This window comes from Diadema setosum, chromosome 12, assembly GCF_964275005.1.
Source record: "Diadema setosum chromosome 12, eeDiaSeto1, whole genome shotgun sequence".
NCBI classification, from domain to species: domain Eukaryota; kingdom Metazoa; phylum Echinodermata; class Echinoidea; order Diadematoida; family Diadematidae; genus Diadema; species Diadema setosum.
In genome coordinates, this window is record NC_092696.1 from 22,280,440 (window position 1) to 22,352,528 (window position 72,089).

The 72,089-nt window shown below is 38.4% G+C and overlaps 2 protein-coding genes across 2 annotated transcripts; one reads left to right on the top strand and one right to left on the bottom strand.

Annotated features, from left to right (window-relative positions):
• Positions 1 to 10,976: 10,976 nt before the first annotated feature.
• On the top strand, positions 10,977 to 37,169 carry LOC140235804 (uncharacterized). The gene is made up of 8 exons (XM_072315805.1): positions 10,977 to 11,246; positions 12,464 to 12,656; positions 17,359 to 17,556; positions 19,082 to 19,259; positions 20,438 to 20,571; positions 22,934 to 23,075; positions 33,972 to 34,138; positions 37,009 to 37,169. The coding sequence occupies exons 1-8, from the start codon at positions 10,977 to 10,979 to the stop codon at positions 37,167 to 37,169; spliced, it is 1,443 nt and encodes a 480-aa protein (XP_072171906.1).
• Positions 37,170 to 48,748: 11,579 nt separating this feature from the next.
• LOC140236158 (rhombotin-2-like) lies at positions 48,749 to 57,580 on the bottom strand. The gene is made up of 3 exons (XM_072316127.1): positions 57,423 to 57,580; positions 50,275 to 50,490; positions 48,749 to 48,938 (listed from the first exon to the last, which is right to left on the bottom strand). Exons 1-3 carry the CDS (start codon positions 57,497 to 57,499, stop codon positions 48,749 to 48,751), a joined length of 483 nt encoding a protein of 160 aa, XP_072172228.1. The 5' UTR covers positions 57,500 to 57,580.
• Between the last annotated feature and the right edge of the window lie 14,509 nt (positions 57,581 to 72,089).

The following is a 72,089-nucleotide window of genomic DNA, read 5'->3' on the forward strand; positions in this document are numbered from 1 at the left end:
CTTCTTGTATTTGCAGTTGTATAGATGTGTCTATGGTGCTTTCAAATTGCAGAACAACAACAACAACAAAAAAGGTCACTCGTATACAAACAAAGATAAGTTAATTCAAGTACAGTACTCGACGTTATGAATGTGAAGTGAAGTGAAGTGAAGAAGTGTAAAGCTTATCCTATCCCAAGTATCATACCAGCAATATAATGTATGTTTTCTGTGACAATACGATGTACCAAAGGTCCTGTTTAATGGAATTGTTTTCCTGCCCTTTGTAGTTGCTTTTAGGACAAATATGCGTTAAAAGAAAAAAAAAACAACACCGAACAAACTAGCAAATATGTGGAAAAAGTTCCTCATACTACTTAAGCAGGTAATGTACTTGACTTCTGCCTATCTTAAGACTTACACAATTACTGTATCTCATCCATGCAGGAATTATTTCACAGAGAAGTAGAAATTTTGTTATGTATTTCAAAAGCCTGATGCACCTCTTGCTATTTTATATCATCTGTACAGAGATGTGTAATGGTGTTTCAAGAACTGCTCGGTACACAAATGACAAATATTGTGGAAAAAAATTAGTGAACAAATGAAAATATTTTGTTCAGAATATTTGACAGATTATAACATAACAAATACAAACCTCACCTTTAGATTGTAAAAGTGAAGGTGAATAAATACATTTCTGCGAATTTGTGAAAGAGCAAATTTCTATGGTTTTCAGTTATTGAGTAATGTTTCATGAAGAAATATTGGTGAATGTCATGTACATGTATTCATGCTTGTGAAACTGTGTGTGCATGGGTGTGTTATCCTTGCTCTTTTTTTTTCAGTGTCAATGATAATGTATGATATGCTGATGTATTGCTAATATACATGTTTTGAACGTATGTTTGACTGATGAGATGAAATTCAGATGAATTCATTTCATTGCAAATGAGTTTGTGATGCACATTTTCAATGCAGATAGGTAATGTACCTTTAAGAATGGTGCCAGTGAAGCACCTTACCAGCACTGCATGTGAAACACACCAAAAATACACAGACATCAATTCACATACTACATTCTAAGAAAAAAGAAAAAGGTTCTTTTGAGCACCATTAAATGGTTCTCAGCACTGTCACAATAGCGACACCTTTTTTGGAGCCTGTGAGAACCTTTTTTAAATGGTGCCTGTCAGCACCTTTTAACATTGGTGCCCATTAGAACCTTTTCCAATGAAATGGTTCCCATGAGCACCTTTTGAAAAGAGTCAAAAAGGTGCCCATATTTAGTCAAAAAGGTGCCCATGGGCACCTTTTAAATGGTACTCACGAGCACCATTTCATCGGGAAAAAGGTTCTAATGGGCACCTTTTGCAAAAGGTGCCGACAAGCACCATTTAGAAAAGGTTCTCACGAGCACCTAAAAGGGTGTCGCTATTGTGACAGTGCTGAGAACCATTTAATGGTGCTCAAAAGAACCTTTTTTTCTAAGAGTGTACGGTAGGGGGGAAACTTTGACATTTTACAGTCCAAAAACTGCCATTTGTAGCTATATTCTTCGCTTTGGAAATTAAGGGAGGGGCACACCGGGCGCAACTGCTGTCAATCACTGGCAGCAACATCAGGAGAATGGCATAGCGATTAAATGCGAGCGAGCTTGAAAATTTTGACATTTTACAGTCTAAAAACTGCCGTTTGTAGCTATACTTTTTCGCTTTGGAAATTTAGGGGGACCGCACCGGGCGCAACTGCTGTCAATCACTGGCAGCAACATCAGGAGAATGGCATAGCGATTAAATGCGAGCGAACGGAGCGAGCGAGCTTCAAATTTTGACATTTTACAGTCCAAAGACTGCCGTTTGTGGCTGTATTTTTTTTTTCGCTTGGGAAATTAAGGGGGGCACACCGGGCGCAACTGCCGGCAATTACTGTCAGCAACATCAGGAGAATGGCATAACGATTAAATACGAGCGAGCGGAGCGAGTGAGCTTGAAAATTTTGATATTTTACAGTCCCCAAAACTGTCCTTTGTGGCTGTAATTTTTCGCTTTGGAAATTAAGGGGGGCGCACCGGGCGAAAATTGCTGGCAATTGCTGGCAGCAACATCAGGAGAATGGCATAATGATTAAATGCGAGCGAGCGAAGCGAGTGAGCTTAAAATTTTTGACATTTTACGGTCCCAAAAACTGTCGTTTGTGGCTTTTCTTTTGCTTTGGAAATTAAGGGGGCGCACAGGGCGAAAACTACTGGCAATTACTGGCAGCAGCATCAGGAGAATGGCATAATAATGAATGCGAGCGAGCGAAGCGAGCGAGCTTCAAAATTTTGACATTTTACGGTCCAAAAACTGCCGTTTGTAGCTATATTTTTCGCCTTGGAAATTAAGGGGGGGGGGGGGGCGCACCGGGCGAAAACTGCTGGCAATTACTGGCAGCAAAATCAATAGAATAGAATAATGATCAAATGCGAGCGAGCGAGGCGAGCGAGCTCCAAAATTTTGACATTTTACAGTCCAAAGACTGCCGTTTGTCGCTGTATTTTTTTTTTTTTTTCGCTTTGGAAATTAAGGGGGGCACACCGGGCGCAACTGCCGGTAATTACTGGCAGCAACATCAGGAGAATGGAATAATGATTTAATGCGAGCGAGCGAAGCGAGTGAGCTTGAAAATTTTGATATTTTACAGTCCCCAAAACTGTCCTTTATGGCTGTATATATATATATATTTTTTTTTTGCTTTGGAAATTAAGGGGGGCGCACCGGGCGAAAACTGCTGGCAATTACTGGCAGCAAAATCAATAGAATTGAAATAATGATCAAATGCGAGCGAGCGAAGCGAGCGAGCTTCAAAATTTTGACATTTTACAGTCCAAAGACTGCCGTCTGTCGCTGTATTTTTTTTTTTTTTTTCGCTTTGGAAATTAAGGGGGGGGGGGGCACACCGGGCGAAAACTGCTGGCAATTACTGGCAGCAACATCAGGAGAATGGCATAATGATTAAATGCGAGCGAGCGAAGCGAGTGAACTTAAAATTTTTGACATTTTACAGTCCCCAAAACTGTCGTTCGTGGCTGTTTTTTTTTTTTTTTTTTTTTTGCGTTTTGGAAATTAAGGGGGCGCACCGGGCGCAACTGCTCTCAGTCAGTGGCAGCAACATTTTAGGAGAACGGCATAGCGGTTAAATGCGAGCGAGTGGAGCGAGCGAGCTTTAAAATTTTTTACATTTTACACTCAAAAAACTGCCGTTTGTAACTATATTTTTCGCTTTTGTTTGTCCCACTTTTATGGGGGAACCATCCCCCCCCCCCATCGACGCCTCTGCATAATGAGGGTGCTTTTGTTAAGTGAAAGATCTGCTACACACCCTTTGATAAATTAGGGAAATATACGTCAATGTCAAAAGTTTTACACTCAAAAAACTGCCGTTTGTAACTATATTTTTCGCTTTTGTTTGTCCCACTTTTATGGGGGAACCATCCCCCCCCCCCATCGACGCCTCTGCATAATGAGGGTGCTTTTGTTAAGTGAAAGATCTGCTACACACCCTTTGATAAATTAGGGAAATATACGTCAATGTCAAAAGTGTACAAAGTTTATCGAAAGGGATCCTGTATAGCGCAACTTTTGCATGTTTATGATTGCAATGCAACGATTTGGACAATTTTCCATTTAGAAAGTTCGAGATTTGTCCTCATCTCGGGAATTGCTTGGGGGATAAATGATTTGTCTGCTTAAACACTTCGGTAGGGGTGGGGCAAATGCCTTTGCCCCCCCCCCCCCCCCCATAGACTCGAGGCCAATGATCTTCCCTGGGTATGCCCATAGATGTATCCTGACTGAGTCATCAGTCACTGTCGTTTCTCAGGAATGATTCAGGAAATGGAGGGGGTTCAATAATGGCTATATAGTTTTTGTTATTGTTTTTTTGTTTGTTTCTTTTCGTACATATTTTGCAGAAGGTCCCCAGTTACTCGCGTCATATAGCATGTTTACATGTAGGCCTATACTATTTGACGTTGTCAACGTCTGAGCCACACCTTACAGTGCATGTCGATTTTACTTTCTTCGCGAGCGAGCGCTTCCGAAAATTATACATTTTCCTACAAGATAGAATACTGTTCAGCTCTGTTACCTGTCTGAAGGCCGGCGTACAAACGTCATGCAACATGCCAAAATTGATACAATCACATTTCTGCTTCCTCCATTTTTTCCCTCAAAATTCAGGGGGGGGGGGATGATTGTACAGGCCATCCCCCCCTCCTCCATTTCAGGGGGGGATATATCCCCCCCATCCCCCCCGGGATTTACGCCCATGTGGCTCAGGTTTTAGACATTTGACTTATAGGGTTTGGTATATGGCCAGAATAGTACATACACAGTAGGTGTATGTGCAAACTTTATCGGGGTTTTTGCTATAGTAACCACGTGTTTTTGTTTTTGTTTTTGTTTTTGTTTTTGTTTTTTTTTGTTTTTTTGCATCCAAAGTATACAGTTAATTGTGGACTGAACACTCCTCAGTTTACAGTATTTGAGTTTAGGTTTGATATATTATGTGGCTGCTTTCCTATGACTGCAACTTTTGTCACATGTCGGTGTTAAACAATGTGTTACCACGGCAACCGTACTCTCTAAAAAAATCGAATGAAAATATTCACTCTTGCAGTGAATACAAAAAAGTGTGAATTTAGAGTGAAATTGGAGTGAATTTCGAGTGAAAATGTTCATTTTCACTCGTTTTTTGAGTGACCTCAAGGATCACTCGAAAATTTTGGAGTGATCCCTGACGTCACTCTAAAACGAGTGAAAATAAACATTTTCACTCAAAATTCACTCCAGTTTCACTCAATATTCACTCTTTTTTTTTGTATTCACTCCTTCAAGAGTGAAAATTTTCACTCGATTATTTTAGAGTATATATATATATATATATATATATATATACATATATATATATTATATATATATATATATATATATATATATCCAGTGTTTTGCTCACTCCATTGGTTGGGTTTCTGCATTGAGATTTTGGGAAGGATGATCAGTTTTAAATGATTGCGCAGAACAATGATCATCGTTGATCATCGTTATGGGCAATGTGCTGCCGTGGTAGTGTATAATAGTATATTTGTGGGGGGGGGGTGTTTTTTTTTTTTTTTTAAGAATATCAGATCACCAGTTTTGCTGGATGAGCTAACACCATCAGGTCAGGGTGGGGCATCGGTCATATTCAGTGATAGTTTTAGTTATATTTGTGTTTGAATCCAGTGCATTTTTGTGTAATAATGTATTTTTTGATAATGTTTGTAACTGTTTTACATTGATAGAGCTGATTCTGGGTGCATGCACTGGTCGGGGAGGAAGGTCTCGAGCCTTTTCCTCCCCTGGCAACCAGCAGCATGCACCTGGAATCACCACAATTTTTATATCATGTAATACGATTTTCTGTTTGTATTTTATGTCCGCTTGTACTGTATGTTGAATTGCCGAATAAATAATAATAATAATGATGATGATGATAATAATAATAATAATAATAATAATAATAATAATAATAATAATAATAATAATAATAATAATAATAAGAGTAATAATAATAATGATAATAATAATAACAATAACAATAATGATAATAAATCTAATTAGCAACTAAAGAATCTTTCGAAATTTTGTAAAATCATCATGTCAAAGTTCAAGTATTTTTTTTTTCGTTTCAGTGCATTACATGTTGATATTTCTTTTGTAAACTAGTGTACATACACTGTAGTTAAGACTTTTAGAATATGTCATGTTATTAGTTCGTATGTTTCATTTAAATCAATTCTTGCCTTTACTTGTTTGCTGTTAGAGCTTATATATATATATATATATATATATATATATATATATATATGTCTATATATATATTTATATGTATGTATACGTAAGTAGAGTGTGAACTGCAATATGGCTGACAGTGCTCAACTATATAGGAGCCCATGTAGTACAATATATAGTAGGATGAAAGGCGTTGCTTTGTTAGTGACTTAGCTGGACAGTCTGTTTCGGTCGAAGCCTCGTCAGCAACTAAATCACTTTCTTGTTTAAGTACAGTGTAACAAGAAACTGATTTAGTTGCTGACGAGGCTTCGGCCGAAATAGCTTACTATCCAGCTAAGTCACTAATGAAGCAACGCCTTCCATCGTACAACACTTATTGTACTATATATGTATATTATTTCTTTTAATGTATATCTATATTTGTTGTAAAGTAAATATTGTTGATACTCAAATGTATTTCTTCCATATCCCTGAAGGGGCCGTTCAAGAAATAAAAATCACTGTATCACTGTATCACCACTTTTGTTGACGTCAGACGTATTTAATATTACTGTGTAAAACAATAATGACGGTCAATTCATCTCTGCTCTGCTTCGCCACGTTAGATATATAGAGCACCTCGTTTGTTTTTGTCTTTTCAAGTCACCTTTAACCTGTTGCGAAACATTTTACCATCGCGGAACAAAGTAGGTAAATTAATTTAAATGTGACTATTCAAGTTACATATGTTGTTAGTCTGTTTTCCATACATACACTTTTTGCCAATCTAGCCCCTTCCACAAAGTGCGCCCAACGCATTTCATGCTGGTTGGTTTTCCTTTGCCTGAGGCAGAGGAGGACCAGCCAGCCACTAAACTCTATGCAATTACATAAAAACCAGTGCAGTCACTAAGTTCACCTTGTTACTTTTCTCGCGTCGCTATTCTGGGAAGCAGAACTGTGCAGGCCGATATATAGTCTGGAAGCCAGACTAACCCATCGCACTCGTGACTGTGTGGACTATCGTATGTCCACAAACGGACCGCCGACCGCGACGGAGCGTTGTGTTGTCTACCGTTATGTGTGTAGTCTGCTGAAGGACCACTCGAGGTACAAGAACATCCCTCCTCCCCTAGCTCTCTGGACTGCGGGAGCTGTTCGTGTCAATACTCTGTTATCACAGGGAGGTGGGAAGCACCGGTATAAACGCGTTCAATTTTGACGAAAACACCGATTCACAGTATAGTACCCAGCAACACTTCTATCATTTGAGTCGAACATCCGAGTGAGTACTTTGCTTATATCAGTGATCAGTTCCAGTGCCAAAAATTATCGTCTGCCGGAGGAGGAGTTTCATAGCCTTTTTGTTGTGATTGTTACGGTTCTCCTCCTCGGTCTCCCAGAGACATTCCGTGCAGCCAGACGTGTATATGTTCTCCTCGGAACATAATCCCCTACGAAACGGATTGATCTTTCGGCGTATGCTCCTTATTGTCTATCTACTGTACTCTATATCGCCATTGTCGTGTGGAGTTTTGTTACATCATTCACGAGTATATTATTGGCACGGAACATGACTTCCTCTTCTTTTTTTAATTCGTGCCAGGATAGTGCGATAATGATGTGATCACGATTCTTAGCACTCATTACGTACTACACAATTTATACAATACTACTTAGTACCATTACTACCAGGGAGGTGGGCACCTCCCTGTTGTTAGTACATTATACATAGTACAACATTATGCACCACAATACTCATGATTAATCGTCATGCGCTATAAATTATGTTATATATTAAAGGCTGTCAACAGACAACCTGAGTCCAAGACTCAAAATTATTAGGTTAGTGTACTAGCTCTTTGGTAGACATTTTTGTATTTAATAGGCCAACATAGATTCTCTCTCTCTCCCCCCCCCCTCGATCCCCCCCCCACCTGCCCCTCTTCCTCTCTCTCTCTACCTCCAATTACATGAGTTTTTGGCAGACTATTCCTCGTACATATTGTATTTCCTGGGGGGGGGGTACTTTTTTTTGCTCAATTTATAGGATATAGGGCCTACATATAGGGGTGACACTTCAATTGCCCCACACACACACACACACACACTTTTTTCTCTTTTCTTTTCTTTTTCTTTTTTTTTACCCCAGAAGTGGCACTGCGAAAGAAATGGAATGTGGTTAAGCTTTTACCAGTGAATTGTAAGTTGTACCACTTTTCCGCTGAAGACCTTTTTTCTGTTTTTTTTTTTTTTTTTTTTTTTTTTTTTTTTTTGCTTGTTAGTTGATGTAAGCCGGAAGTGGCAGCATAAGTTGCACTGAAGGTCTACTTTTTTCTTTTTCTTTTTTTTTTCTTTTTTGCTTGTCAGCTGGAGAAACCCGGAAGTGGCAGCAGAAGTTGCGCTGAAAGCCTTTTTTTGTTTGTTTGTTTGTTTGTTTTTTGCTTTTTAGTTGTTGAAACCCAGAAGTGGCACCAAAAATATAAACTACCCCCTCCCCCCACTTTTACAAGCATGGCACCAGGCATGTTTCATGCAATGGTGGCCTGTTTTTATCTCCTAAAGCATGTACCCAGCTAACATTTGGACGTTTTCTGAACATTCTTGAAACGATCAAAGTTTGTTATTTGGACGTTTTGTCAAAATGTTTTCAGAACGTCTTTTTGTGGAAGGTTTACGACATTTGAAATGTTTCAAATGGACATTATAAAAACGTTTTTTAAACGTTTAAAAAACCAATACAAAACCTTTAAAGAATATTCAAAACGTTCGGTGGACGTTATGCGGATGTCCAGAAAACCTTTGAAAACCATTTAGAACGTTCAAGAAATGTTTTAAGAACATCTAAAAAGTCTTATGAACCGCCCAAAGAATGTTTAGAGAGTGTTCATATCCATCTAAAATGTCCAGAAAAACTTTTATGAATGTCTAATGTTTATTTTTTATTGGGCATTAAAAAAAAGTATGGTTATGAGATTATACAGGCACAATCTGGAGTATATGTACCGTAATATCCTAATCCTATATAATCCTATCCTAATTAACCTGTACCTAATGTCCTACCACCTATACCTACAACATATGAATCAATCCTATCCTAATTAACCTGTACCTAATGTCCTACCACCTATACCTACAACATATGAATCTGTATCACATTCTTTTATATACCGGCAAAAATGTTGTAATGCATAAAGACATGGTTACTAAAATTAAATCACATATCTTCATTAGGCCTATTAACTTATGAGAAATACCTCTTCATAGCACAATTTGAAATTGTGAATAACTGAACAATAATGTAGGCACAATTTTTAACACAGAAAGTCCTAACCCAGCATAAATACTTCAGATTTTAATGTCTTTTATCTAGTTTTCAAATGTTAGATTTTCTTATTTGAATATTCATAAATATGCATGATTATTCATGATAAAGAAACCAATGACGAAGACGTAGCGGACCAAATAACGTTTTTTAAACGTTCATTAAAGATGAAGTTGACATAGCAGACGTAATAAAAGCGTTTTGTGGACGTTTATAAATGACAAAAAGGTAGCAGACATAAAATATTTTGTAATGTCCATTGACGTTTTTAAAACATTTTCGAAAAACCTGTGCTTTCGGTTAATTCTAAGTCCCAACTTTGACATTTTATACGTTTTTAAAATGTCCATTTTATACTAAGACATACAAAAAAAATTTAGGAAACATTCTGAAAACATTATAGGTTTGCTGAGTAGGGTGTATAACACTACCAGCTAGGTTTGTATATCCTCCTCCCCCTGACTTTACCTGACATAATGTTAGAGTACCTATTCATGATTTTTTTTTTCTAAGGATTTTTTTTTTTTCTTGCAAGGAGAGTTGAATTATCTGTTCGTACTGTTGTAGGTATAGACCTACAAGTTGTACAGTAGTGACATATCAATGCAAAGAATTCAGTCTGCATGCTTGTTTTGCTAGAGATCAACAGACAAGCCCTTTAATATAGCTTTCTGCTTATTTAACTAGATAGGGATAGGGATAATATTTACAATTTAGCCTTACTATGATGAGTGGTATGCATAAGTTTTAAAAGTGGTCATCAAATGACATGTATGTTATAACAATTTGTGCCTTGGAAAAAGTGTGTAGAGAAGTAATTGTCATTTGGAGTAGACCCCATTGTTCATCATTGATATTACAGCTAGAGTTTGAATATATCTTGAAGTTTACGGGTGGCTGTATGTCTTCATACTTGTATTCAAGCCCCAAAATTTATGCAAACTGTTCCTCTCAAAAAAACAACAACCACAGCAGCAACAGTAACCAAAAGAAACAATCATGAAACCTTCTCTTTTGCATAATTTATGACAAGATTGTGAAGTAGGCAAGATGGAATTCAATAGAAGACAAAGAAAATTATCCTTACTAGAGATTTTGGCATTTAAGCAGGGTGTATTCTACATGCCACTTTTAGAATTAGGATTGTAATGCTCTGTTGAAAGTTGTTTGAACGTATGAAATGAATGATTAAATGTACTATTTGACTAGAATGCTGTTTTGTGCCCCAAAAAGATTACCAGATAAAGCAACAACAGAACAGTAACACTTTGTTAAAGGGTGTGTTCAGTTCTGGTCGAGGTGAGGATTTAGCTTTTAACGTTTTGCGAGATATTCAGAAACCACTCTATGAGATGTCAAAGAGCATGCAGTTGTAAGGGGTATCAAAAGTTTATTCGATGAAAATCGGTTTTGAAATGGCTGAGATATCCAAAAACAAGGTGAAACAAAGAGATCCTAATAAAGTTGTGGCATGTCGCCTTTTATTATTAGCACTTTTTTGGATATCTCAGCCATTTGAAAACCAATTTTCATCAAATAAACGTTGAATCCTTCTTAAAATTACATGCTCTTTCATATTTCATAAGAGGTTTTTCATTATCTCACTTAGGAATGTTCAAAACATGAATCCTCACGTCAACCAGTACTGTACAGTCCCTTTAAGGCATCAAGAGTTTGATGTGGTTAACCCTACCCTATAAAAAGCCACCTTCTAATTTTCTGATTGTTCACTTCGCTGTGTAATGTTCATGCAAACCCCAAGTCTGAAAACAAGATTATTATAGTAGGCCTATATTAACTTTTGTGCATTTATCTCTAATATTTTTTTTTTCTTTTCATCCATCTGTGTATGTTACAGGCAGTGGTCAGAAACTATGCCGTCTTTCAGCACTGGAAGGCTGCTGTGCCGATCTGCTGCGGCAGTCCTGCGTGATGAGCAGGCCCTTCGCTTCAAGCCATTGGTTGCATCGACCTCTGCAAACTTGCACACCTCCAACTGTAACTTGGAGTCGAGTCCCCCAGAGCTACCAGATTTCAATACATCTGTTAATGTTCATGAGCACCAACTGAGGAGACCAGTTGGACCCCCTCGCCAGCGCCCAAAACCTAAGGAGCGCGTACATATTCCCAGCAAAAGAGTGAGTGTGTATTCATATTTTGAATCCTTGACTGACATGGGGAGGAGTTATCACAGATTAGAATTCACACAGGCCACTTTCACTGTTATGTAGAGTGTGTCCATGGTAATATTATGTTATGTTATTATGATGTAGTATAGTATTATGATTTTTGCTAATATTATCGGTAGTCAGCTAATTGCACTAGTGTCAAACTTTTTGTTATAGATTCTGTTCTCTCATGGGGGAACATTATAATTGTGAAGAAATGGCTAGCAAACAAATAAAACTATAGTTAAAAGACAGCTGAATGAATATTGAAAATAGAATTAATGATTTTCTGCAAGTGTATGGAAAGCCAACTTAGGTTTTTGTGACCACTTGAAGATGATTATGTTTAGGGGCTACTTTGAACAATTCCGTAGAGTTATGCTTGTTGTGATGTTGATTTCTGTGGCAATCATTATGCAGTGCGATGTCTGTGCTGATCATCAAAAGAGAGGAAGGAAGCAGAAGTACAGAATGGTACATGACAAAAAAATGATAAAGGGGTAACAAGGGTTCAGATGCATATTCAGAAGCAGCAGCTGTCAGGCTTGAATTCAGCTGGTTTTGTCTTTTCAGACATGTTTGTAAAAATTGTAAATCAGCAGTTAAGATCTTTCTTAACTGCTGATTTGATGACAAGTGATTTGATGACAATCTCTTTTTTTACAAGGGTTCAAATGTAGTGGCGGATCCAGGAGGGGGTGCACTGGGCATGTGCCCCCTTTATTTTTTTTTTAATAAAACAAATAAAAAGAAAAAAATATTGAAGGAGGGCAGTGTTTTTTTTTTGTTTTTTTTTTGTTTATGTTTTTGTAATTTTGCTTGTCAGCCAGTTAACCCCAGAAGTATGAGAAATTTCCTGGTAAGGATGTTGTTTTGCTTGTTATCAGAATAAACCCAGAAGTGACACCAAAAACTGCTTTGCAAACCCCCCCCCCCCCACCACCACCACCCCTCCCTTTACGAAAGTCCCGGATCTGCCCCTGCAAATGTCACTCTTTGCACCCCCTTCTTCTGGTAGGAGTCACTCAAATGTCACACTTTGCACCCCCTTCTTCCGGTAGGAGTCGCTCAATTGTCACACTTTGCACCCCTTTCTTCCGGTAGGAGTCGCTCAAATGTCACACTTTGCACCCCTTTCTTCCAGTAGGAGTCGCTCAAATGTCACACTTTGCACCCCCTTCTTCCGGTAGGAGTCCCTCATCCCTAAGACGCTGGAGGAGATGGAGAGCAATGAGGAGTTTCAGATCACGGCCGAGAAGCTGAGGAAGATGGGGCAAGCCAAGCTGACCCGGGAGGAGCGGAAGAAGAGGCAGAGGGCACTCGACCACCTCGGCGTGCCGAACTTCCGCGACTTCCTCAAGACGTACTACCACGAGGAGACGGGAGGTGAGTTGAACTGTGCAAAAGAAAAGTTTTCACACCATTGATTTGTCATGCCAGGCCTATTTCAGTGGGGTTTTTTTTTGTTGTTGTTATTTTAATTATGGGCATGAGAGTACCTTTTGTATATCATTATAGAGGGTTACTATGTGATAGGGAAAGTTTTTCGTTCCATTGATTTTTCACACTGGGCCAATAATTCATGGGCTTTATTTGTCAATCACTATATGCATGAGAGCATTTCATATCTTGACAGGTGCATACTGGTACAGTGCATTGATTTTTCATGTTGGCCCAATTTAAAGTAGGCTTCATTTGTTTATCATTTTGTGGGTGAGAGCATTGTAAATCTGGATATATGCATTTGCAGAAATATGTTCTTGTGGTCACACTAAAGTTTGGGAGAGGCAATATTTCTGAACATTTCTGCACTGGGAAATATTCCCATGTTCACAGTATTCATGTTCTATGCCATGCCCAAACTACATCTTGTTTATGTGACCCTGCATCACAAAACCACCAAAAAGTGGCCAGCCATGGAATTTTAGTGAAGGGCATATTTTAAAAGAGCAAACTCTGAGCTTTAAAAAAATGGACTTTCCTAACTCATCTAAATAATGAGAAGTATACACACTCTTGAAAATTGTTTACTGATAAAAGGCTGTAACATTTAGGGTTTATTCAAGTACGCAATCTCACCAAGTAATGCTCTGTGCCATAAATGGGACAAAAAACTGGATGTAAATCTTCATAGCAACCACAATGAAGGGATTATCAGATTAAGCTAAAAGTTTGCATATTCTATCAACATATTCTATTCATGACTAGTACTAACTTTCAAAGCAGTAGTATTATCCTTTCCAAAGTTATAAGAGTTGAAAGTGAAGAGTGTGTAAAAGGTTTTTAAGAATTTAATGAAAAGGGGTCTCTGAGACCTACCTACTCACACTGTTTTACAAAAATGTTTTATAGAAAAAATGCAAAAACGAAAAGCTCAACTTCCTATAATTGGCTTTATGATCCAAAACCTCAGCAGTACATAGAATAAGAATTGCTCTGTACAAAATATCTGTATAAAAAAAGAGAAAAGATTGACTAGGTTGATCCATTTCATCTACATTGAGTCCTTGCATAAAATTTTGGGCATTCGGAGACTTTTTGTTGGTTTTGTGATGCATGGTCACATGGTACTGCCTTGAGGAGTATCTGTGAACCGGTATCCTGATTGGTTTCCAACACAGCAGACCAGGGTGCCAAAATGCTAATTCTCTGGCACTTTATTTATTATGTAACAGCAGTTGATGTCCAGCATTTGAAAGACTTCTAACTTTGAATGCAAAGGGATTGCCTTACCAAGAAAATCAGTCATGTATACTGTTAAAATGCTCTCCATGAATAATAGACATAGACACTGACTGCTTATATTTGGGGGTAAACACAAAGTGCCACTGGCTCTCTTTTGTGTGTGTATGCCAAAGTGAATATATGGCATGTATGTGTGCAAAGCTTGTTAAGGAATTGAATTTTCCTTGGTGCTGTGTAGCTGATGAAGGCCTACCCTTTATGCTTCTGCAGACCTCTCAACCATTCCGAATTTCGAGGAAAGAATCTGAATTTTGACCATTACCAGCTCTTGTTTCAGAGGAGTTTCTATTTTTTCTATTTTCTGTAATTTTACTGCATACTCCTGTGAGATGTGCTCTTTCTTTCCTACATTTGAACCAAATCATCCCTATTTTTCAGTCAGAAAGGTTGGAAGGTCTGCATTTGAAATGGAATGTTGTTGACTTGATGCGCTGATGCAATAATTCTTTAAAATACTAAAAGCCAGGGAGATGGGAGTTCAGGGTTTATTCTCCTTTCAGATCTTTTTACTCTGTCCCAAAGCCACATTTCAGACTTCTATTATGCATTGATATGTTCACAGTTTAATGCACTTCAGATATTTCTTTTTCTCTCAAAAAATGTTCAGATTTGTTCACTTTTTTTCCTGCAAGTACTCTTACACCCCTGTGTTATTCATTTGAAATAGAATGTTGTTGACTTTGAATGCACTGGTGCAGTAACTGTTTACCAATGTCAAACCATAGAAGGGGGAAAAGTTTTATAAAGCATGCCAGAGAAAGAGAGAGGGGGGGGGGGGGGGGGGGGTAGGGGACATAGGGAGGGGGTCTTGACCTAAAAAAGGTCAAGCCATGTTTTGTAAATTGCCAGGGGGGGGGGGTGTGTAGGGGGTTTAACCAAAAGGGGGGTGGCGTTAGGGGTTTAACCCCCGCCCCCCTTTGGCTGCCAAGGGAAGATGTGATGAAAAATGCCATTATATGTCCAGACCCCACAGTATATTCGTAGCACTCTGTTTCAGTCTCAAGCTCAGACACTTGCACATAATATATTTGTATAATAACGTATAGGCCCTGATTGGTAGTAGATGCCAGGAAAACATCACTTAAGGGAGTTCAAAAAAAGAAAGAAAAAAAAATCACCAAGGGGGGGGGGGGGGGGGACAAACTCTGCTTGTGGATGATGCTCTGTAATGTCATTGGGTCACCCCCCCCCCCCTCCACTCCCACACCACCACCACCACCCCACCTTAGAAAAAAGCTTGATCTGCCCCTGTAGCATGTCAGCAGGAAGTTCATTGTCAGGAAGTCCATGGACAGGGATAGGAAAGTCATGATAACACAAGAGGAGGTCCCATCAGTGGCAATGATAGACAGAGAGATGAAGAAACTTCCACCTCCCTGATTGTAAGCCATGTGGGACTGTGAGTTGACATGTACTGCATGCCTGACCGTTACAGAAATACGCAGTACCGCTACATGTGCAGTCAACCCTGTCTATAGTGGCCACCCCAAGGGGGACAAAAAGAGTGTTTGTCGCAGACAGGTGGCTGCTATCAAGATTGGTTCTCTGACATTTGGTATGCATCGCTTGATGTACAAGGAGATTTTATAGGGGAACTCTGTTTAGATAATGAGTTTCAAGTACCTGAATCTTTGCTAATTCTCCTATCAGATATAAATGTAAGCATGTGTACAGTACCTAACAGTCGGGTTTGTTTGCTGGTCGTGCGCTACATTGTATGTGCAAGTGAATGAGGTGATCTTGTGCACCCATGCACAACACACAGAGGCAAGTGGGGTCACAATATCGGTGGCGACGTGTTTACAAACAATACTTCCAGTAAATGCAGAGTCACTCTGCAGAGTCACTGTGCAGCAGGCACAGGCAGAGTGTATATGTATGCAATAATATTGTATGTTGAGGGGTCTAGATATCGCGCACGAAAATTTGTGATGCTCGTATAATAAAATTATTCCTCAATCGTACCTGAATTTCTCCATAAATATCACGAAAATGCAGAAAAATCACCTCCCAGAATCTCCTGATGATACGATGAAGGAGTAGTGCGCTGTCGCCGTTTGTATGTCGGACTTAATCTTATGCGTTCAATTTCTCAGGGTATGTAAAGATCGCGCAGCTGCCCTATGTAGTTTCATGCGTGAAAGTGTCTGCCCCTCTCTGCGGCTGTAGCGTGCTTCGGCTTTCGTAGAATATTATAACGATCGATCGAACAAATTACGAATTCTATCAGCTAAGATCATACGAATGAGACAAGCGAGACGACACGTCTAGGCTACAACATCCTTAAAAAAAGATTTTAAGCTAAGGTAGGTACGTCTAGGCTACAACATCTTAAAAAAAGATTTTAAGCTAAGGTAGGTAAATTATAAGGTTAAAAATTGGAAATTTAGTGAAAAATTTGTTCCAAAAAATTGGAAATTTAGTGAAAATTTGTTTTGAAATCAAAAATTTCTTACCTGCTTCCATCTCATGTTTAGCGGTTGTCAGGTATTTTTATTCCATGGGCGTATCGGCAAATTTTGCGCTTAGTCCTACGCGTAATATTGCTTGCTATACGCAGTTACGCCATGCGCGATCATTAAGTCCCTGCGCGAGACCTAGTACCCTTACTTTATCTATTTTTTTCCTTTTTATCTGGCTAAAACAGTGCCATTTCACAGTAGAAATGCATTTCAGAGGCTTATAACTTCACATTTCTTTTTCAAACATGCTACAATTGCTTAGAAAATTTACAAAACTAGATTGTAGTTGGAAACAGGCAGTACTTTGTGTTTTTCACATACAATCAAACAGAGCTTGCACTGTGCATGCTCCGGTACAGCATTTGTCAACACATTTTTATGGAAATTAAAAGGCATTATTTACCGTTTCCAGATGAAACAAAAACCCAGCTTGAGTGCTTCAAAATAGTTCTAAAATGTGGGTTAGGGATAGAAACAAGTAAACAACCAATATAAAAATTGTAATCAGTGTAATCAATGTTAAACTGTATTGTTAAATATATAAAATGTGAACAATGGTTATAATGAAATGTTTCTAGACTAAACCGTCTACAGTTATGGTTTAGTAAGAAAAATAGTGATCTCATATTTTAGGCTTTATTGCAAAATCTTCAGATGGTAGGATGTTTTGTGTTACAACTGACCTACACATATGCATCAAATGTGATAACTGGCACATTTTTTCAATCACTGCTCCAGTGGTAAACAATACCTTTAAATAACGCAGCTGCTTTTTAAGTTTTTACAGTTATATGCGATAGGGATATGCAATAGGCAAGCAAGGCAGAGTAAGTTTTAAAATAACCATTGCAATTTTCCATGTCCACCTCCACTCATCTCAGAGAGGTGCTCCGCCCTGCTCAAGAAAGTGGACATTGAGATTCTGTCACTCAACATTGGCCTGCACTGCAACCAGGCCTGCAACCACTGCCACGTGGAGTCCTCGCCGCGGCGCAAGGAGATGATGGACCGCGAGACGGCCGAGCGATGCCTGGAGATCCTCGCCAACAGCCCCACGGTCCACACCCTTGACCTGACAGGTAGGAAACACTACCTAGGGGTCCCACAAGTATCACCACCGGAACATGCAGCTACCAAAATCTGTGGTAGTGACTTTATTACTTGCATCTGCAACATGAATTCTGAGAGAATGAAGATGCAAAAGTTGATCTGCTAGTAGGTGTGAAAATTTATGATTAGGGTTAGCAGGGTCTGTTCATGTGTGTGTGTGTGTGTATGTGTGTGTATGTATTTTTGTGAGTGTTCTCACAAGAGGCTTCAATGTGTATAGTATTCTATTGCTGCACTCCACTCCAGGCAACTGGGGATACATTTCCACACCGGGCACATGCTACAGTAGTTTGTTCAGAGTATTTAACACAAATAAAAACACACCCTCTCAAGGCTACCTCAGGGGTATGCACCTGCCCATTCTCCATATTCAGGGCCTGCATGTAGGCAAATAGTACTTCACAATATTCAAATCGAAAAATTCAATCATTTTTTGCACAAAGTCTTGATCGTTATATGTGCACCTATACACTACATGATGCCTAATTTTGTACTCACAGAACTGAATTTGTGAATATTATTCGTAATTGTTTTCAATTGATCAATTTATCAGAATAAAAGTAATATGTATTTTTTTCAGATATAAATACTGGAATATGCTGTGAAGAAACTGTTATATCCCCAGTTGAATCCTATGTGTGCATACTTATTGTTTGTAATTATGCATGTCATTTTCAACACATGTCGTTTATTTGCGACAATTTAGAAGCACTGATGCATTACACCAGATTGCACACAATGCCAACAATTCCCTTGTTTGGTGAATGGCATGAAAGAAATAAGAGGAGATGTCAAAATCAATTTAGTCATTGTGGACCCCTCTGGCAGTTACACCAACAACATAAAAAGAAGAGAGAGAGAGAGAGAGAGAGAGAGAGAACCTTTTTATTTGCTGCCTTTGAATATTTGCTATCATTTCTTCACTCGGAATAGTCTGTTGCCTTCACTGTAGAGCTGGGCTTTTTTTTATTTCATTTTATTTATTTGTTTATTTATCTTTTTGGCTTTTCTAGAGCTGCCAACTCGACCTTCTTTGCAGTATTTTGCATCTTTTTTTTTTTGCCAGAAGTACTAAAGTTTTCAAGGAAAATGCTGTTTACAAGATTAATGGCACAACAATATTTCATTGTAGATGCATCTTTATTTATTCTTGATTTTTTAATATGCTCGGCACACATGGGTTTAAGTATGATATGATGTAGAAACAGCAGGTGCGTCATTACAGCGAGAAGGCTTATTTGGCATACCTATTCATTGCAGCTCAAAGCTTCCTGTGCCCCTAGTTCATATTCTTGGGAGACATTGCTATGTTTACACACTCCGGACACTCAGACAAATGTAGAATCTAAAAAAAAAGTTAAGAAAATGGCTCTTGATCATTCAAAGGAAAAGGAAAATCATGCATTTTAGCCATGCTTAAAATTAGAAATCAAGAAAGCTGTGTTGCTTGTTTGTTATTGTTTGTTTGTTAAGGGGTTTGTTATTTGTTTGTAGGAGGAGCTCCAGAGCTCTGCTCTCAATTTCGCTTCCTGGCAATGGGAGGGCGTCGGCTGGGCCGCAAGGTGATTGACAGGTGCAACCTCACCGTCCTCCTCGAGCCGGGGCAGGAGGACACGCCCGATTTCCTGGCAGACAATGGAATTCAGGTCATTGCCTCGCTCCCCTGTTACAGGTACAAATAGATCTCCTCCTTTACCCCCTCCCCCCCCCCCCCCCCCCCTCCCCACCCTTGTCATACCCTGGCCATCCACACAGTACTATTTAGGGTACATATATGCTCATTCCCTCCCTTTGAAAGCATACCCTATCTCCAGACTGCCAAAAGTTTTGTACCCCCCTTTTTGCAGGCTTTTCCTGCCTTGGATTTGAGACCCCCTAATTCCAGAACACTGTTCAATGCACCCCCTCCCCCCCCCCCCCCCCCTTCTCTGGTAAGCTGTCAACCCCTATCTCAGTGACATCAATTTTTCAGGAGTCAAAAGAGAAAGACAGGAAAAGAAAAAAAAACCTTTAAAGAAGAAATCTCAGGGTGAAAATTAAATGCACCCCCTGTTTGTACAATTCTTGGGCTGGATTTCATCATGTGAAAAGTACCCCTTTACTGGAAATTTAGGGAATATGCATCCTGGGGGGGGGGGGGAACTGGATGTCTTGCCTGCCACACACAATTTAATTATTTTTTACAAAGAGCAATTTACTTTTTATCTTTCCTGGTCTTCCTGTAAAATTTTGCTTTTTCTTTTCACACTAGCTTTTAACCGGTCTGGAATTCCTTCAGTATCTCATCGCTTTTCTACTCTTCTCTCTTTCCTCTACTCTTCCTATCCGGGTACCTTATTCTTGAGCTTTGTTTTGTTTTGTTTTGTCCTTCTTTTGTCTTTATATATTCCACCTTGTGTTGTCCTTTTTGGTCAAATGACATTTAAAATACTTTAAAGATTTACATTATTTGTTCTACGTGTGTTTAATTGTTCTGTTCCTTCCTTTAGTTACATAAAAATTGTTACACTGCATATTGTGTTCAGAGGCCGTTGTCCAAGACAATCGTTTTGCTTATTGATAAACGGTCTCCTCCACCTGTACACGTAAAGATCTGAAATGATATTTATGTATTATTTCACATGATTATATATTTGTAATGCCACACTTTGTTTATATTTTCATGACTTCTGAATAATATGTTGGATATTGTTATACTTATCTTCTGTGATGTACAAGTGGAGAAATAAAACTTACTGAAACTGAAAAACTGAAACTGAAACCTTTTCTGTACCAATGAGTCAAATGTGCAGAAAATTGAACACATATCCCCAGGGGTGAAATGATGTGATGACCTTCTCTTCCATTCAGTGCCAAGAATGTAAACCTCCAGCGAGGCAGCCAAGTCTTCCAGCGCAGTATCCAAGCCCTTCACCTGCTGAATGAACGCGGCTATGGCAAGCCTGGCTCTGGACTTGAGCTCTGCCTTGTCTACAATCCACTGGGTAAGACATTCAGTTGCTGCTTCTTCCATTCATTCATTCATTCAGTCAGTCAGTCATTCAGTCATTCAGTCATTCAGTCATTCAGTCATTCAGTCATACAGTCATACAGTCATTCAGTCATTCATTCATTCTGGCTCCGGACTCGAGCTCAGCCATGTCTACAATCCACTGGGTAAGACATTCAATAGCTGCTTCTGCCGTTCATTCATAATTAATTCATTCGTTTCATTTCATTCATTCATTCACTTATGCATTCAGTCATTCATGCATTCATTCATTCATGCATTCATTCATTCTTTTTATCCATGCATTCATTCACTCATTCATTCATTCATTCTTTCATCCATGCATTCATTCACTCATTCATTCATTCATTCGCTCATTCATTCATTCATTCATTCATTCATTCATTCATTCATTCATCCATTCATTCATTCGTTCGTTCATACCTTTGCTAGGTTGATACCATTCACTGACAGGCTGAATGGCTTGGGTTTATGCACCAGAAGTATTGGACATCACTGGCTTTTTTTTCAAAAGTGAGTGTGGGATGTAAGAATCAAGAGAGTGCACCGAATGCACTCTGTAAAAAGTTCAGAGGCCTTTAACATTGCTTGACACTTTATTTTCACATACACTCAAACCTTAGATTTTGTTTTTGTTTATTTGAGCATGGCATGCAATTTTAGGAAAAAAATCATAACATTTTGTTTTTGTTTGTTTGCTTGTTTGTTTGTTTGTTTTTGGGTGTGTATGAACATGTGGCTTTTGCTGAGTACAGTTTTCCATTTGTTCTAGTGTGCATATGTTTGTGTTTTGCCTTGTTGTTATGTCTTGTCCAGACCCTCAAGTAGTCAGCATGAGATTCATTTTTATGCCTCCGCCACGAAGTGGTGCCGGAGGCATTATGTTTTCGGGTTGTCCATCCGTCCGTCCGTCCGTCCTTCTGTCTGTCCATAATCAATTTTGTGTACAGCATAACTAAAAAACCTTTTGAGGTATCCTAATGGAACTTGGCATGTATGTGTATGAGGGGATGAAGTTGTGCTTATCAACTTTTGGGTGCACATGCTCAAGGTCAAAGATCAAAAGGTCAAGGTTAAATGCTCAAAATTTCACTACTTCCCCCATATCTATGCAATGCCAGAAGATATTTTATTGAAACTTAGTGTATACATGTACTACCCAATTAAGATTCTTTGGTGAGAGTTTTGGGTCATGAAGTCAAAGGTCAAAGGTCAAAAGGTCAAGTAAAAATGTTAGATTTTCACTTTTTTCTCTTTTTTTCTCTTGAGAATGGTTCAAGCTATCTGCATGGAACATAGTATATATGCATGTACTGACTGGCAGTGATTATCTGGGGAACCTGGGTTCATGGGGTCAAAGGTCAGGGGGTCAAAGGTCAAGGTTAACTCTTCAAAATTTTATTATTTCCCTCATATTTATGCAATGCCTGCAGGATTTTTTTTAAAGCTTGATGTATACATGTATTACCCAATAGAGATTCTCTGGGAAGTTTTTTCTTTTGCCAAAAAGGTAAAAGGTCAAAAGGTCAAAGATCAAGTGAAAGTGCAGAACTTTACTTCTTTCTCCATATCTCGGAAGTGGCTCAAGTTATCTTGAAACTTATGCATGTTCTGCCTGACAGTGATTCTCTTATGAATTTTAGGGTCAAAGGCCAGCTGAAAATGGTAACAATTTAGTGTTCAATACAGAAATTGCACTTTTTCCATACCTTGAAAATTACTCTATGCATAAACTTATTAAAGGGTCAAAGTCAAGTCCTCAAATCCCCAAATACATGCTCTCTCATTCATCGAATTAAACCTAAGTCAGGGAAGGCAAACATTCAACACATTTGTGTCAAACATATCATTTTAATATTTTCTCAATTATGTGAAACCGCCATCACACATTGTCCACATGTACTATAGACCTATTAGGAGAATCATGCATTATAGCGGAGGCATACCAGTCGCCATAGCAACATTTCTAGTTCTATTTTGTTTCATGTCATAAATATTTAGGGATATTATCTTGTGTTCTTCAGAAGTATGCCTTCGTAGACATGAAGATATTAAGACCTTAAAAAAAGGCCATCGTACTACTATCACAAGTTTCCAGTGTTCTCAGGTAAGAGTCTGCAAGAATGCATGGAAGGTAAACTTGCGATACTCAGGTGAGCGCGAGACCCCCGGGTCTCTTGTCTGTCTATTTATCTGTCCATCTATTTATCTATTTATCTATTTATCAATCTATTTGTCTATCTATATGTCTATCTGTCTGTCTGTCCATCTATCTGTCCATCTGTCTATCTATCTATTTATCTATCTTTCTTTCTCTCCCTTCCATGTGGAGACAGGTGGGTTTCTGCCTCCACCCCAGGGACCACTGGAGGAGAAGTATAAGGAGGAGCTTGATGAGGCGTTTGGAATCCAGTTCAACCACCTCTTCACCTTGACCAACCTACCAGTCAAGAGATTTGTTGACTTCCTTGCAAGACGGTCAGTGCATGCAAATGATCTCAAAAGACACTCAATTGATTTTTGTTTTTTTGTACTTTGATAATATACTGTAAAAGTGGATATTTTCGCGCGACTAATTTTTCGCGCTAGGCCGGGTCAGAAGAGTTTCGCGTGTTTTTAATTCCGCGGAATCAAGACATCACGCACAGGAACGTATGGCAAGCAAAAATATTCGCGCGTTTTTATTTTCGCGCTAGTTTCTGGTTGCGCGAAATGCGCGAAAATTTCAACACCGCGAAAATTTCCACTTTTACAGTAATACACCAGGATTAACAAAAGTACCAACAAATTTGTTTAACAATGGCTACAGATTTAATTCTTTTTAACTCAGATTTTTTTTAACACATTTTTTTTTTCTTTATGTGCTACAGTGTAAACCCATGTGTGCCACATTATTCTGAGACTGCAACACAGGCATGCTATGAGATAACATTCTGCTTTTTCAGATCCATGTAACTTTAAAAAAAGAATATCTGTTATGCTGGACATACAATGAGCAAAGTTGTAGAGAAAATCCCAAGCTTCGCTGTGATGTAAATTTTATGGAACATTTTTCTTTCAAATGACCAGTAGCAATATTATTGTACAGGCATGACTTTTGCACAGAAATCAGTGACAGAAACTTAGAATTTACACAAAAATCCAATAGGGAACTATGCTTGATATTCATTAACCACACAATGCAAGGGCTACATGTGAGAGGAATAGAATTGCGAGTGAAGCTTTCATTGTATTGTTACATTTGGCAATTTTTTGAGTGGGTTTGTGCGTTTGAGCAAAATATGTGAGGTTGGCATGCCGTTGTGAGTCGGGCGTGCGAACATGGCACATAAAAAGTTAATATCTGCTTCTCCAACAACAATTTAAGCAGTTAAAATCAGCTCAGTTCAATCTATTTCTTTGTGTGTAATTTAATTCATCAATGTCTCCTTGATTCAATGCGCTTTGAGTTGACATAAATTTGTTTAAGTTCAGTGCATTCAATCCATTCACTTCATTTTTCAGTGATTCCAGGAAAAATTCTTTTGGCCAACAGGACTTTCAGATAATTTCCTATACTTCAAGTTCCATTGGCTGTGTGGCTTTCATAAACTTCTATGATACTTTCAGTGACAAAGTCATTCTTTTCTGCTTCAGTTTCCCCACCACACACTTGAATATCATGCGGAGGAAATGCATAAGATGCAGTTTTTAGCTCACCTGAGCCAAAGGCTCAAGTGAGCTATTGCGATCGCCCTTCGTCCGGCGTCCGGCGTGCGTCGTGCGTCGTTCGTCGTCCGTCGTGCGTAAACTTTTTACATTTTCATCTTCTTGAAAACCCCAAGACCGATTTCCATCAAACTTGGCAGGTAGCATCCCTAGGGGGTTAGGAACTCAATTTGTTAAAATGGGCACCATGCCCCACCCAGGGGGCCCCCAGGGGGGCCCAAACCCCCCAAAATTAAGGAATCTGTAAAAATCTTCTTCTCTAGAACCAGAAGTGATAGAGCTATGTTAATACTATGAGTTAGTACATTGATGACTGTAGTTTCAAGTTTGTTCATGGCAGAATCAGGGGTGCCCCCCTTGGGACCCAGGGGAGGGGGGTGGGAGGGGGTCGTGCGTCGTGCGTCGTTCGTTGTCCGTCGTGCGTAAACTTTTTACATTTTCATCTTCTTCTTGAAAACCCCAAGACCGATTTCCATCAAACTTGGCAGGTAGCATCCCTAGGGGGTTAGGAACTCAATTTGTTAAAATGGGCACCATGCCCCACCCAGGGGGCCCCCAGGGGGGCCCAAACCCCCCAAAATTAAGGAATCTGTAAAAATCTTCTTCTCTAGAACCAGAAGTGATAGAGCTATGTTAATACTATGAGTTAGTACATTGATGACTGTAGTTTCAAGTTTGTTCATGGCAGAATCAGGGGTGCCCCCCTTGGGACCCAGGGGAGGGGGGTGGGAGGGGGTCGTGCGGCGTGCGTCGTTCGTTGTCCGTCGTGCGTAAACTTTTTACATTTTCATCTTCTTCTTGAAAACCCCAAGACCGATTTCCATCAAACTTGGCAGGTAGCATCCCTAGGGGGTTAGGAACTCAATTTGTTAAAATGGGCAACATGCCCCACCCAGGGGGCCCCCAGGGGGGCCCAAACCCCCAAAAATTAAGGAATCTGTAAAAATCTTCTTCTCTAGAACCAGAAGTGATAGAGCTAAGTTAATACTATGAGTTAGTACATTGATGACTGTAGTTTCAAGTTTGTTCATGGCAGAATCAGGGGTGCCCCCCTTGGGACCCAGGGGAGGGGGGTGGGGAGCGGTCCTAATGGGGCCTAAATTGTACATTTTCATCTTCTTCTTGAGAACCCCATGACCCATTTTCACCAAACTTGGCAGGTAGTATCCCTAGGGGGTTAGGATCTCAATTTGTTAAAATGGTCACCATGCCCCACCCAGGGGGCCCCCAGGGGGCCCCCAGGGGGCCCCAAACCCCCCAAAATGAAGAAATCTTTAAAAATCTTCTCTAGAATTAGAAGCTATAGAGCTAAGATGATACTATGAGTGATTACATTAATGACTGTAGTTTCAAGTTTGTTCATAGCAGATCCAGGGGTTCCCCTCTTAGGGGCGGGGGAAGGTCTAAATGGGGGCCTGAATTGTACATTTTCATCTTCTTCCTGAAAACCTCATGATGGATTTTCGTCAAACTTGACAGGTAGCATCCCTAGGGGGTCAGGATCTCAATTTATCAAAATGGGCACCATGCCCCACCCAGGGGGCCCCAGGGGGCCTCAATCTCCCCAAATTAAGGAATCTTAAAAAAATTTGGGCCCTTTTTTTTATTGTACAGTTTCATCTTCTACTTGAGAATGCCTGGTCAAATTTTAGTAGAGCTGTGAATAATTTAGATTAGTGACTGCGTGAAAGGTGAACTTGCGATACTCAGGTGAGCGCTAGACCCGTGGGTCTCTTGTTTGTAATTATTAGTCATGTCATGTGCCAACTCATTCTCAGAAGCCTCATAGGTATAGATTGGTGATGAATTATTTCAATGGAAACTTGCACAGCAAATGCTTGTCATGATTACTGCTAACTAAATCTTTACCACCATTATGCCGATAACTCTGTTTGATTAAGATCCTGGAGGTATTTCAGTGTTCCATAGCTCCTTCATGCAAAAGGGATCAAAGGTCAACAATATGGTGATGGTCAAAGATAAAGTTTGATAATAGGATTTTCTCTTCTGTTTTTGTTTTTGTGTTTTTTACTCGGGGGAAAGAGAGGAACATTATTCAACCATGTGTACACACCTACTATTAGTGATGCATGGTAGATTGCTGGAAATTGCTAATTAGGTAGTATTTTCTCAAATTTCTTTGTATGTACTGAATTTTGGAGTTGGCAGGTATTTGGATCAGTAAACTTCATCTTGCTGGATTTAGGGGCGTAGGGAGATAGCATGGAGGAAAATGTATGTGGTAATAATAAGCACACCTTTTTGCAAGGGAGGCGTGGTTTATGGATTTGGATTTTTTTTTTTTTTTTTTTTTTGGTGCGTGTGTATAAGGTTTAGGTTTAGTGTATACGACACACGGGTAGTGGGGACATTATGCACATCGGTGAGTAGGGTGATGATTAGTTTTGGGTTGCGGTTATTGTTTTTAAGCTGTAGGGATAATGCTGGCATGTGATGAAGGGCATTATAAATAAGTTTTGAGAGGATTTTTTTTCCCTTTCTTTCTTTTTTTCTTGTTGGTAAGAATTTAAAATATGAATGGAGGGGTTTTTTAACGTAATGTAGTGCAGGGGAGGAGGAGAGGCTGCTGGAGGGTACTGAGCTTCATTGGTGTCAGTACGTGGATTGTAGGGTTATATTTCTTTTTATTGGGGATCCAGGTGGGAATTGGTTAGATAGGGTAGGTTTTGCTGGGTAGGTATAAGGGTTAGGGATGAGTGCGGTTTTTTGTGTTTTTTTTTTCTTCTTCGTTTGTGGGGTTTTTATCACTCTTCGGTTACCAGGGGGCATTTCGTGGTGGATGGTGAAATGCACATCAAATTTTTGTTACGGATTGCTGTCGTGGTCACTCCCGTCAGTAATCTGAGATTCACTTTTTTGTGTGTATATGGCGCATAATAGAGAGGGGAAAAGTAGTTATGTTTCTTTAAATGTAAAGGGATTAAGAGAAAAGGGTAAAAGGCAGAGAATTTTTGCTTGGTGTAAGGAGAAAGGGGCAGATTTTATATTTTTACAAGAAACATATAGTACAAGAGATGTAGAAGATAAATGGACATCGGAATGGAACGGTCAATGTGTTTATAGTCATGGAACCTCCCATAGTAAAGGAGTTTTGATTTTGGTTAATTCGTTAGTAAAATTGGAAATGAAAAAGGTGGTAAGTGATGTAGAAGGTAGATACATATTGATGTATTGTAATTTGAAAGGGTTAAGATTGATTTTATGTAATGTGTATTTTCCTGTTAGGGGAAAAGAAAAAGAGCAAATACAAATGATAAAGAAGTTAGAGGGACAATTGAGGGAAATGAATAGAGAGGGGGTATCTGTTATAATGGGAGGGGATTTTAATATGATCCGTAATGAAGAGTGTGATTATGTTGGTAGAAATAAGTCACTTTGTCAGAGTAGGTTTAATTTGGAAATGGATAATTTTATGGAAGTATGGAATTTAGTAGATATTTGGAGGAAGAGAAATCCAACAAAAAAGCAATTTACATATAGACAGAAAGTACCATTTATGCAAAGTCGATTGGATTATTGGTTAATTTCAGAAGACTTAGTAGACTTTGTGGTTAAATGTGAAATTCTGTCTTCAATTGCTCCGGACCATTCCGCAATAGGGTTAGGGTTTTTGGATATCCGGGAAAATCAAATAAGAAATAGAAGTTCTTATTGGAAATTTAATAACAGTTTATGTAATGATATGGTTTATGTTCAGCAAATGAAGGAAGAAATTTTGAAATTAAAGAGAGATTTACAGGAAGAGATTCAGGATAAAAGAGTACTTTGGGATTTTTTGAAATGGAAAATTCGTCAGTTTACACAAACGTACTCTAAGAAAATGTCTAAAAATAGAAAGGAAAGTAGAGAAAAATTGGAAAGAGAGGTAGCAGAGTTGGAGGATAGTTTGATATCTCAGCCAAATCAAGAAGTATGTAAGAGACTTGAAGAAAAAAAAAAAGGGAATTACAGGTTAGTTATGATTATGATAAGGAAGGAGTTAAGATTCGCTCCCGCGCCTCTTGGTATGAAGGAGGAGAAAGAGATGTGAGATATTTTACGCAATTAATGGAGTCAAATAGAAGAAAAATTAATATACAAAAATTGATTAATGAAAAGGGTGATATTATTTATGATGAAACTGGTATAATTAATGAAATTAAGGATTTTTATAGTAGATTGTATGCTAAATCAGATGTAGTTTTGAATTCAGATAATGTGTTTTTTTTCTGAGGACTTGCCCAGGTTATCTGAGGAGTCCAAAGATTATTGTGAAGGGTTAATAGTAGAAAGGGAGTGTATACAGGTGTTGGAAAAAATGAAACTGAATAAATCACCAGGGAATGATGGGTTAACGGTTGAATTTTATAGAATATTTTGGCCGGTTATCGGACAATTAGTAGTAGAAGCTTTAAATGAAGCGTATCATAATGGGGAACTATCGGCTTCCCAAAGACAAGCAATGATTATTTTAATTGCAAAAGAAGGTAAAGATGTTTTGCAGATTAAGAATTATAGACCTATTTCTTTATTAAATGTGGATTATAAAATTCTTTCTAAAGTTTTAACAATGAGAATTACAGAGGTTTTAGAGGAAATTATAATGGAAGATCAATTGGGGTTTTTGAAAGGTAGATATATAGGTGAAGCAATACGTATTATTGATGACATGATTTTCCATACTTCCCACTTTAAGTTACCAGGTTATTTGGTTGCAGTTGATTTCGAAAAAGCCTTTGATTCCGTTGCTCACAGTTTTTTACAACATGCCCTGTTATATTTTGGTTTTGGACCTGTATTCCGAAAATGGATTTCTACTCTTTATAATAATGCTCTTAGCTGTGTTTTTAACGGGGGTAAATCGACAGGGTATTTTAAGATAGAAAAGGGGGTTCGACAAGGGGATCCACTGTCACCATATCTGTTTATTTTATGTATAGAAGTGTTAGCGCATTCGATAAGAAAAGACAAGGAGATTTCAGGGTTATGTTTTGGAGAGAATGAAGTTAGACAAGTGCTTTATGCGGATGATATTACATTTTTGGTACAAAATTTTGAGTCAATCAAGAGGATTGAATTTATTTTTGATTGTTTTCAACGGGTCTCTGGACTTAAACTTAATAAAGATAAGATAAAAGTGTTAGAATTGGGAAGTAGTAAAGATAGTGCTTATGATTTTTCTTTTGGACAAAAAGTAACGGAGTTAAAGATTTTAGGGGTATATTTTACTTTGGATCTAGAGGTGAAAGAAAAATTAAATTATAAAGAAATACTTAGTAAAATAAAGAAATTATTAATATGGTGGAAGCAACGAGATTTGACATTAGTTGGTAAAATTCAGTTATTGAAGACTTTTATTTATTCTAAATTGATATATGTGGGGTCTCTAACTCCTTTGCCAGAATGGGTATATAAAGAATTGGATTTGGTTGTTTGGGAATTTATTTGGCAAGGGGAACCAAAAATTTAAAAAACTGTGTTGGTATTAGATTATGAACACGGGGGAGTAAAATTTATGCATTTTTCATCATTGATAGACGCTCAAAGAGTAATGTGGGTTAAAAGGTTATTTTATGGTAAACAAGAAATGAAAGGGAAACAATATTTTCAGTTTGTTACTAAACATATTGGAGGTAAATTTATATTTTGTTGTAACTATTTTATTTATCTTTTGAATTTGTCTATACCGGAATTTTACAGGGATCTGTTGAAAACATGGGTAAAAACAAGGGATTTCAGGGGTAATTATAATCAAATAAGGAAGGAAGTTTTGTTTAATAATAAAATGATTCGCATTGAGGGAAAATGCAGTTTTGATGAAAAATTGTTTTTGAAAAAATGCTTTAGATTGGAACATATAATGGATAGGAATGGTAAATTATTTTTGGTTGAATATTTTTATAATAAAGGATTTAATTATTTGAATATTTTGAGTATTCAAAAGATATATGAAGCGCTTCCAGTTGATTGGAAAAGGAATACAGAGAACACAGAGGTAGAGAAGAATACAAATGTAGATGAAATGACTTTTATAAGAAATGGGAAGGAAATTCCTCTGGAAAAGATTACCTCTAAAGACATTTATGTTGAATTAGTGAAGAAAATAAGTGATGATTCTTCGGTGATAGAAAAAATGAGAAATTTATATTTTCGTGATTTTTCTAATAGAGATATAAAATATATTTTTAGTAGGATAAGGAGTAGCACTTTGAGTTCTGCTTTGAGGGATTTTCAATATAGATTATTGCATGGAATAGTGTACACAAATCATCAATTATTTCAGTTTAAGTTCGTAAATGATAATTTATGTTCTTTTTGTCATAATGAGGAAGAGACATATAAACATATGTGATTTTGCTAGGAAAGTTTGGGGGAAATGAAGTACTTTCTTTGAATATGTTGATTTGCAACAGTTGAGTTGGGAAGAGATCTTTTTTGGTATAGAGCTACCAGATAAAGGAAAAGCTCAGTTAGTTAACCATGTTATAATTTTGGTGAAGAAATTGCTTTTTTTAGGAAGGAAAAATAAGACACCCCCAACGGAATATTTCATTAAAAAGTCTATAGAGCAGGATAGGTTAGAAGAAGAAAAATTAGCAGTTATACGTAATACGTTGCCAATACATTTACAAAAGTGGGAAAACTGGAAAAAGAATTGAGAATTTGTTTTGCGTTTATTTAACAGAGTATGGTCTGCCGCACATCCACCAGGAAATGCCTTTTCCACGCACTCGTATTAAGTGTTATAATGTAAGTCAGGACACACAGGTTTCAGTTGCTTTTGAGGTTTTGTTGTGATGGGGGTGTTAGAAGGGGGAGGGGGGATGGGGTGGGGTAGTAAGAGGGAGAATGGACGGGGGTATGGAGTAGTGGGGGGTGGCGAGGGGGTTTGTTTTGTTTTGTTTTTTAACAAAAAACTTCAATCAATGGATATTGATATTTTAGGTTGGATTGTATGAAAGCTGAAAAGAAATACTTTTGGGGTAAGTGATTTAGTTAATAGAATTTACTATGTAATGAAAGAAAAAAATTGTTAAGAGATTGAGGAATTAATAATGTAAAACTAGAAAAGAAGAGATGTTTATATATGGAATGTATGTATTGAATGTGAAAAAAAAAATGCACCAGAGTGTATCAAAACATGGTAAACCGATGTCAAGTTTCGGTATCAGTTTTGCATCCATTGATGAAAAGGACTATAAAATTGGTCCGGAGATTTTTGTATCAATTTATTTGTATATTATGTTTCCATTGATGAAGAATAAAATATTCTTTAAAACAAAAAAAAAATCTTCATGTAAATACAGTGTATCAATTAAGGTGAATACATAAGACAGTAGGAACACCCTTGTTGACTGTACACATTACTTGCCTCTGCTCATTCCAGTCTCATGGTCTACACAAGTTCATCCTTTGTTTGAACATGACTGATGAATTCAATGGGCTGAATGCATAAAACTAGCAATTGCTTGTAAGCAATTGCTTCAAGCAAAAGCACAAGCTTGTCTAGCAAAAGGTCTAGCTCAAGCAATTGCTTAAATCCATATGCATAACCTTTTACTTGTGCTTATACCTTTTGCTTGTCCCGCACAAGCAATTGCTTGCGTTTTCGACAAAAGGGACGTCACGCCTGTGAGAATACAAGAACAAAGGCGGGTGTGACAGCATGTATTTGAAAGAGCGTGTGTGTGCGGAAACATTCCTGACATAGCAAAGGAGCTATGAAATGACACTCATAAATGCACACACACAGATGCACACACATCTGTACACACACACGTATGTGCTGGCTGATTCCCATCACAGCTTATATTATAGTAGCCCTTATCTGCCAGGTCACACGTGGAGAGAGGTCTCCTTGCTCTCCACCAAAGTCAGACATCCTACCTGTTTGTCATCACATTTTGCATGCTAACCACTTGAACTTACCGTTGTTGAAACGAAAAAGTTTCTTACACTACTTAGGAGTAATTTCTTGTAGATTTATACCACTCCTGTACAAGTTTGATCTATCTTTTATGAATATGAAAATGATACTTAAAAAGGAACATCCCAGTCAAGCAATAGCTCAAGCTCATTTAACAGTGCTTGGAAAATCGTAAGCAATTGCTAGCAAGAACAAGCAAGAGATCTGTTTTATGCATACGTTTTTAAGCAAATGCTTGGTCTCTAAGCAATTGCTTGTGCTTGTTAGCAAAAGCTTTTGCTCCCAAGCAATTGCTTGTTTTTTTATGCATACGGATTCAAGTAAAAGGCTAGCACAAGCAATTGCTAGCTTTTATGCATCCAGTCCAATGAATTGCTACGCCTAGCAAGCTTATGCATTGAGTCGCTTTGAAAACGAGTGAAGTGCCTAACCAACCGAGAAAAAAATAGAGATCATTTGTACCAGTGTGCACATGAGCTAACCCCAAACTGGCTTAAAGGGAACCTCCAGATGATTTTCAGACTTTTACATTTGAACAACTTAGTTAAATCGAGTACAGGGGCCGTATTCTGAGAGCTAATTAAGTGTCTGATTAGCACTTAATTACCAAATTGGTATTCTGAGAGCATGATTAAGTAGGGGATATATTAACTACCATAGCAACAAGCGTTTTGGCGGGAAGGACCTACGCGTTTGCGCGTATCAATGCGCGTGCACCTCTGAGAGGACTTAATCACAGAGTTAATTACAAATCGGTATTCTGAGGGTGTAATTAAGTATGAAAGTTAATGGAAAACTTAATGATACCAAAGAGTGTCATTAACTACTCCGATACCACGCATTACATCGTGTTTTCTCTACCACAACGATGCTTACTGTCTTCGGTAACCGAGGAGCGGTTGAATCTTGTTTTCATGGTATCCGTAGAATTCAGAGAAAGAAAGAAATATAGCCGATCTTCGAGGAATTTTGTCATTTTATGTGAGCAAAGAGGTTGAGATCTTCGCGTGCGTAGGTGAGGGGTTGTAATCAAATACCGGAGTGTGCGCACGGAGCTCTTGGGTTGTAATTACAGGGGGCGTGCAGGAGCGCGCATTGAGGGCATATTTGCGCGTATAATCATCATTTTGGCTTCTAACAACGCGTCTGATTGGATGGAATAACAATTAGATGGGAGGGACCTAAGATAATTACAGGGGACTTAATCATACCTTAATTACGTCCTCAGAATACCGATTTTGCCCATGATTAAGGGCCTATTTACTTCACGACTTAATCACGAAGTTAATTACAGACTTAATTACGACCTCAGAATACCACCCCTGAGTTTCAAAATTTATAGTGATTGGGATGAGAAATGAGAATGTTTTCGAAATTTATAACAACTTGCAACGAACAAAGATGATGACATGGCAGCCTCGCCATAAGAATGCATGAGTTGGGGCTCAAGGAAGCAGAACAAAAGAATAAGGCATGCATAGATTCTTCACAGGTGAACTTGCAGGTGGTATTGTAATGGAATTACACTACTACATTTCTGAAATATGTGAGGCTCTGATGTCATCAACACTGTTCAGTGTAATTTGTTTAATATTTTCAGTTTATTGGTTTCTCTGCTCAAGGACAACAATAAAGTCCATGAATCCATATATGGAGCTGTTGATTTATGTAATACATGATGTGAAATTATGAAAATCGTCTGGAATGCCCCTTTAATGCCTGCTCTTTTCACATATCAGAAATGAACTGGAGTCCTACATGCAGCTTCTCGTAAGGAACTTCAATCCTGCCGCTGTGAAGGGCCTGATGTGCCGCAACTACCTCAACGTAGGCTGGGATGGCCGCATCTTTGATTGTGACTTCAACCAGCAGCTGGACATGCCTGGCCGTCGGCCCAACACGCCAGGTCAGTTGACAGTAGGCTGTCTTAACCCTTTTTGTACCAGGGACTTTGGACAGTGTTAACAATGCTGTGAGGTTTTCTGTGCCAATCAGCACTGAAAGCATACAAAGGGTTGATTACAGGGGCCGTTCAGCAGGCTTAAAAAACATGGAGATCCCTTCTCTAAAGGCGTGTCTTCACCAGCCCGAAGTTCAAACTAGCGGGATACTTTGCGGTCTGGGAAAACAGCCCGATACAGCGAATGTGCATCTTCATCAGCTCGAACAGCCCGCTTGGGAAATTAGCCCGAAAATTGATGCATGCGCACTTTGCATCATTACTCTGCTTAGCTTGCGGTTTGAAAGTGGATTTCCACGTTCAAAATCTCCTTTATCATGGTATGTACGATACTACAACCAGGGATCGAGGTGAGCAGTACAGCAAATTCTCTCCAAAGGGATATTAATAACGCTACTCTATCATCTGTCCAGTGAGGCATCTTATATGAAATTAACGATTTGCAATGTTTAAACAAGTCCAAAATACATAATCTGCAAGAATCTTCAGCTTAGGTAGAGTGGACCAGAAGAAGAAGTACAAACAACAGCCAGCATGCACGGCAATGAGTTTTAACAGGGAGGTGAGAGGAATCACCTCCCTGGTTTTAAAGATGTCAACAACAGTAGGCCTAGTACACACATGTGATCCTTGAATACACCGTGCGTGTATGTACTATACAGTCACTAGCTTGTACATGCGCTTTCCATAGCCAGGTGGCTAACCAGCCAGAAGCGTGGAGGGATCGAGAAAATTTCAGGCTGATGGAGACGCACCCGAAATAGCGCGCTGTTTCACGAATTAGTGCTCTAGTTCACGAACTAGACCAAGATTTTAGGGAAAATTTTCCCGATCAAATAGCACGCTATTTGCGTCTTCACTACATAGATAGCGCGCTATTTTGACATCGGGCTAGTTTGGTAACCGCAAGATAACGCGCTATTTTGAAACTTCGGGCTGATGAAGACACGCCTTAAGGGTGATGCTGGGAAGGATACCTGATAATTATGTATTAGTATGTATTTGCTACCACTTTACACTGATAGAGTCACATATCAATATAAACACAGTGAAAATGCTGCTTTGTACGACATTGTATTACGGTTTTGTACGGTATGTCCCCCTTGTCTGGATTCTGTAGATTTTATTACAATGATTTTTATGCCTCCGCCACGAAGTGGTGCCGGAGGCATTATGTTTTCGGGTTGTCCGTCCGTCCGTACGTACGTCCGTACGTCCGTACGTCCGTACGTCTGTACGTCCGTACGTCTGTACGTCCGTACGTCCGTCCGCTTTCGTTTACGCGATAACTTGAGTAATATTTACTGGAATTTTACCAAACTTGGTCCAAGTATGAAGTATGATGGGGCAACGATTTGATAAGATTTTGGGTGAAATCGGCTAAAGGTCAAAGGTCAAAGGTCAAGGTCAAATCATGAAATTGTATCCGTTTACGCGATAACTCAAGACTGTATGGAGCAAATTTCACCAAACTTTGTTGGAGCATGATGTATGATGGGACAATTACTTGATTAGTTTTTCAGGGAAATCGGACAGAGGTCAAAGGTCAAAGATCAAGGTCAAATCCTAAAATTTATCTGTTTATGTGATAACTCAAAACTGGATGAAGCAGCTTTCACCAAAGTTGGTCCAAGGATGATGTATGATGGGACAATTAGTTGAGTAGATTCTAGTGACATTGACAAGAGGTCAAAGGTCAAAAGGTCAAGGTCAAATGCTAAAAATGTTGCTATTTCCCCCATATCTATGCAATGCCCGCAGTTATTTTCTTGAAACTTAGTGTAGACATGTACTACTGCGTAAGGATTCTCCAGAGAGAGTTTCATGTCATAAGGTCAAAGGTCAAAAGGTCAAAGGTTAGGTGAAAATGTTGCAATATCACTTTTCTCGCAAATGGTTCAATGTATCTTCATGGAGCATGGTACATATGCATGTACTGACTGGCAGGGATTATCTAGGGAATTTAGGGGTCATGGGTCAATAGTCAGGGGTTCAAAGGTCAAGGTCAACTCAAAATGTTACTACTGTATTTCCCTCATACATGCATACTAGTATATGCAATGATTGCATTATTAGTTTTAAAAGTGTTTAATATATGTACATGTATTACTTGATGGAGATTCTCTTGGAAATTTCCAGCCAGAAGGTCAAAGGTCAAAGGTTAAGAGTCAAAGGTCAGGTTTAAATGAAAAAAAAAATATTTTGTACTGTAATTACACTCTTTCTTCATACCTTGAAAACTATACTCAATGCATAAACTTATAATAAGGTCGGTCAGAAGTCAAGTAAAAATTGTCAATTCCCCAAATATGTGTACCTGCACTCTTTAATAGACAATTATAGCAAACCCAGTTCGTGGAAAGTGAACATTCAAGATATTTCTGACAAACCTGTTATTTCGATATTTTGCCAGTTATGTGAAACTGTCATCACACATTGTCAAGACATTGTACTATACACCTATTGGGAGAATCATGCATTATGGCGGAGGCATCAGTCGCCGTAGCGACATTTCTAGTTTATTAAAAAATTCATAAAGTCCCTTGCCCAGTTTCTCCATGTCTTTTTCCATAAAGGGATTTACCACTTTGTTGATTTATAACTGTAGTGCATTATGAATATTTTGCATTTTATAAAAGAAGGAACAATCACCTTTCTTTGCTGGGAAGAGAGGCAAGTATTTTGTGAGCAACAACTCATCAATCAAAAGGAGGAAGAGAAATAAACATGAAGCCAAATTAACGTTTTAATTGAGACCAAGTGGATGTAAAAAGAATTGTAATTGTGAACATCTCATGGATTTTTTTTGCGCGCAGATCGCGGGAGCCAGCGGACGATCCCCGGTGGCGGGAAAGGTCCCACAGTGTGGGACCTCGAGTCGACAGCAGACCTCTTGGGCCTGGGCATCGTCACAGACAACCACTGCTTTGGCTGCACCGCTGGAATGGGGGCGAGCTGCCAGGGGGCCACTGTGTGACGACCCTGTGTAAAACTGTCCCTATTCTTCCTTTCTAATTGATCTATTCCTTTGATATACCGGTACCGTCAAATAGCAGCCACTCAAGGGAAGTAAAAAAAAAAAGACCTTTGTAGACAGGAGGCCACTCTATACATGTTGGCAGCTATTTTATTCTTGCTACATGAAGTAGATCCACATACAGGTGTATGGCTGTATGTATTTTGTTTTTGGTAATGAATGTAACTTAACCGACACTATTAACAGATGCTAGATTTTCATACAGATGTAAAAAACAACATGATTTTTGATCACCAATCAGATACGTTACCGCAAATTTACATGTTGTAATGGACTCCTAACTTTGAATTAAATTTATTGTTTTGATCCAATTTCTGTTCACGAAAAGACATCTGCCCCCCTAAAGATATTGGGGTTTTTCAAGAGGTAAAGATGTTGTTATCCCTTGCTAATTGGTAGAAATTATTTCTGTGTGGAAGGTTGAAATATGTTTTTTGCTGAAATAAAATATAATCTTAAGATTCACTTTGTATTTTTAACAAATTTCGCTTACAAATTAAGTTTCGAATCCCACAAATCATGCAAAGGGAACGATCCGATCTGGAATTTCCACAGGAAACAAATATGAATTGCTTCCCTGGGGAAATAACTATTGAAAAACATCGAATCGCCTTTGGTAACGTATCTGGTAAAATATAAGTAATAATTTTAGTTGTGTATGAATTAATGAATATCACCTGTTTAATTATTTACCTTATGAATTGATGTAAAAATGAATGATGTAAGCCCAAATTAAGCATTTCAAACATTGTACGTAATATTTAAACTATGAAATGTAGTGGAAAAGAGGCCTAAATGTGAAAGCTGAGTTCTTCATTCACAGAATATTCTCATCTTACATCTGAATGTATTTATCCATCTGACTATAAATATTCATTAAGTTTTAATGGATAATGCAAACAAGGTTTAAAAAATATATTTTTGCAGGCACTTAGAAGGAAGTAGGTACAGTCTTTATGAACTCGATATACTAAAAAGTTGTTTGGCCTATGGTAACGTATTTGGTTCACCCCTTTTAATGAAAATGAATAAATAATTGTTCAACTTATCAATGAATCTTGAGTAGTTCTTCATATGTTGACAAACACTAGAATAAATATGCAACAGAACACTGAAACTTTTCTCGGAAGCTTTTCATAAACTACTTTTTACTCTTTCAAAGTTTGGTAACGTATCTGGCGTACCGTAAATGAATCTGTCGGTGAAGTTACAGAGCAATTTCTACTGAATGTTCTTCATTTGAACATAACTTTAATTTTTTATGGAAGTGTCATTCTATGCAGAATTTTTTTATGAACACGTTGTTTTACATAACATTATTTGTCACCGTGGGTGCCCTGAATTATACGTAACGTATCTGCTAAATCTGAAAAGCAAAAAACTGATATGCTGAATCATAGCTTCGTCTTGTAAAATAAACGTTCAAAGTTGTTGCATAGAATATGAAAGTGGCTGGATTTTATAGAATAGAACTTTTGAGTTTGTGAGCACACAACGATTTGTTTGTCAAAACATTTACAATTTTTTTTCAACATTTTGATTATGTGGTAACGTATCTGTCGGAAAACTTGGCATTAAGTTGTGAGACACTGACGCAGAAAGAAAAATCATGTGGAAGCGTTGCTCCTTTTCACCTCTCTGTCCTTTTGTTGTAAGAATATAATCCTGAGGTCCAACAAAACGAAGCATGTAATGTGTAGGGATGAATTTTGACCAGATTTGATCCCCTGAAAGCACAAGACCAGTGAGCAAAATTCGGTCACGTATCTGCGGTAACGTATCTGTGGTAACGTATATGGTCGATCATGTTATTATGAGAGCGATATCTACCAAATATTTCTCACTTGTACTAAACTTTAATGTTGAATCGATGCGTCATTCCGAGGAGTAATGTATAGCATACAATTTGTCTGACATTGCAATATCTGTCGCAGTGGGTGGCGTGAAATGTATGTAACGTATCTGTCCAAATAAAAATGTAGAAAACCGATATTTCAAACATTGTACCGTATTCTCAATAAATAGCTGTTGCACAAAAAATCTAAGTACTTGCAATGTACGAAGTATATCCTCAGGGTTTCATATACACAGGGTCATTGCATAGTCTTGTTATTTTCGCAATGCTGTAACACTAAAGAAACTGGTAACGTATCTGGCGGTGAACTTGGCGACAGGTTTCAAAAGGCTATAAAAAAGAAGTCAATAAAAATTTTGGAACTTTTCGAGTATTGTGATTAGCACATATGATATGCTCATTGTCCATGAAAATGATATTTGGAAAGTGTGTTTGTGGACGGAGAGGAGCAATAAAACATAATTCTAAAATAGCCGGCGACACTGCGTTTTGGGGGTCTTAACGAAGTTCAACAGCAAAATTTTATACAAAAAGGCAGACAACCGCATTTGATCGTGTTTACTTTTAACAAATAAGGTCCTCGTGATATATTATAAACATTTAAATAGTATCTAATAGGTTTCAGGGAACCGCAAACTGTCATGGAATGTCGGCGACACCAAAATTCCGTATTTGAACGCTTTTACTGAGAATGGGCCATTTGTGTTATGGGAGTCTGTGTTACAGCAAGTGCTTTATATTGCAAATATATGTACCAGTCAACTTGCAAAATGTACAGCATTGTATACAGTACTTATCCTGACAAACCCCTGTGAAGAAGATTTTTTGATACTATTTTACAGTGCATTTAAGTCACTGTTATTATCAATTTTCATGAGATACATCAGACAGCCATGTGCTTTATGAGGTAATTTTCAACTCCTGTTATTATGTACACAGTTCTCGGGACCAGCAGCTTTCTTTTAGAATATCAAATGTCATTGTAGCCACGCAATTTTATACTTAGAGAGATTATTATTGTCATTATTCATGGTTTATTGAAATTGTGACTTGCAGCAATGAAATTGCTGAATTGCTCACAATTGTACATAAAAGACATGCATACATATAAATATAACAAAACTGTCTATGGATTATAATTTTAGGACCTGAATTTTTACTTTGTTGTGACAAAATTTGGTTAATAACCATGTTCATTATAACAGATACTCAGGTAAGCATGAGACTCCCGGGTCTCTTGTTGGAATTTATTGTGGTTCTTGAGCAGAGAAACAATACTCTGAAAAACCCAAAACAAATTACACTGAACGAGGAAGCAGCTGCACCATAAGAATGCATGAGTGGGGGCTCACCATAAGAATGAATGAGTAGGAGGCTCACATATTTCAGAAATGTAGCAATACAATCCATTACAATACCACTTGGTAAACAAGGTCACCTGTGCAGATTTTATGCATGCTTTTTTCTTTTGTTCTGTTTTCTTGATCAGACACTTATTCATTCTTAGGGTAGAGCTGCTCTGTCAGTATCCTTGTTCAGTGTGATTTGTTATAAATTTTGAAAACCTTCTTATTCCTTATCCGAATCACTATAAATTCTGAAACTCTGTACCCAGTATAACCAATTTACGACCAGTTGTTCAAATGTAAAAGTCTGAAAATCAGCTGGAGTTTTTCTCTAACTTTTTCTTTAAGGACATCAAAAAAGCATTTAGCTAAGCTCATCCAAAAGGCATGGAGAAAAAAATATGTGTCATTTTATGCAAAAGTACAGGACACACAGGAATGAATTCAGTACAGTGCACTCCTCTTACAATGAACACAGTTGCAATGATGTTAAATTCAGAGCCCAAAATTAGCATCTAGATATCTTTTTACACTCTATTTGTTTGGATATGATGAAATTTCGATATAACAAATGAAAACTAGCTGCCAGTCCCAAGGACTTCGTTATACTGTAATGGGAGTCGCATGTACATTTACTGTAAATCATGATATATTTGCGGCATGAATTTTTTGCAAATTGGAGGCAATGGCCTTTTTTGCGGCATGAAATTTTCGCAAACTGCCACTGGCATTCAATGCATATAGTGTAGACAAGAACTTTAGCGTGCATTTTAATTTCGTGAATCTCGGCGCTCGCGAAATTCGCAAAATTAAAATGCACGCGAACATTCCTCGTTTTACAGTATTACGTGTATGTCCACCCAGTGGCTAAGTACGCAAACCAAATATTTTTATACATTGTTATATGTGTATGTTTATACTGATGTCCTTGTGGCAAAAATGACTCCAGGGATAAAGTGCACTGTACTTTGTAATCACATAATATGTAACTAGATAAACTGAAATGCAATTTTTAAAATGAATGCACTTCACTCATTTTCCTCTATAAGGTACAAAAACATAACATGTGACAATCTTCAACTGTTTTGCAATGGCTATTTCATTATAAATGTAATGATTCATTAATGTTTTGTTATGATTTAATGATTCAGTGTTTTGTTTTGATAAAGTGCATTGTTTTGACAACCTGTATGGTGAAATGCCCCAAAAAAATATCTATCATCAAAAATATGACTAATTATATTGCTTGTTGAGAATGTGACAGAAAATGCAGAATGAAATTTTCATCATGTATGATTCTAGAAATGCTTCAATGATTTGATTGATTTTTCAGAGTGCAACTCAGAACCACAAAAAAAAAATAATAATATAAGAATTAATACAGAGTCAATTTGTCAGATAAACTATTTAGCCCACATGCTTTTTCAACCAAAGAAATCATAGTGATTGCAAGTGTGCTATAGTCACCTCTCATTCACTATTTTTATGTTTTGTTCTGAAGTGTGCTGGCGAATTCGATCAGTTGACTCAAGATTGGTGATGAATATGAGGATATTTTATTTCTCTTGAATGGTATATAATACTGTATGTTGAATAGTATTCTGCCATCCCATGACAAAAGGAAGCAACTCTGTGGAATGAGTTTCTGAGTAAGTATAGAAAAAAAAATGATCATTTTAGAGGAAATCTGTACTATTGTGTCCTTTTGATATGTCTATATTTTGGAAATTAGGGGTCTCGTGACCTCAATTTCTTCACCATCATGCAGAACATACAAAAATACCCCAAATCAAGGAAAAAATTGATTTTGATGAAATTTAGATTTGTTTTCTGTTGTCATGAGACAACACTATTGACAATCATTCTGTCCGTGTTAATTGCCATTTTGGACGACAGCTCTTACTTTATGTCGAACATGTTACAGTATATTATTTTATGAATGAGCCTCTTTGTCCTCTAGTTTTAATAGCTTATCTCCCGTTTTAGATATTTTAGGGGGGTTTTTTGCTTGTATTACATTGTACTATAATTTCTGATTGTACCTCCTGATTGTGGTGTATGTTTGTTTGTTTGATATATTTTCATCAACATAATTTCATACATAGGTAATAGATGATATTAGCTGCCATGCATAGGGAGCTTATACACTGTGTATCAAGAGTAAACTGGACTGGAAGTAATAACGTAGGTGTTTCATTTATACATATTGACCGATTCTTTGACGCGCTATGTGTATTTTTGGCATGGGCAGCGCCATTACGCGGTGTCTCAGCCGACCCGCCCCCTTCCCACTCCCCACCCCTCTCCCTACATTAGCATGCGCGCAGAATGAAAAACTGATGCATGGTTGCTTTAGCCAATGGGCGTCTCGTACTGAGTGCGCGAATGCTTGCTTAGTGCGCGAACCTTTGTTACAAGTGCGCGATAAACATGTTGCCCTGGGGGTAGGGGAGAGCAGGGGGGGTCGGCTGAGACACCGCAATTTGAGCTCATGGCTGCGCCCAGTGCCATAAAATGTCTGCTGCCCTCAACGAACCCGAATCGGTCAATATGATATGTATGATATGGAGATACATCAGGGTTCAATGCTCCTTTTTCTTTCTTGTGGCCTGTTTCTTGTGGCCTATTTCATTAGGTTGCCTGTATTTGATGAGACATCCCTCTGATTATAAAGACATGATGAATATGATTCATTTCAAAATGATTGTTGCAGAATATATGAAGAGTTTGTTCGCAAAAACCGATAAGTCCATTTTTGAAGATTTTGAAGTACGGTCTCTGTCATAAAGTACAAAATAATACCTTTTAAATTATATTTTGGTCACTACATATAAAGGTACATTTTTGAAGTTATGGTCAAAAGAAGCAAAAAAATTCTTATCATTCTCTTTATTTTTCTTGACCTTCAATCGCAAATATCCCCATTTGGCAAATATGGACTTATCGGTTTTTGCAAACAAACTCTTCATATGCTTCCATGCTAAGGGGAGCCAGAGGTATTATATGATAATGATTATATCAATAACTGAAATCTATGAAAACAACATTTATATATATATATATATATATATTATAGTAGATTTGAAACTTGACATAAGAAATTCTTTGTATTGTACTATATTATGCTCTTTCATGAGATTCATGTATTTCATAATGTGTATGGTTCTATTTCCGCTCAAAACATGAAATTGCAGACTATATGTTTCACTTAACCAGGAAATGAGTTTACTGCAATGCTTATCATTGTCAATGTTGTCACTGGGTTTTCAACATCAGATCTCTCTATGGTAAGGTAAAACTGTGTTGCTAAATATGGAATCTTTTGTGACTGTCCTAAGAGCTGTGCCTTTACAGATGTATTCATAGCCAATATCTGTTTTGTGGATTGGAAAGTTGTGCAGTTGCATTTAATTGACAGTCTAAATGTGTCAAATGAAATGGTGTAGTCTATTTGAAATTACTAACCTTCTTTGAAATGTGTACAATCTGTATTTTTATATTTTCATTGATATGCCACGTTCTCTTTACAATATTAATTATTTTGTCCCATTTTCTAATTAAAAGTCAGAGTTTGCAGAAAACATTCAAACATTTACCCAAAAGAAAAGCACAGAAATGCAAAAATATGGCTTCTAATGATGAAGTACAATGATAGGCACTATCAAAGTGAACAGTCCAAACTGAAATAAAGACCCACCATATGAGATATTTTCATAAGGAATTATACATATTCATATTTACTATCTCCATCTGAATAAAATCATAGAAATGTCACAAAAGAATGGTAAAGGATGATATTTACACATATGTACAAAAAACAACAATGCAGACTCAACACGATATAAGAGTAAAAGGTGAAAATAAAACCTCATAACCTTCATTCTGTTATAGATGAAACGTGTTACAGCTTATTTGCAATAGAGAATGTAAGTCTCAACTTTCTAGTCAATACAAATACCCTGACTAGCAATCAAATTTCTTCGAGTATGAATTTTGCATATTATACACTTACAACGTATGCAGCTTGAGAGACCAAATAATTGACTGAAAGCTTAATTATTACGCAGACTTTGTGTACTATAGTAGTTTGCCAATTACGACGATTCTAAAGAGCATTATTACTTGACTAATAACATGCCATAAAATAGATGACTGTAATAAAACTAATTGCTTGAAAAGCAGTTAAGTCGTCTCATATTTTGTTTTTATATCTTTTTATGTGTGAAATTTGTACAATGTCACCCAATGAAAAAAACAAAAACAAATCATCAACCCCCTCATAAAATACGGCAATGAAAATTGTGGTCAAACAGTAGTGAGAACCCCCCCCCCCCCAAAACCTCTCTTATGTAAATTTGATATCACGATTCGTGTCAGTACATACTGTATATGTATACATGCTATACTGTATTTCCGAAATAGCTCCTACAATAAGCAGAGAAAAAACTACTGGCCAAAATGGAAGCAGTATATTGCGGAAGGTTCAGAACCATTACTGCAATTCAGTAAAAACAAACAAACAAACGAATATACCTTTTTCTCTGATGTCAATAGTACATTGCTTGACCAGGGAAGTACAAGGGCGGGAGTCTGAACTAACTACAATGTATGATTATTCAAACGGTTGTCGGTTTTCTAGGGATGCCAAAAGGATTCCACTTGTTGCAGTGCCATTGATGATGGGGCTAGTCCCAATGCTTTAATGATCAGGGTTTAATGCCGCCACCTTCCTAAACAGTCTGAAGATTTATTTTGGGCTCAATCATATTGGGTATCTTTTGCCCGTTTATTCATGAAATGACATGAAATTTCAACCTTGTGATAAAAAATATTTACAAACAAACGTCAATCCCGTCCAATTATCAAAAGTGTAAAGTACAGTTGTACGTTAGTGTTTGTAACTGCCCTCTGTTGTCAGCTAATTTCAGCACTTTAAAGCCAATAAGGTATAACTTTTTAGTACAATTCTTTACAAAAAGAATGAATATGTCAAATGAGTGTCTCGACATATCTAGTCAATTTATTTTGTATTTCTCCATCAATCTTTGCGCAATTTCTATTCGCGCATCCCCATGTCTTTACCATGATATACTGTTCATCTTTTATCAGTAGGGATGGCGAAAAGTCTACCATCACAAAGACATGTGCATTAATTATCTTCCTTTGAGTCTGTGCTGGTCATTTTGCAATGAGACATGAATCATTTGTTTTCCTATTTGTGAGGGAGATCCAGTTTGGCACATACTTCAAATATTTTTTGAGTGGCATAGGATCGAAGGGAATAAGACTGCTGTGACTCCATCTCTTGAACCCCCTTAGTTTGACACATAGGAGTTGTCTTTCCTGAAAATAGGGAGCTTTAGATTTACGACGCGGACGACTAGACGACGATTGCGCTGGCCGTTCTCCTCTCTCCCTGCGTGGTGTTAAAAAAAGTAACTTTAGATTTCGTGAAGACGCAGCCTTTGAAAAAGTAAAATGGCGACCCCATTGTGTCCATTGCATCGAATAGCTCCCTGCGGCGTGAATTTGACCGGACGTTGGAATGGCCCAGAACCGTCGCGAAAACTCAGACGACGCGAGATCGATTTTGATAACGATTTTGCACATGCGCAGAACAGTTGTTGTTTCTTTTTTGTGTTTTTTTTTTTCCTCTGAACGTACGCGTCGCAAAAATCTAAAGCTCCCCAATACTTCCGGTAAATAAAATAACCTTTATAGATCTACCCCCAGGGTTACGTGCACGAAATGGGAAAAGTGTCGGCGTTCATTTCATGAACAGAATTCAAATAAATACAAAGTAAAACAAGCTTATCTAGCACACAATAATCAATAAGCCTCCAATAAATATTACATGTACTACACCAGATTTAGGCGCGAAACTGCACATACATTAAATGCTACAGTCTATTTGTGACATAAATATCTTACAACATTTTTTTAAAATAATCTCATCTATCAAACTGGGAAAAAAGTAAAACAGCCACTGACACAGATAGGAGACTAGGTGAATACCACGTGAATAGCTTGAATGGGGCAGTTACATTGAATACGACTGGAAAAGGAGTCTAACATACCCCTTCAAGAATCTTAGCTGTTAAAAAGGACATAAATGCGGAGAGTTAAAATAAAATACAAATGTTTTACATGCAGATCGTTCTAAATAATATGGTTACTTTTAACCAAAAAATTATGCAACTTAAAAAATAGCTCTTAAAAAATATATATCTTATAAGTCACAGGGTTAACAAACATTTATGGGAATTATGTGAAACTTGAAGGTTTTTGAACACTTTTAGATAAGGACACAATCTCTCCCCACCCATTTAAATGGCTCTATTGCATGGCAGGAAGATTTAAGTAATTCATTCCTGCTATACATAGAATGCTGAGCAAACTTCTGGTGGAGTAAATGTACATGGTTGACATGATTATTTTGGTTTGAAAAGGGGAAGGGGAAGATTTAAAAAAGTCAAACAATGCCCAAAAGTTTGTATGTCATATCAAATCATATTCACAGGTGAATCATGACGTCATGTGTTCGAATTTCCGTCGAATATCTCCTTTGTACAAAAATCATCATACAAGTTGCATAACTACGATCATTTAATCTCTAGAGTTCTTATATATACAGTTTGTACACCATGATAAAATATGCCAACAAGTACAAAGCTAGTTGATCTTAATGTCTCATCCATTTTTAATTATTTTTACTCGGCAGTCAAATTTTCATATGGGGCGCACTCGCGCAGGATTAGAGAATACGTTGCGAATAGTAGCAAAGCACTTGCGCAGAATATTCGTTTTGTACATACACAATATTTACAGGGAATGTGCTGACTCATGGAATGTGGAACTGCTCTAACTCGATAATATAATTTCTGTCGAAGAACACGCAGTATGAAGGTAATACGCTGATACAAATCTATAGAAAAGGCACAATTACCGCAACTGAAGGCCACCACACACTATACGACTTTCGGTCGCACGACTGACCGACTTTTGATCCGAAATAAATCACAATAGCCTAAAAGTAAACACGCTTGTTTATTTCAGATCCAAAGTCGGTTATCCTCCGCCTATTTCTTTCCTCCTTTTTTCCGTTTTAAATTTATCGCCTCCTCCTTAGAAGAATCTGTTTTCTTTATATACTTCGTCTCCTTCCTCTTCATATTTAATCATTTTCATACTTTTCTCTTTGCTCACCACTGGAGACACATGGGTTTTGACAAAACTACCTCTTCTTGCCTTTGATTGGCTTAAAAACAAGTAGGAAGAATGAGTGGCGTACATTAACAATGTAAGACTTTCATTCATTCCTGGGGCACTCGAATGTAGTCATCAGCTTTTGAAGGAAGTATAAGGCACTGCTGTTGCTGTTGGTGATGGTATTGTTGCTGTCGTTGGCGGCGTTGTTGTTTAATAGTGGGTGGTTTTTCTGTTGCCGCTGTCCACGCTACACATTGTTTGTGGTGTGAAATCACCAGGCTTGGAATAAAGTGAGCGGCTACTTAGTATATTATACGACAAAGTGTCGGTTCGATGGAACATCTCCATGTGCTGACGGATCTGTATCGATACTCTATCAATCTGTGTTATCGGTAGCAATTTATATCAGCAATCTTACTCGCGTCATTTAAAGGCCAAATCGTCAAGTTGGTAGCGTCCATGACATACGAAGTATTACTCAGTATTGCGGAGAGATGTTTTCGAGATAATGAACGTCATGTTCATGGATGAAAGCATCATGGACATCGAATGCCGTGTCTTCGCTTTGCTGAGTCTCCGCCACACATCCGCTGTATAAAAGGCCTATACAGTGCCAGATAGAATACGGTGTGCCATTACTATCACTCAGCTACATCGCACAGAGTTACGTCCACTTTTGTTTGCAGTTTGGGCATGAATATCGGCGTACTTCGAGCGACCAAAAAAATAAAAGAAAGTAAAAAGACATATTTAATCTCATTGAAAAAATGCATGAATACTAATCGTCCATTATCGTTATATACAAAACTGACTAAAAAGGGAAGAAAATCATACAAAAGCATCAATTTGTCCACTTTGTTGGTTGAACACGATATAGGGTAACACGGGCTGATTAGATAGGAAGATTCGAAGATCAAAGAGAATTCATGGGAAAGAGATGAGAAAAAAATGTCCAGCGGAACGAGCTGCGAAGATGTGTGCGACCCTTTCTTGCTCTCTCGCTGCAACGTCATGGAGCGTATATCAGAGGGATGTCTTCCAACTCGGCGATGTGATCGGCAAGCCGTGGCTCGAACACAAGGCGGCTCAGCCCACACGGCGAGTCAGGGTCAGTGGTCTTCGCACACGATCTTGGAGCCGACCAGAAAGTACTTGTCGCCGACGCAGAAGTGCTTGTCGCACTGCGAACACTTGAAGCACTCGAGGTGGTAGCGACACTCGGCCGACGTCGTCATGACCAGCTCGTAGGCGGGGATGGACCGGTTGCACGCCGAGCACACACCGCTGGGAGCGAACAGTCTGAATGAACGTGAGACATGGCGCAAAATGGTTTTAAGTTCCCCTGGACATGATCATTATGATTGGATCTTGCTACCGAGCAATACATGTACTTCAGAACCTTCCTTATCAACTTCATCTAGAGTAGGCCCTACGTTGGTTCAGCAGGAAGAGAGAATGAAATTGTAAAGTCTAATACTCTTCAAAGGAATGTTACAAATTCTGAACATTTTAACGACCTTTGGTGCATCAGCTGTCTTTATCAGGGCCGACGGAGCGTTTTCAAAAGTGTGGGGGGGGGCACTTCCGGGTTTGATGAGCTAACAAGCAAAAAAAAAAAGGGGGGGGGGTCCTCAGCTCATCTCTCCCCTTCCACTTCCGAGTTTCTTCGGCTGACAAGCAAAAAAGAAAAGGGTCTTCACATAATCTTACCGCGAGATCAGGTCAAGATATTCCTTTGTATGGTGCACAAAAAGTGTGGGGGCCCGAGCCCCCACGTCCCCCCCCCCCCCCCCGGTTCCGCCGGCCATGTTTATGGTGGACACAAAATAATAATCGCAGTATATCATTAGGGTTTTGCTTCGAGCGAACTGTCGATAGTAATATGCGAGCATCTGCCAAAAGGGGGCGCTCGTAGCGTCACTGCAAGCTTCTTCGATTTCAAGCAATCCGAGCACACAGTAGTGCCTCGTATCATCCCAATTCATGTGTTTCGGTTCTGCATGGGATCTAGACACTGCGTAATACCCTCATTCCACAGAGATTTATTCTCATCGGTCACTCGTCGGTAGAAAGGTTTGTCGCTTCCGGTCATCCATCGAAGTATATCGGATCGCAGCCTGATGAATCCGACTTGTGTTTGTCGCCTATTAGGTCAGTCTCAGAAACGTTGCACGTGATCCTCATCGGACGATATTGCCTCATCGGATCATGCCTGACATGTCTGACACTGACCTGACGGATTCATTAGACTGTGATACACCTCGGTGGGTTGCCGGAAGCAAAAAACTTTGCTTCCGACGAGTGACCGATGAGAAAAAAAAAAAATCGGTGGAACGAGGGTATTCATCACGTCTGATTTCGTCTGAAGCTGAAAATTGATTAGCGTGAGGAAGAAGCAACATTATCGGTAAAGGAGAGGGCGAAGATGGAAATGAAAGCTGACTATTCGTGGTTCGCCCAGGTGACTAGCAGCTAGTCACCTGGGCGAACCACGAAGGGTCGGCAGCTGCTGCATTCTGCATTCACCCGTTTTCTTGTGTAGGTGGTAAGGGGATCACTTACCTACCGACACCCTGCCCTGAAACATAGAAACCCTGAAACATAGAAAGAGAGGTAATATTAGTTAAGTATATACCTGAGATAGTCCCTCTTGCACAGCTTACGACCCAGCTTGGTGTACATGTGACAGTCTACCTCCCCGAGTCGACACTGGCAGAGATCGCAAGACAGGCAGTCCTCGTGCCAGTACTTGTCCATGGCCCGAAGGAAGTAGCGCTCCCTGATCGATTCCTTGCAGCCGTGGCACTCGAGGTGCGACGGGTTGACGTTCAGCACCTCGTCCACCGTTTCGCTGAGGGGGAATCGAAGAGGAGAAGGAGACATTGACTCGACACGAAAATAAAAAGATAAGAGAAGAATTGCGCTTTGGTTTGGTTGAGTACATAAATTGATGAGAGACAGTATATTTGCATCACACTTTCAAACTCAAGATATCCGACACACTTTTAATAGACCCGTTCGCAGTCAGCAATGGTTCAAATCACTAAAAATTTCAAACCATCAGTTTCAATTTATCAATTTCAATTTCATCTTTATTTCATTAAATTTCTCGACAATTGCATATATACATATCACTTTCTTTGGTTTCAGAGAATAGGGTAAGCCAATTATTTGAAGTGAAAATGAGTATACAATAATTGTGTTGAAACAGAGAAGTCGGGACTAGTAAAACTGGACATCACCCACTTACATAATCCAATTTGCTTTTTTGAACGGTTAAACTCCCTTGAATGTGCAAAATTGTGCACGAAATCGTTCAGTCGCTGTCCACTTCATTGGTCATTACTGCTCTGTCTCATTTTGTCCTTGTTTTTACTGTCCTTAAACTGCTCATGCGCAGAATGTAACTCCAAACTGACTGGTTTTAATGGAGAAGCACTGTTTGGAATTTTTAAAAAATGAACCTAAGATAAAACAATGCAAAGCGAACCCACTCCAAGGCTGATATCGGTATGTGTGTTCATAAACTGAAGATGACTTACACTCTCTAGATATAAGAACCAATGGGGAAGTCGAGAGGTGATGACATCATCACCCTTCAGATTTGCATAATTATGTAACTGTGACTATATAAATATTCGCGACCGCATGATATATTCCAAGTTTCTCTTATTTCTTTAATTTCAAGAACACCTTTGGTATTAAGTTTATACAACGGTACTGTTTTGACCGAAGTTGTCCTGTGCGCAGAGGGGGGTTTCCTTTCATCCTGTAGAAGTGCATGGCTTTCGTTGTCTTTTTTTTTTTTTCCCTTCATCTATACTCCCTTTGCCTTTAGCTATTAGAAGTGAAAGTAATCGTTGGATTTCCTTTCAATTTTATTATATTCAAATGATATTATAGACACATACAGTCACCAGCAAGGAACGTATAATAATGTAAGCTCATGTTATATACCTCAGCTTGAAATCTGAATATGCAGAGGTATATTGAATAGAGTAATGTGATATCCACAGCTTGAATTGTGGTTGGTTGGCTAAGCATCATGTGACACTCATTGTTTCACTATAGTATTGATCCGTGGTGCACTGACCTTGACTACTTCGTGGGAAAATCAACGTAATGGATACACTTCATTTACTATACCAAAATGATGAAGACATTGTCATGTACTATAACTGGACTATATATACCAGGGATCCGCTTCATGAAAGCCTTATGAGAAACCCCTGGGGTCCGTTTCACGAAATCATCACATAAAAGTCTTTACATAAATCCCAGATTTAGTCGTTCATACGTACCTAGAGAAACTGTCACAAAAAAGTAAAATCCACTTCATGAAGTCTCTCATAATAAAGTGTGCCTTATGAGCGAAAAGGCTATAAATCGACTTACATAAAACGGAGCCCAGACGCTACAATCTAGTATCACACAGTCGATATGCCTCATTCATGTAATACGAATAAAGTGCATGAGAATTGTCATTAGAGACTGTCGGAAGTGTGTACCGGTACATTTTGTCTGCAGCCCCGAAGTAAGTTTCAGAGGCGAACTTCTATACATTTTCTTCCTCTTTTCTCTGTCATACTTCATCGCAGCATCTTACATCGGTACATTAGGGCCCCACTTCATAAAAGATGTTCGGATAACAGCTCTTGCTGGAATGCTAATTTCCAGTAGCAACAGCCAGTCAGGAAGCTGGATTCTTGTCGTTACCATGACAATGGCCATTCCAGCAAAGAGTTGCTATTATAATCATCAACTTTGTATTAAATGGGGCCAAGATAATGTGTCTGTCATGGTAGGGTATAGGTCTACGCGTTTACAACCAAAAGAGGTACCGGTACCTCGAATTTATGGGTATGACGCAATTTCAGGAAAATACTTCCAGTTAAGCTGTTTATGCATCACTAAATGAAGAAGACGTAATTGTTCAGTAAAATGTTGTACGATATAACTATATAGAGTTAGCCTTGCACATAATAGTGCAGATCAATATTGAGGTAGGATCTTAGGAGCCAGGGAGGGCGTGTTGAGCGTGCTGTATCACCACAGCACAACTCAATCTATTGTGTTACTCGGGAGCAGCTATCGAGGCTCGTGGCTATCAACACACACGGAGAAAAAAAAATGGGCGGAGGCCTTCTTCAAGCGTAATCACTTCAAGATGGAACCTCTCCGCGCCGGAAGTTGAAGGGCCTATCTCGGAAATTACGAGTCTGACGTCCTAATTAGATGTCGATGGGGTTTTTGTGACGTCATCCCTGACCCCATGGGTCAAGTGCATCCTCCGTCCCCTCCATTGTGTACGACGAGTGTTGCGTGCGTTCACCTGGCCCGAATTGCCCGAGAAGGGATCGAGTACGAATTCAGGTGAAAATCACATTCAGGTCGATCAAGGAGATTACCATGGATACGTGATGTAAACAGTATAAAAGAATAGTCTTGCGACGATCTCATTTCGAGACCTTCGGAGGGACAAAACGTGGGAACGCCAACACTGCCCTTGCGACAAAAAACAAGGTCTCAGTTTGATACCTGGAAACAGGGTCTCCGACCAAGGCAAGATATTATATGTAGGACCTACACATCCAGTAAAGTCTTTTGTAGCTGGTCTTGTCAGCAAGATTTTGTGTCAGAACAGCAGATCACCATTTTAAAGGGACTGTACAGTACTGGTTGAGGTGGGGATTCATGTTTTGAACATTCTTAGGTGAGATAGTGAGAAACATCTCATGAAATATGAAAGAGCATGTAATTTTAAAAAGGATTCAACGTTTATTTGATGAAAATTGGTGTTCAAATGGCTGAGATATCCAAAAAAAGTGATAATAATAAAAGGCGACATGCCCCACCTTTATTAGGATCTCTTTGTTTCACCTTGTTTTTGGATATCTCAGCCATTTCAAAACCGATTTTCATCAAATAAACTTTTGATACCCCTCAGAATTGCATGATCTTTGACATCTCATAGAGTGCTTTCTGAATATCTCGCAAAACGTTAAAAGCAAAATTCTCACCTCGACCAGAACTGTACATACCCTTTAAGAGTGATCATTACCCTATAGGCCCAGCCGACTCCTGGCTAAAGTCCAGTCCCCAGTCCAGCCATTTGGACATTGCCTTTTTTCCATGAAACCCTAGATGGAGACACTTTAATTTCCAGCATGAACTCGTGTCACCCAATGTGTTATCCCTGTTAGATGAGATGACCCTTTGACTACTGATAAGAGTTTGATTAGTTGCAGTGTTAAAACTCTCATTAGAATAAATATATTTTTTCATCATTGCATTCTAATCAGCCTCTCCATTTTCTCAGAATATTTATTTGAGTTAAGCGAAGAACTTGTGAAAAGCAATTCATATTCCACACACTATCTCAATGCTGGAAATTAATTGAACTAAACTGGACTGAATCCACAGCCACGTTCAGCTTTTCGGCCTGTGCTCTTACTGATATACCCTGGCCTGTCTGCCACAGAACATTGTTACATTAAAATAAAAACCGAACAAACAGTAACAAAACTCTTTCACGCTGGTACTGCCACATGATCACGGTTAGAGACTGATCATGTGGGACAAGCGAGCGATGTCAGGCCGGTATCTTACAAATTACAGTGTGCAAATATTTGCGTGCAAACATCGCGTGTTTGTGTGTGTGTCTGTATGTGTTTTTGCGAGTGCCTGCTATCTTATCTTATGTCGTGATTAATTTGACAGAAGACAACCACTTCACTGTTCAACCATTTCGCAAAGTAATTATTATTCCTCGATAAAACAAGCTAAGAATGGCTTAATCGGCTCTATGCCTTCTTTGTCTTTTAAAACACAGTGCCTGCTGCTTTATCTACATATACGAGATGCGACAGAAAAATTATGAAGGGCACTTATAATAGACGCGATAATTTGCTACAGAACAAGGCTGTACCAGTCAACTCCAATGTTTATTTATCTCGGCGAAAGACCAGATGTATTCAGCCAAGTTGCACCCTATACCCTCTGCAGTTGCCTTCATTTTGGCCACATTATTTTTTTTTTCCTGACGGCCGGTACATTGCCATGCTTCTTGTGTTGAATACGTTTGTTGTTTGGTTTAAATCATTCAAAACCATAAAACTTTGTTCGGTTCCTGTACCTGACATAGAATATTGCATATTTTGAGACAACTTTCTATATGGCAGGTAACACATTTATTTAATTGCGTTTATTCTTTATACTCAAGCCTTAAATTCGCTTCTTTCGCTAAAGTTTCTGTGGAAGCTGTGGAAACTGTGATGTCAAAAGCCACCCGAAACATCGCCAACAAATCGGAGACCGAAGTGCGATTTTCTTTCCTTGCAAAAGACTGCTGGAGCACGTCACGATGTGTACCTATCATGACTAGACTTTAAAAGCTTATTGGGGAGTTCAGAAATATTCATTAGTGACGTAGTAAAGTTGTATCCAGTTCAAATACAGACTAACAATAATCAGCTGTTTCTAAGGCCAGAAGGTCTCCTCTGTCAAATTTGTCCTTGACCAATGACCGGGTGTGTATTGTTTCAAGAGAGCCTTTGCTTGAACTATGAAGCTCTGCTCGTTTTACCCCACATGGAATCTAGTATAGCTAGTAGGTGATAACAATTACTATACTGACAAGGTGACATTGGTCTCCTGTCATGAAAAGTACTCTCCGGGAGGGTTAAAAGGATATTCATCTCATGTTTAACTTGTCGTTATTAGATAAGATGAAATCAAGCGAACGGACCAATCAACGTTTGTGAAAAAAAAAATCGACGAAAAACGCGATAGTCCCGGATATCAAAATTTCTCATGTTTTCACTGAACAATGCCGTCGGTCAAAGTAAATCACAATATAGTCATGAGATGATAAGAGTATCACCGAACCAAGACTTCAAATAATTTATGAATTAATTAGAATATTAATTTAGACTCTAGAACTTTTGAATTGATTCAAAATTTAAGATCTTATTAACTCTCAAAGTCACTAATGTGAAGTCGTTGAATACTTTCCAAATGTGAATTATTGACATTAATGTTCGTGATGTTCAACAAAGTAAAAAAAAAAGACAAGAGAAACGCTGCCTATTGTTAGACGGAACCAACCAGTGAATTTATATCCGTGAAGTTGTACAGTGTATTATCACTGTGGGTGCAAAGTCATCCGACTGCACATGATTTTAGGCCACAATTTGTTTTCCCCTCTCTCCCACCCCAACCCCACTCCCCGCACCCCCCTCTTTCTTGTAATGTTTCGTATCGGACGGACCTACGTATGTCTACAGCTCAAACATGGCACTGTTGACTCTCAGTAATTCTGGCAATCTGAGTGGAGAAGAGGCAGGGAGCTGGAGGGCTGAGTATTGATTGATAATTATATATTCTATTTCTTAATCTTCATTTTAAATGATTATGAGTTATTTTTCTCAAAGAACTTATATGGTTAGGATTAGGGTTGTGATAGGATTTTAGGTTTATGTGAGGAATATAGGATTAGGGATAGGGTTATATTTGTGGGTAGGTTTTATGTTTGGCGTAGCAGGAAGATATTCCATTGGAGCAATTGTCACAGGAGCAAAATGTCATGGAACCATACCAGAGCCCAGGGTTAAGTCATCTCCTCCAGTGGAATTGACGTTCGCGAGATGCAGGACTCGAACAATGATCTCTTGCTTACGAGTCTACATACAAAGAGCCTTATTTCACTCTACTATGTCAGGCGCTATAATTGTGATACAGAATCATCCTCACGGTTACCTTTCATGCATGTAACATTTTCTGGGGGAGGGGAGGAAGGGGGAGGGGAGGGGAGGGAGGGGGTAGGGAGGAGGAGGAGGCACATTTTCGTCTCTAGTCATAGCGTCACTTCAATAGTGGCATTACTTTTAGTACTCGAGCAAAGAAATTGAAAATAAGTATAATAGGCCTATTATCTCATCCTAAAGCATCTTATACAAACGTGATAAAGATGCATTGACGAACTCGCAAAATGGAAACACTGGACAAACTCGGCGAGTATTTTCATTGAAGCTGGGCTACCTGTATATCCAATTAATGTTAGATATACATAAAGGTCTGCTACCACCACCTATATAAGGATTCACGTTTTTTAGAAGCTGCAGTTAGGCCTATACAGATGTTGACAAGTTATCGCCTCTGCCTTTTCCATTTATGACCACAATCTGCTGATGTATGTCCACCACGTATGACACCATTGTCACAGAATGGCATAACCATGGAGCTACAACAGACGATTACACAGAGTTATAGGTCGTTAATTCAATTTACGATAATCAGTCGTAATTAGTCCCGGATTTGTCGTTCTACCTAAGCCAAACACACCCAAAACGTTGTCTTCCGATGCACGGATATCTGGAGGTAAAAGAATGATCACAGCTATTACCTGTCGTATGATTAGGGTTCATCTACGAAACTGAAGCGAAAATTTGCCGTGTTCATGAAGAGACTGTAGTAGAATTAAATAGGAAACCTAGTTTGATCTCACTATAGGAAATAGCTTTCTGTAAAGGCCCCTACAGCTCTTAGTGCATCCCTCATCGCTTTGTATTAGTAATTGCAATCCTAAAGTCACGACAGTCGATTCTAGCTCAGAAACATCCACTGAAAGACCATGACTGCACCCATAAAGATTATTTTGCAACAAGCATCACTCTTTCAGCTTCAGTTTAGTGTGAGCTGTCTATAAATGACAATCGTGTTGCATGTTACTCCGTGGAAGGCCCACATGCACCTGTTTGCGGGAACTTTTGCACCGCCACTTACCCGTTGGAGTCCGTCTGCCGCTCGTACAGCTGTCCCTCCACATCTCTCCTCACGGACACAACCTTTTCTTTCCCCATGGTGACCCAGTATTCGGACCTAGCTGCGGTGGCAATGTCGAGCTGTTTGTTACTACACTCCTGACAGCCTGGAATCGGAATTTATCGGACGACACAAAGTCGAGCCTCGAGCCGAGGTCTGGGACGAAACCAGAATCGAAAAGTTTTTTGAATAGTTCTAAAATTTTCGCCGCGGTGCCTTTTGAACGTACGCGTGGTCGATCACAGACAATGGGAAAGCGACACGGAGAAGTGCCGTAGTATCGCGTGTGTGCTAGTAATATGCGCGTGGAAGGCAGAACTTTACCCACGTTCCGTTCACAGCGCAGACAAGTCGGCACGCGACACAGTATTAGCATACCAACACACTCTCCCTCTCTCCCTCCAACATCAGACTCCTAGCACGGACACACAACCTGCGTGGCCTATGATCTGAGCGCTCTCTGGAGTTTTTCGTCTTGACGTAGCAAAGCTTGACCTCATGTTTGAGCGCGCTGCGAGCGTGGACCTAAAAAATATTTTGTGAATGGCTTGTCTTATAGCTTCCGCCTGCTGTAAACACGGATATAATATGACGGAGAGAGAAAGAAGGCCGTATACGCACGCTCAAAGACCTATATATTTACCCATGCTGCGCATTAGAACTTGGATCATAAAACTTCCTCATGTGAAAAAAAAAGAGCAAAAGCAAAAGGCAGGCATTCGTCCAACTGCAACACAACTTGACGTAAAACAATACGCGATCATCCTATCTCATTGTTGATATTGGATGGCCTTTTTATTTTGCGAAAGCATAAGGGCATAACGTCAGATGGTTGCTTGTTTTGTGCTCTCTTTTGTTCTTGTAGCATACAAGAAAAAGGATAAGAAATCATCACAAAGCAATGGATGTTCAACACTGCCAAATATTCGACAGGATGTTGCTAAATGCAATGTCATGCGATCATTTATATTATACATGTATATATTATTTTTACAACAAAGAAAACGAATTTTACCTTTATCATTGAGACTTTTTTTGTTTTTCTTTGATGCTTATTAATTTAATTCAAATCATACATGAATTAGCCTATTCTGGGTGTAACATGAACAAAAACAATACACACACAATTTAAAAACATAAACAAATAAATTTTCAATTTATACTACAAATAATCTCTCTCTTCAAAATGGATAACTCAGTTATAAATCAATCCCACTGGTGATTTCTTCACGAGAAAATCTTGCCAACATATGTCCCATATATGTTGGATTATATAAGTCATAATATTATTCCACTTTCAAGAACATATACATAAATACAAAACACACACAAATACATTTGGGCGCATATTCCCCACTATGATCAAAACTGTCTTGACTGAATGGACTAAAATTATTTGGACATGATGATAGAGATTTCTTCAATGTCAGACATAAAAAAAAAAAGAAAGTTGTGGAGTGTTTAGGTTCACAACTTTTGCCTAACACAAGAAGATGATGTCATCGCCTTTACAGTCCCTCAGTGAATTGGCAGCAAAATGTTATTCAGATCATGCCATTTGTAGACGATTTAGCAAGTGCAACCTTAGCATGCAAGGTTATTGTAGAAAGGCATATTATATAAATATAAACATATGCACAAAATAAGCGATGGAGATCTTAAATGATCTTATGTCAAAAGAGGAGAGTAGTGATGAAAAGTGTGAGCAGTTCAGAGTAAATCTTGTGAGGTGATGACTCCATTTATTATATTTAAATGATAATTATAGTGATAACATGAATGACAATGATATTAATGCTGATAATTATATTCATGATTGAAATAAATATGATATCAATGATGAAGAGTGCAATAGCAATAACTGTGATGTTGGTAATGGTAAAAAGGTAATGAAATAATGATAACAATCATGTAGCAAGAATAATGGAAAACATCACTATCAAAATTATCGTCATTACTTTGGTTTTGTTTTTGTACTCCTAACAATATCACTGATAATGTCATTTCTACCATCATTATCTCCCTCTATCTAACCCCTTCTTTATCTGTCTTCTTCTTATCTTTCTTCTGCTCCTATTATTGTTTTGATTATCATCTTTTATTATCATTATTATCACTTTTTCTGAGTTTAATTCATATTTATTTTTCAAGTTTATCTATTTTGTATGCATCATGTACATGCATATACATATATTTATATGTTCATGTTTTTATGTCTTTACTGTAGTTTATTAGTTTGTCTATGTTTCAAGAATATAATCATACCAAATGTTATTTCAAGCTCATAAGGAGCTATTGTAAATAGGTTCTGAGGTTCAGTAACGCGCTGTGAGCTTTCTCGGCTGAAGCCGTTTTGTTGCAGGCATTGCATATAAGACTGTAATATTTTGCTAATTTATTACTTTGTATTGTCCGACAGTAATCATTTCACTGAAAACCCCACACAGTGGAGTGGATGGCCCAACACTGTAGGCCTATTGATAACTTAGATAACTAGGGTATATTTAGAATCCGAATGCCATATGAAGCTCCAACAATATCGATAGGCCTATTCATTGCTATTCGTTCATGATCTGAATACAATAACCGAGTAAAAAATAACAACAGCAACGTTATCCGAAATCGAAGGGTATCTAGCGGACATCGTATTATCTCACGGATCGTTTGCAAGATTTTGTAGCGCTCTACACGGGTGAATCACATGGCTATCAAAACTAGTGCGTTGTACCCGCTCACCTCCGTGGATTTTGAATTTTGGAACGCCATCTTTTTTCTTCCTTTTTTTTTCATCGCACAGTCAATGCGCAACTTTTAACCCCCAATTACTTCCCTTTTAAAGAAGTACTTTAATTGATAAAAACACAATGGGGCGGTGCAAGATCCTTCCAGGCATAACTTCCGCCTCGGCAGACAATAACACGCCACGGTGCAATGCACTATTCCGCCACTCACCTTCCATTGTTTTCACAGATAATCACAATTGGAAGTCGGGGACCGGACCGGTTACTGCGAAAAGTACCTGACTCCGCCCGTAGGTATAATTTCCGCCATGTTCATATTATATTATGGACACGAGTGTGTGTGTGTGTGTGTGTGTGTGTGCGTGAAACGGGGGGGGGGTGGTATCATGACCTTGGTTACAAAGAGACAACATTGGAGGAGAAAGTCTGATAGATTCGACGTGTTCCAAAGTTCGAACTTCCTACTCCCGTCCTGCTGATATTTGAGAGTGGGTCGTCGTTGGTTTGAAGAGTCGCGGCGCAGCGAAAAGACCAGCAGCGCGGCCATGAAAACAAGCCCAATTCATCGGTATTTGAAGCTGTGGAGTCATATAGAGAAATATTCGATTTTTATCAGTAGAACGATTGGAACAATGTGTAGGTAAATTAATCGAACATGACTTTATTTCTCTTCCAAATGCATTTTCGGCATTAAGGTTTGTTTCGATATTTCTATGATGTAAGCCTACAAGTCAACTTCTTCGATGATGTATTCATTGGTTGAATCAATCAATACAACTAAAACGTTATCCTCCTCTTATTTTGAAATATTGCATTTATTTTTCTGCTGAGATTACGTGTCCATTGTTTAGAGGAAAGTGGTCTAAACAGGCCTATACACGCAAACAGATTGGAGGTTTGTGAGTCGATGACGTCATTTACCTCACCAATTTTGCATAATTTTGTGATTTTGACATACATCGGCATGTGATTTATCTTATGAACTTGATTTATTGAAAGTGACAAGAGTGATAACAACAACAATAATAAAAATAATTACAATAATGATAATGATGATGATGATAATAATAATAATAATGATATTATTAATAATGATAATAATAACAATAATAATAATAATAATAATAATAATAATAATAATAATAATAATAATAATAATAATAATAATAATAACATTAATAATGACACTTATATATAGCGCTTAATACTGGCGTTTCTATCCGCATTAATACGGACAAAAACATACTTCAATTGAAATACAGCATTATAATTACCAACATTTTGAAGTGCATATAACAAAAAACTTGATTTATTCGCGGTTTAACAACAGTCTGGTCCTGCGTCCATCTCGATGACACTTTTTCTGTTCTTGACTCCGTTTGTCAAAGTCAACTAGGTCATGTGCAGCCGGAGTGGACCAGTTTTGAGATAACATTTAGGGCGAGGTATAAGATTCCTGCCATACTGAATACAACAACATTACCACGCCCATTATGTCACCTTACAGCTTGTTTATATTCCTGGAGTGCATTCTTCTTTTTCTTTTTCCTCTTTTTTTTTCCATCATCTCAACTGTCATCAGAGTATAGCACGCTTAGAGGTCCCTCGCCCTTCACCTTTAGGGTGCGACAACTATACACACTGATCTGTGTTTGGTTTCTTTTTTGCTTTTCAGTTTTTGCCCAGTTTCCACGTGGAAACTCTTGGCGGATATTTTTTTTTCCCCTTTCTCTCACTCTCTCTCCCTATCTCTCTGTCAGTCTCTCCCTCTCTTCCTCTCTCTCCCTCCCTCCCTCTCTCTCTCTCTCTCTCTCTATGAATGTTATGATATTGGTATACAGGCTGGAAATTATTTTTGCGTCACGGTCGTGTATACATTCTCACAAGCAATAAATTCAATGCTACACAGTCGCCGTCTTTCCCTTTAACATACGATATGGTAGTGTAAATGTATAGTAACGGTATAACAGTGTAAATGTATAGTAGCGGTATAGCAGTGTAACTGTATAGTAACGTTATAGTAGTGTAAATGTATAGTAAACGGTATAGTAATGTAAATGTATAGCAACGGTATAGTAGTGTAAATGTATAGTAACTATATAGTGATGTAAATGTTTAGTAACGGTATGGTAATGTAAATGTATAGTAACTATAGAGTGATGTAAATGTTTAGTAACGGTATGGTAATGTAAATGTATAGTAACTATAGAGTGATGTAAATGTTTAGTAACGGTATGGTAATGTTAATGTATAGTAACTATAGAGTGATGTAAATGTATAGTAATGGCATGGTAATGTAAATGTATAGAAGAGCACCTATCCGTCCGTTGTCATCTCGTGCATTGTTTCTCTCTCATTTACGTCTATGATTATAGTACGCAAATGTCGATGTCTTCGGGAAAAAAGAAGAACCAGCGGGAATCGAACCTGTCATGTATTTTTCTGATATGTCAGTTAAAAATATAGATCAGCAGTTGAGATCTTACAAATTTCATTAGTACAGAAGGCAGACAAAAAGAAGAAAATTCATACATCTTATCTTCAAATCTCTGCTTAATGATCTCTTGCTTTCAACTCCTATATTCATACTGATTTGTGTCATCTAGTTTCCTTGGACACTTTAACATCAATTTGTTACTGTCTACTGCATAAATACAGAATTACCATATCCATCAAACCAAACTAAACCTAACCAAACTAAACGTGTAAGTGAAATTATGTATATGGTTCTTGCAAAATATACAAATAGACTGATTCCCAGATTGCAATGTTAGTCAAAGTGAAAAAAAAAAGATGGAGATGTAATTTTGATATCTTGTTTAATAGTAAGTTCAACAAATAAATATAATGACTTCACAAGGCAGGAGCGCGAAGTCAACCATGGCAAGTACTGTTAAATTGGACGGAGTTCATACCTGCCAACATACTGTAGCAACAAGACGATAGTATGTATTGCTTTTCAATTTGGAAATTAAAAAAAAAAAAATAACCTGAATAGAATGAAACGTACAAAAGCAAAAAAAAGTAGCAAAAAGATGAAAGTTAAGTTAAAAAAAAGAGAGCAAAAGAAAAAAGCAGCTAAAGAAGACTTGTCGTCACGAACACGAATGTATTTGAACGCAACATGCAAAACATGTCTGTGACAACCCAGTTAACGAGGTCGCATGTACTTTCAGGAACGTATACAGAAATATCCGAACGACATGAAGCAAATTGCATAACATATCCGTTGCGATTAAAAAGAAAAAAAGAATGAGACGGCGAGTACATACGTACATCTCTATGGTTGCGATGTGTTACATTAAACACCACTATTAGCCTTGCCTCCAGGCAAAATCCTTGCGAAAAAGAACGTGCGTAAATGCTGGATATCATTCAATCGTAAAAAGGGATGAAATATCTGGGTTTCAAAGGAGGACCGTTGCGGGGTAAAGATGTGACTTCGTTAATCATTGGCTTGATGATCCCCTTCGAAGGGTAGCCTATCGCGCCTGGAACGCAGAATAGCAAAATCATTTCTAAAAGAACCACCGCACGACATTGTAATTTTTCTGTTTGATAAAAAGAAAAATGCCACGTGCAGTGCATGTCCGAGTATTCAATTATCCTAGGAAGATCTTGAGCGAAAATGAGTGGTTGTCATGCGTGCATGTGAACTTCACGGATCGTGCACTATACTAGGCGTGGGGCTGATTACGACATGAATGTCGACCAGAACTGTACAGTCCAGAACTGAAGCCACAACGTGCCATCCAGCCCGACCCTCCGGCCGTGTTCATCGTGGGTCATCACCAGGTCAGCGAGGGGCAAGAAACTTTGTGTTGGGGACAAACCTATCGCGGCATATTTTCTACCGGATGTAACATTCAGGTGATAAAGAGATCACAGAGTGAAGAGCACGGAAAAGTACGAAGGAGTGCAAAAAGCGAGATTACTGTTATCACATCCAAATCATCGGAGAGACACTCATTTCCAATGATTTATATAGTTTTAATCTCCATGCCGTTATGATTTTGACCAAGGTTTAAAAGACGAAACGTCTGTCAGTAATTTTATAGTTTTGCTGATGTTTCATAATATCCTGGAGATTTCGGAATCGCACATTGATGTGTACAGGACAGGCACGCACTTAGTATTATGAGATTGATTCCATTTGGAAAAAAAAAGCTCAACTGTAGCTAGCCTACCATTTCGGACTAGCTCGAAAGGCACAGTCCCCGTTCGTTGCACTCAATTAATTGTGTTCAAAGTGTAACCATATTGCATGCTCAGGTTGGTTTTGATGTAAACTCTGGCAAACGGAATGGCGGACGTGTTATCAGAACTGCAAAATGTATCATATTGAAAATGGATTGCAGAACTGAAAATCGGACCTAAAAAAGACGATGATGATGATGATGATGATGATGATGATGATGATGATGCTAATGGTGATGATGATGATGATGATGATGATGTGATGATGATGATGATAATGAAACAGCATTTATATATAGATTTATCTGTAGAAACATTCAAAGGCGCCCGACTCCCACAATGTGTCACACATCATTCACAAAGTCGCTGGAAAAGATAGGTCTTCAGTCCATAAGAAAGCTATGGATGTTAAAGGTTCACGATGTTCCACCAACTAGTCACAATCATTGTCGCAACCATATGTAATTGAACTCTTCGGAAATAATGTCACAAATTTGATTTATCATTTATCATGAATCATTGATTAAAGCACAAATTTTCATGGATGTGCATGAGTTGATATTTGAAAGAATTGAACCATGAAATTGCATAACTTCTTACCTTGTGTCGAAATCTGTTACTCTACATTTATCCTATAAAAAACATTATTTGAACAAGGTGCAGAACTGCGCGTCAACATGACGCGGCTTTACTTTTTGATTATAGAATAAAATTGATTAGAGACACGCAGCCTCTTGGATAAATTCTTTTATTTTGTGAAATTATACGTTGGCATCCGATAATACTGGCACCTTTACATTACGTGATCAACACTGTGATGCACAAAGAAATTTCTACCTTGATATAGTGTTAAAAGATAGTAATGTACGGTTATGCGTACCTCAATTAGGTAACAGAATCAAATCCCAAATCAACCGCACCGGAAGTTCGACACGTAATCCGAAGTGCAGTGGACTCGTAATGGCCGTGACTGAGATAACTCCTCGCCATTGTTGACGGTCAGACGCCCTCTTTGGTTAGGGGGCAACAGACGGATTTCAGAAGCAGATGTGTCGCAGAACATTATCATATCATTATCATGTCAGGTAGGTTCTACAGGGCCTCTATTTAACCCTTTACATGCCACGTTGATTTCCATCTCACGGCTATGTGTGTGAAATTTGTGTTCAATAAACTCGGTGGCATAGAAAAGGTTAAGATTAAAGATCAAAGATTTAACCTAGACACAAACATGTGTTACTGGAAATAAAATTTAATCTAATTATTTAATAGAAAAGGGGATGGGAGGAAGGAACATAGGAAGACGATGGTGACAATGAAAAAGAAGAAGAAGAAGAAGTAATATACAAGAAGATGATGATAGCGATTATGAAGAAGGAGGGCATACTTAGGCTTAGGATTGGATTCTCTTCAGGTCATTTCCCCCAATTATTTCTCTGTGTAGTTTCCTACTCATTTTCCCGCGCCATAACATTTCTTTTCTTTTTTTTTTCGACAAACTTCAATCTCAAGACCGCTGTTTCTGTTGTATGTTCTTATCTGTTCTGTTGTCTTACTTTTATGTTAGTCTTGGGATAGTCACTCTCCTTTCACTAAAACTAAGGATCCCACACTCCGCCATTTTATTTCAGCTAGGAGTAAGGGAAAAAAGTGGCGACGGGATCTGTTCACACGCAGTCAGGACGCTGCATTATTTTATTTCCGCAGGGAGAAAAAGGTGAAAAATCGGTTATGGGGTCTGTTCACACGCATCCAGGATACTCCACCATTTTATTTCAGCGGGGAGAAAGGGTAAAAAACGATGACGGGGTCTGTTCTCACGCATTCAGGAAAACGAGACGGCCAATAAGTCAACCAGTAACAAATAGCAATTAGTGTAGGATAAGACACAAAGAAACATGACTTCCAGAGGATTTTTTTTTCAGGGAGAAAGGGGGAAATCGGGTGATGGGGTCTGTTCACACGCATTCAGGAAAACGCGGTGGCTAATCCGACCCCTTGCGGTTTGTCCTACAACTAGTAACAATAACGATCAGTGCAGAATGAAGAATAAAGTAATAGTCATGATTTCTATAGAGATAGTTATTGCAATCAAGTAGGCTTAGCGTTGTAGGCTTAGTTAACGAAAAGAAAAAGATGGTTACTTTCCAAATTGATCATAATACACAGCACAATCCCTGTAAATGACACAAACCTTGCAAGAACTTATCACTGTGAAATGACCCTGACTTTGTGTAACGCATATTGCCAGGGCTAACTTACAGGGTACATCATCTTCATCCGCTTCACGTTTATTGGAATATCAATATAAGATATATTGCGTCATAGATGATTTAGAAATTGAATAGCTTCAAAATTACTCTCGCAATGGCTATTCGTCACCAAAAGTTAGGTGGCTATGAAAGTGAAGGGGAAACAGAATGTTAATGGATGAATGGATGACTTTTCTTGGGTGCATGTCACGAGTTCGGCACCAACGAGTCATACAGCCCACGAGAGCGACACACAAAGTCCTGTGATCATGGTGATGTAATGTCGGTCTCGTGGACCGTTTTCGCATGGTGTCGAACTCGTGGGCATTTTTTTTTTTTTTTTTTTGCTTAGTGTCAATCTCTTGGGCCTTAATTGCTTCTATAGCGTCGGACTCATGGGCTGTGGGATGATTCCTTTTTCTATATACTTGAAAATCAAATGAAACACCATGTTCAAGTTGAGCGCGTTGAATTCAGAGCAAAATCAGTCTAGCAAAATGGTAGAAGGTTTCATTGAAATTGAACCTGACAGAAGAAAAGAATGTTTCACAGATGTTTTTGTTTTTGTAGCCATTCACATGAGGACGAGATGATTACGTCATGGTTCCCACAAAATCTCATACCGACCTACACACAAGTCGTCACTAAATTTTTCTCTCTTGGCGTCAAATGAAAAAGAAAAAACTGTATCAAATTTATTACGTCATTATAACAGCATAATGATCGATTTTACGTGAAAGGGCTTGTAATTGTTCATTTATCAACAGAAACAGAGTTTCTATGATTTTTTTTTTTTTCGGGAGAGTGGAGAATTGTTAATATATATATATTTTTATTCATATTCCATATTCCACATTTCATATTCAGATTTCATATTCCATTTGATTTCGAAGTAAAATATGTTTAACACAACAGTCAATTTTAGACATAATTTCACAAATGTATAAGGACATGTAATACAATGATGTGTAAATATGAGGAACCTACTAAAAAGCAATGCTTGTAGGATGTAGGTTCCAAAGAAATAATATAAGAGTTTAGTACAACATGCTAATTACGAAAGATGACGAAACACATGCGAAATTCAGTATGTCGAGATTATAATAAAATCTACGGAATGAACAAAATAGTTCATAATGTTCAAGGTAAAACTCAAGGATTCAATGCTACATAAAATTATCATCTTCACCTCAGCCAATTTGTTCCTGCGGTGGTCTAGAAGAGACCGATTTTACATTTCCGTTGTGAATCTTTAATATTTCATGATTACCTCATTGCAAGGACGATTTTGATGAAACGTAAACCTTCTTTTTGTCTGATTTTGGTTCATTTGATTAGACTTAACCTAAAATTGCTCCTTAAATGCTCAACTTCTGCGATAGAGAGCAGTCATGTTGGGGAAAGATAGGAAAAAAAAATCACCATAACATATCTGCTGATACCACCATATCTATAGGTGAAGCCAGTGGGATACCTCCATTGTTATCCTTCCATTTACTGAAACAGATATCAGACAATTCTTTGCCAATCCCCCCCCCCCTCCCCAACCCTTCCGCTCCTAAAAGTTATTCGCAGGTCACTCCATTGGATTGGAAAAGTTAATAATCTGAGAGTTGTAATAAACGTCACAGGTTCCGGGGTGAATCGGAGGTCAAACTTGTTGGAAGTGTTGATTGTCTGTATAGGGTGGCGATTGAAAGTGCAATTTCGCACCTGGATGAATACAATAATACCAGACGAACAAGAGTTAATGAAATTTCAAAGTTTATACCATATTTCAGGCATTTTTTAATTCTACTGTGGCTAGTTTCCCATGGAACTGAACACAAATCTTCTCTAATTTTCCTTCGTAGACATAAAATCATGACGAACAAGATACATATCCATCTTATAATTTGCCTTTGATAATACTAAAGGCTAATGAATCACAAATAAGACCAAGAGAGAAATGTAAGAGCATTGGGTATTTGTTCAAAAATCGTTTCACTGTCGCGAACATGACTTCAGCTCAGTGGGATAGTGCTGCTGGCCGTACCCTGGTAGGGCTAAGCAGTACACACTGGTATAGGTGACGTGAGTTCAAATTCCTGACTATAGTTCCTTCTTTTTCACTTGGTGTTCGTAATGACAGATCGAAAATACGATCATATTCATGGAGAATAATAATAGGGCTAAGCAGTACACACTGGTATAGGTGACGTGAGTTCAAGTTCCTGACTATAGTTCCTTCTTTTTCACTTGGTGTTCGTAATGACAGATCGAAAATACGATCATATTCATGGAGAATAACAGCACAAAAATAAACCTTTGTAAGATACAACACTTGCATCAAATCATTGTAGTCTTATAATAACAATAATAATAAGGTCTTATTTACCCAGGGTAGCCTCTTCAGTGTTACCACTGCTCTACCAGAGGGCCCTGCTATTATTATTACCCTAGCATTGCCAGGTACCCATTCATACACCTGGGTCGAGAGGGACATAGTGGGTAAAACATCTTGTCCAAGGACGTAAGTACTGGGTGGGATTCGAACTAAGGTCCTCCGATCGGGAGTTGGGAGTCTTATCCACTATACCACAGCGCCCCCACTAATAATATATAAGTAACTAATATATATAACTATATAATAACTAAGCAATGATGACTTGTAAGGGAAAGATCGAGGTTGTGCAGTTGCAAAATAACCACCCCCATCGAAAAAAAAAATCTATGAATGATATGATATTTTTATTGACAGACCAATGTGAGATTTGTAAGTTGACGCCATTATTTACAGCATTTTTCATATTGCGTGTACACGGAGAAACATTGTGAAAAGATAAAATGAGAGAGCTTTCGCAGTTCATATGAAATTTTGATAAAAGTCTATTATACTTTTCATCTTTCCACACATGCACAATAAGCAGATACCAATTATGGATGATCAACTGAAGAAACATATTTCACTTAAAGTGACTGCGGAGTCAACGTAATAAGAAGAAATAAAGGCAAATTGCATTAACGCAGTAAAAACTTGCAATATGATTAATTATCATAATCATGAACAGTGTATGATCTCTATTGGGTTGTGAAACTCACGATCGACAAGACTATAATCAGTCCAAATTAGTCCAGGATTTATTCAATTCAATTCAGTTCAAATGAAATTTTATTTCCAATAACAGATGTTTGTTGTTGTACAAATTCAATGAAAATAAATTTGCAATGTAGTACAACAAAAATAAATGCATATAATATGGAACTATTTGTTCAAAATAATTGCGTTAATGGAAAAGAGGGACCCGTGTGTAAGACAAGCTTGTAGAAATGTGGGTCATTTATATGTCTCCGAAATAAACAGAGTAGCATGAGATCAACTATGCTCTTAAAATCTAGAGTGGTGCAGAATAAATGATACTTGAGTTGTTTTGTAAATGAAAAACATCATTTCGGAGCCCCATGCAATAGGTGACATGCACAAGATTGCACAACTGGCGCCTTGACAAAACAACAAAATATCATCTGCCAAGTCAACAAACCGTGTTACAATGTTTCTATGAGACAATTACTGTATACCGTGGATCTGTCGGGGGTTATTTTGTGCAAACTGGACTTTTCCACCTTGGAAAATGTGTCATTCAAGTGTTCTGTAGGTCATCTTATCTCATACACTGTGGAAATCTTGCAAAGTCGTTTCAGGTCACGTTACCATCATGTTGTCTGTCCCCATTTGCTTTGTTTCATTGATTGCACATATTTTTTAAAAGTCATTTTCGAAAGACTCTCCTCAATATATTACTAAGTAGTAGGCCTACATAGTCAAACCTGTCTATAGTGGCCACCCAAGGGAAACGAAAAAAAAAAATGAAAGAAAAAAACGACCGTCATCATGGCCGGCGGCACCTTGTGAGCGCGCGGTATAAGGTTATGTTTTTGCGCTGAAGACCCTTTTTTTCATTTGCTTGTCAGCTGAAGAAACCCGGAAGTTGAAAGAGCAAGATGAGGTGAAGACCTTTTTTTTTTTTTTTTTTTTGCTTGTTACCTCATGAAACCCGGAAGCGCCCCCTCCCCACTTTTGAAAACGCTCCGCCGGCCCTGCGGCAGACGACCGTTGTAGACAGGTGGCCGTTGAGGCAGGTGTTACTGCATTATTCTCTCATTGACATTTTGTTGTTGTTGTTGTTGTTGTTGTTGTTGTTGTTGTTCGTTTGGTTTTTTATACTTTTTTGTTCGTTGGTTTGTTTGTTTTTGATGTCAGTGATAGCTGCCGCCACAATAGTCATATTGTGGCCCTTCCAATTTGAGCAAATGTCGTCTGTTCATCTGACGACGGTAGGTGGCAGCATTCTAACTCTGTTGCTGTAAACAGTTCTTCTTGTCATTCAGTAATCTCCCGTCCTGCACGCTGAAGGAAAAAGTTGATATTCGGTTGTGCCATAATGTGTGCGTGTGCGTGTGTGCGAGACAAAGAAATGCAGAGAAAGAGAGAGATAGAGAAGGGGGCGAGAGGGTGAGAGTATGTGTGTCTTGGGATGGGTGCGGATGGGTGATATAATTATGATCATTCATGACTTCGAGTAGAGATTGGAGAGATCATGGAGATGAAACACAATGAAATGCTGACAAGACTACGTCATTTACCTTTTCGATGATACGTTTGTATTTATTCCTGCTACAGATCGTGCCTTTTGCCGGACAATGACAAGCATAGCTTTTTGGCCAGGCCTGTCATATATTTCTCTTGTCCTTATAGTATAGGTAACATACTGACACTGCCCTAATGTGCAGAGCGCACTTTTTTTTTTCATCTCTATTTCCTCACGCGAGAATAGACGCACATGTAGCAATGAACTCAGGTAGTCGAAGTCTGACGACACCGAGATAAATCTCAGTGGAAAGTGAAAGGGTACGTAGCGCCATCTACAGGCGACATTTGTATCGTCAGGTGGTATGCAGTTCAACTCATGGTTCTGTTGCAAGCAATACTTCTTTTCTTTTTCTTTTTTCGCGATATCGGAATGGAATCCAACGTGAGCAATGATACATCAACTGACAAAGAATGACACAGAACACGAAATGTGCTTCTCGCTTGTAGCTTGGCTTAATATATATGCGAAGACAGGGGAGTAGAAATGCATTAAAGTAGCCTACATGTAACACAGAGACAGTCGCGGAGGGAGCTGTAAACGTTAAAAGTCAGATTATTAGTCCATTACTTCAAGTTGTGACGTGGGGAGACGTCAAAAAGTTCAAAACGTTCAAAATGAAATCGTAAAATACAAGATCATTCGGAGGCTAATAAGGCTCATTTTAGTTAGTTATCAGTTTATTTAAAGGTACTTCACATGAAATACAAAACAAGAAAAAAAATACTGGGGTATTTTTTGAGAAACTTCCGGTACCCCAGTACGTCTTTAACATATTCTGTCTTAAGGAGTCTGATGGACACGTCACAT

Excerpts from the sequence above, each read along its gene's own strand:
- LOC140235804 (XM_072315805.1), top strand. The coding sequence starts at position 10,977 with ATGCCGTCTTTCAGCACTGGAAGGCTGCTGTGCCGATCTGCTGCGGCA. Across the intron at positions 20,572-22,933 it reads CCTTGTCTACAATCCACTGG|GTGGGTTTCTGCCTCCACCC; the intron begins GTAAGACATTCA and ends ATGTGGAGACAG. Across the intron at positions 34,139-37,008 it reads CCGTCGGCCCAACACGCCAG|ATCGCGGGAGCCAGCGGACG; the intron begins GTCAGTTGACAG and ends TTTTGCGCGCAG.
- LOC140236158 (XM_072316127.1), bottom strand. The coding sequence starts at position 57,499 with ATGGGGAAAGAAAAGGTTGTGTCCGTGAGGAGAGATGTGGAGGGACAG. Across the intron at positions 50,491-57,422 it reads CGGCAGACGGACTCCAACGG|CGAAACGGTGGACGAGGTGC; the intron begins GTAAGTGGCGGT and ends ATTCCCCCTCAG. Across the intron at positions 48,939-50,274 it reads TGCAAGAGGGACTATCTCAG|ACTGTTCGCTCCCAGCGGTG; the intron begins GTATATACTTAA and ends ACGTTCATTCAG.